This window comes from Chelmon rostratus, chromosome 13, assembly GCF_017976325.1.
Source record: "Chelmon rostratus isolate fCheRos1 chromosome 13, fCheRos1.pri, whole genome shotgun sequence".
Classification (NCBI taxonomy): domain Eukaryota; kingdom Metazoa; phylum Chordata; class Actinopteri; order Chaetodontiformes; family Chaetodontidae; genus Chelmon; species Chelmon rostratus.
This window is the reverse complement of record NC_055670.1, coordinates 18,611,847-18,663,513: the sequence shown is the minus strand read 5'-3', so window position 1 is coordinate 18,663,513 and position 51,667 is coordinate 18,611,847. Positions and strand designations below refer to the sequence as shown.

At 40.5% G+C, this 51,667-nt stretch overlaps 2 protein-coding genes across 5 annotated transcripts; one reads left to right on the top strand and one right to left on the bottom strand.

Moving 5' to 3' along the window:
- Nucleotides 1-1,410: 1,410 nt before the first annotated feature.
- Nucleotides 1,411-20,153, top strand: nxph2a (neurexophilin 2a). Of its 2 annotated transcripts, XM_041950699.1 has the most exons (4): nt 1,411-1,527; nt 1,637-1,800; nt 1,923-2,072; nt 17,289-20,153. In XM_041950699.1, the coding sequence occupies exons 3-4, from the start codon at nt 2,028-2,030 to the stop codon at nt 18,033-18,035; spliced, it is 792 nt and encodes a 263-aa protein (XP_041806633.1). In that variant the 5' UTR covers nt 1,411-1,527; nt 1,637-1,800; nt 1,923-2,027; the 3' UTR covers nt 18,036-20,153. The 2 variants fall into 2 exon arrangements, with proteins under 2 accessions (XP_041806633.1, XP_041806632.1); XM_041950698.1 differs by having other exon boundaries at nt 1,418-1,800.
- Nucleotides 20,154-21,875: 1,722 nt separating this feature from the next.
- On the bottom strand, nt 21,876-34,856 carry spopla (speckle type BTB/POZ protein like a). 3 transcript variants are annotated; one of them, XM_041951425.1, is made up of 12 exons: nt 34,690-34,856; nt 33,343-33,425; nt 29,914-30,035; nt 29,680-29,801; nt 28,541-28,692; nt 28,269-28,396; nt 26,773-26,950; nt 25,912-25,967; nt 25,593-25,715; nt 24,047-24,189; nt 23,891-23,944; nt 21,876-23,383 (listed from the first exon to the last, which is right to left on the bottom strand). In XM_041951425.1, the coding sequence occupies exons 3-12, from the start codon at nt 29,989-29,991 to the stop codon at nt 23,239-23,241; spliced, it is 1,179 nt and encodes a 392-aa protein (XP_041807359.1). In that variant the 5' UTR covers nt 29,992-30,035; nt 33,343-33,425; nt 34,690-34,856; the 3' UTR covers nt 21,876-23,238. The 3 variants fall into 3 exon arrangements, with proteins under 3 accessions (XP_041807359.1, XP_041807361.1, XP_041807360.1); XM_041951427.1 differs by having other exon boundaries at nt 33,365-33,425; XM_041951426.1 differs by lacking the exon at nt 34,690-34,856 and adding an exon at nt 34,406-34,479.
- Nucleotides 34,857-51,667: the final 16,811 nt, after the last annotated feature.

The following is a 51,667-nucleotide window of genomic DNA, read 5'->3' as shown; positions in this document are numbered from 1 at the left end:
TATAACAAAATCAGATCAGGACAGTTATGAGTCTTTCTACTAAAATGCTCTGCTTTAGCCTGCCTGTATGTAATTCTACCTCCACTAAATGGCCAATGAAAGAACACACTGTCATATGAGAGAGCCACTTAATACGGCCAACACTTTATTATCTAGGCTGTAAAATGAAGCAGTGCCTGCCGCTCTCTTGCTACAAAGAGCATTTCATCTCAAACTCTTAGTTATTATTTAATATTAAGCATACTCACTGTTAATATGAACAAAAAAGCCCTAATTTAAACTGTGACGTAACAACTGAAAGAAACTACCTCCCAGATGACGGACATGTGAGATGGATGGAGACATGAACCGATCTCAAACAGTCAAATCTGGATGTGTTAGGTATGAGTCAGAGCGCAACTTTACAATAGATTTGATTATGAAAAGTGTTAATTAATAGTGAAGATTTGATGTTTTAATGGCACTGTGGTGGAAGGACACACCTTCACACTGAAGTGGCGCTGCCTCAGTGGTGCAGGTAGCAACATTTTGTTCTGAACTGCTCTTCTCATGTTTCATTGCCTCATTGCCTTTAACACAAATCCCTGGACTTTGTCACACAGCCACCAAATCTTGAATATAGATATTGGTTGCGCTGATTAGTCTTGCAGACATTCAGCAGCTAATAAAAAACAGATTTTTAAAAACCACCATCTATAAACTCGGGGTTGAAGCATGACCTGCTTAACCATTTCACCTGCACACTTGCAAAGTCTTCCCTGATGTTCGTCTGTAGCCACGTGGTGGTGCCAAAGTCACACGGATCCCTAAACTCCTGTCGCGTCCAGGGTTGGAATTGTTATTGCCAGGGTGAAGCCATCAGCACAGCGTTTGACCTTTTGCTATCTGCACTGTGTGGTCAGGACTGCTGCGTCAGCCACTTTCCAAATGAGTAAAGATCACCCACCGTTGTGTTTTAACTGGTGTGATTCAACCAGCCCTGTCCGTGTGATGGTGTTTGCAAGCTGGAGTCATTGCCGTGTAAATTAAAATGATAAAAAAAAGTGATTGTATGCATTCTACAGATCTCAAAGAGCATACCACAAGGTGCAGAGCCGCCGTGGCTGCGTTCAGTCTAATGTGACTGGACTTAAATGTCCATTTATCCAAACACCATTTAGTAACCTGACTGTGAGAACTACCAGTTGTACAAGTGAGACTACGCGCCTGAACGCATCAAGGGTTAAAAACGTGGACGTGTTGCTGAACAAAACCTGATATCAGTGACATCAAGCCTCTGACTTGTCTCCTAGACGGAGAGAGTGAGACTTCAAAGGCAGATCTTTGGTGACTCTCCGCACCGGATGCGCGCCGACCTTGGAGTCTCCAGACGCGCAGCGGAGGATTTTGCGCACTGAAACCACGCAGAGCTGAGGAGAGCGCACAGCGAGCGGACCGCTGTCTGACTGGCTGCAGTCCTGCCACCGGGATCCGGGCTCGTTCGGCTGCACTTTCCCGCGTCGTATTAATACTGCTGCTCGGGATTAAGTAAGGGGAAACATAGCGTACAGTTGATTTCAGTCTGGCTTGATTGGCAACTTACAGGAGTGTTGTTGCAGCTGAGCCACTGAATGTAGCCGTTTCACCTTGTTTGTAGAGAAATCCATGTGTCGCGTCCCAGCTGCTCAGAGAAAATCACTCCACACCCGGAGAGGCGGAGACGTTTGAGAGGATTTTAGGAGTCTTTCCCGAAAGTGGATTGAACAAGGATGATTCCAACTGCCTCACGCAATTACGCGAGGTATTCCATTTGAAAAATAGGTAAGAAAAAGTTTTTATTTTCTCAAGAGAGCATTGAAATGTGCATAACTTGTGGTCGTACCAATTCTAACAAATGGGTTTGAAGCGATTCAGCGCAGTAAATATGTCCACTTTTCTCGCAGGTGATCACAGCAATGCTTCAACGGCATGCGCGTCTGCCCCTCTCCAAATCTCCCAGAGAGGATTTAAGCGCCGCTCATTTCGAATAAGTCGAGAAGTCTGTGAAGATGAGAGCTCTGCAAACCTTCCTGTTTCTTTTCCTCCTGCACCAGGTGAGCTGTGACTCGGTGAGCAAAGACAGAATATGTAGAAATGTGTCTGCGTCCGAGAAGGCTTCGGAGACAAAGTTAGAGACAGTGAGAGACATTCATGTGCTGTCTGTGTTTTTAGAATCCTCTTACAGAAATGTATTTGTCTTCTTTCATTTATTTTTATTGTGTATGTTACACATTGTTTATATTCATATAGTCTTTTGGCATGTTATTTATTATAGATATGCATCAAATATCTGATGCAATGATAGATTTATCACTCACTACATAATGCCAAGCGACAATTCAGTAAAATCCTGGCATGAAATTTTAGTTGAAACGGTCATCAGCAGCAAAACCCCTCATTAAGTCTTAGAGGGGATAAGCTTGTTTTGTTTTATTTGTACTTGCAGACTATTAATAAAATACCAAAATAATGAATCTTAATGAACATGATTTTTTTAAGCATTTATTTCCTCTACAAAAATGATGATATATTTATAGCCAATATAAATAGCCAAATTTATTTGATTGAATTTTGCAGAACAGACTGTGACTTTGTCTATAGCCATAAAGTGTAACACTACGTGCAGTTAATTTCACTAAAAGCTTGTTGTTCATATATGTGACTTTTCTTGAGAAAAATCTTGATGTAAAAAAAATTGCATGTTTATTTGTACAGTAACACAGAACATTTATATTGCTCCCTGAATTGATGTGAGCATAATGCTCATTATATTGTAATTAACAATTCTGCAGCATTCCTAAATGAGAAGTGGAGTTAATGTAGTTTAAAAAAAATAGTTGGCTCTTCACTGAATATAAACCAGCATTTACTGATGTGTCTGCTTGCAGACTTTTTTTGTTTCTTTCCACTGTGGTCACTTTTTAAAAATTACAATATGGCTTTTGGTATCCTGCTCCTGCCACAAACAACAACAATGCAATCTGCTTCATAATTTATTCAGCTGTATCACATGGAAATTTGTGGTTGGCAATCATTTCAATTTATTTTGCTTCCAGGCATGAAAAAGGTTTGACCTCTTTGTTGAACCCTCGACACCCGTGAAGTGTCTTTGCTGTATTAAAATGGAGGCCAGAGTTTAAGGGGAAGAAAGTCGACTGAGAACAACCAGTGAAAATTGCAGAACCCCAGGTTTTCAAATCCTGCGCTGTTCCACCTTTATAACTTACACAATGTAATCACAAGTCCCTGTGAATACACAGGAAATGCTTCAGTGTTTACCAGAGATTGATTGTGTTAAGCTTCTGGACTTTTTGTAGTATAATTTCACTTTTATTGCAGGAATAAGTTCTTCAGAAAAAGATCAGAAGCTTGAGGGAAATATAAAGGTCTTTTTCCACTTTTTTTTCAGTAGCTGCTGATGTCCTCTGTGGCCATTTGAATAAAGTGTGGGTTTTTATCGTGATCATCCTTGCTTTACGGACTCTTGCCGTGATCAGACCTGAAAAGAAAATGCCATGTGATTGAAGAAGTTCTTCACATCTGTGCCATCCTCAAAGAGGACTTCTTTAAAGATAGCCTTGAACTGTGCAGATGTAGCGGCGTAGTGCTGTCTGCCCTGGCTGCTGTTGTAATCAGCCTTGTGCCTTCTGGGAGCTCTGGCTCCAGAGGGAGAGACAGGCTGCCTCCCTGGAGAGGCTCTCTTCATATGGCTCAGTGGCTTCCCTCCCAGCAGACCCACCACTGTCTGACTGGGGACATATTGGCCCTTATCAATATTCCCCCACCCTCCAAAGGGTAAAACATTTTCAAATACCAGGCTGACACTCATAAAAAGTGTGAAATATGCACCAAAACTTCCTGAGCTGCGAATAATCTGTCTCTTTTTCTTAGTGTATCCACTTCTAGGATAATTTACAATGAAGGCACATTGTAAAGATGTGATTGGAGCGACATGCGACAACGTTGCAAGGCTGCAGGATGCACCTCAGACACCTGAGCCACCAGGATACCCTATAATACTAAAGCATGTACATGTACGTGTGTTGATATTTTAGTTTTAAGCGGCGATTTAGTGTGTGTAGCGGTTTTTAGTCTCACATACTCGTGGCCGAATCATCCAAAAACAAGAAACTAAAACACTCTACCTCTGGCGTCTTTGTACACACATGCAGAAAAGACCCAGAACATGAATCAAATGGTGAAAATGTAACTCCGGCCCGAGCATCTGTGCCATACCCCAGGGACAAATAAGAGGGTCAAAGCCATCCTGGGAGAATCCATTCTTCCCCTTGACATCTGCTGCAGTTATCCTCTGTGCAATGACAGCAGAACAATGTAGATGAAGATAAAACATACTTGAGAGCCCTTGCTCTCTGCCATCTCCCCCTGCCTGTCCTGCCCTGCCTCTGTTCCACAGATTGCATACAGAGAAAGTGTTTTTTTCCCCAATGCTTGGGATTAAGCGTGAGAAGACGTTGACAAAGTCTATTAAGCTTTTGTATCTTATTGCCGGGGTAAGAGCCCTTTGGCAATATTATGTCATGACAATGCATCTATGTGGCCCATGCCAAGAGGATCAGCGGCGGCGTTAGATGTATAGCTACCTAACGAACGCCGCCCAGGATCGGACAGAGCGGGCAGGGAGCGAGCGTCTTGACAGAAGACACAGTGTGACACATTAAAGAGGCAAAGCTTAGCTGGTTGCTAGTAATCTGAACATGTCTTGTCCTGCTTGGATCCGCTACATGCTTGGAGTTCATCCCTGCAACTTTGATGTGCACTGATTTAAGGGATTACAAGTCGTTCCTCGAAGGATTTAGCATTAATTTCAACTGTTATTTAATAATTTATTAACGTCCAGTCGCTTGATTATTTATCTGTTTATCAGCCGATTAAAGTGAAAAATGATTGGAAGAAGAAAGTCAGAAGGGGAAGTTCAGTTCTCGGCTGTTAATATTATTGTTTTACCCGACTTGCGTTTTTTTTCTCTGCAGTGAGTGGGACAGTGAGGCTCTATTCAAAGTCAAAAAGGGCTCCGGCAAGGACAACAGTTTTACCCTTGTCTTCATAACAAAACACAAATTCTACATAAATTCCCTCTCTGAGGGCTCTTTAACCCTTTTCCCCTTCCCCATGCTCAATTAGGTTTGGTTTTATTATTTATTTATTGTATATTTAAAGGCAACTAACACTGGGAAGTGTAATAAAATGTACAGTGGGGGGATTAGGAGCAGCTCTTTAATCTTACGCTTCTGATAATACTGCATGGGCTGATTGATTAGTTTTTCAGGAAGCTTATGTCAGAAAAACCTAATCCGTCTTTGGATTGTGCCAGCCTTGTAAGGTTTTCCGCGCTGCCACTTTATCATGGCGGCGAATTACAGAGCTGCTGGGCTGTGATAAGGTCCTCGTCTCTTTTACAGACCCCACCGCCCAGCCCCCTGTAACCCCCCCCCCCCCCCTCTCCCTCTGGACAATAAAAAAAATTGTGTTTATATTCTTCACATCCCTGCTCTGCCTGGTCTTCACATCAACCTCTCCCAGGATTTGCCTTGTAAGAAAGAGAGAGAGGGAGAGAAAAAAAAGAAAAAAAGAGTGGAACTTAAGTCTTCAAAAACCCACCAGAGAAATTGGGTGGGGAGAGAGAAAATGTGAGAGGAAATGGCAGGCAGGCCAGTCGGAATTTCTGTGGAAGTGATTAAACATGGATTGACAGAGCGAAGGGGCCTTGTACTGTATGCATGTGCTGCCCTCCAGGAATCATTTTGGAGCTTACGTGGTTCCGATGTGTATCTGTGCTCATATTGGGGTCACGGTGTTTCCAGCCAGGGGGCTTGACTAGATAATCCCCCATAAACAATGCTGTCTGTGGCATTTGCAGTCCTCGGCCTGTATGTTGTCTCAGACCTCTGAAGGCGGGGTTGTCATTTCTGCAGGATAAACCCCTCAAATGCAGCTCGGAGGCACTACAGGTTGTATTGACTGTAATGAGCCCTGCAGCCTATTCCTCCTCTGATCATCAATCGTAATTGTGTGTGTGCTGGCAATCAATCTGCGATAAAGGTCCCGAAATGAAGAGAAACAGGTTCCAAATGATTGATAGGTGTGACACATTTGCCCTTTGCATTTACAATAACCCAAATCTGGCTGCTGGATGGACCATTAAAGAATTAAGTCAAACAATTATGAGCACAACTACCCCCCCACCTCCTCCTCCCGGCCTCTCTCATGATGTGAACCGTCAGGATGAAGTGAAGTTCTGAGCAGCTCTCAAATCCACCGTGGCGGCTCTGGTGCAAGAAACATTATGTTTAATATGATGCTGAGTTTCCTGATCTTGGTCCACAGCTATGAATTTTTATGGGCGGCGTGCAGCCCGAGGCGGCGCGAGATCTGGGGCTCCGCTACCTTATAGCTTTGTCGTTACCGCTCTGCAGGGTCAGACACATCCAGCACTCTCTGATGCGCGACCTCGCTGTTTAGCAGCTCTTTTACTGTCTGCGTCGCTTTTCACCGCTGTGCCGCGACAAAACAAAAGGTGCAGATCTGCTTGCAGGGCGGCTGGCTTTTTTTTTTTGGCCTAAATCCCACGTGGATGATGGAACATCATCTCAGGAACCGTGCTGTCACTTTGTTCCTTTCATTGAATCAAATATTGCACTAGTTGTCTCGTCGCAGCTGTGAGTTCTGCGTGGCAGAGCCATCAAAGTCGTGAGAAACTGTGTCGTCACACACAGCCACAGTCACGTCGCCGAAGTTTCTCCCTTTGAACGCTTTTATATTTCCTAAACACTCTGACATATAAAGTTCTTAATTAGCACCTGGTTTGGTGCTTTGGAGAAGGCAATCACACTACATGTCAGAGCTCGGGAAAATGATTGACCTCTTTAATTAAAACTGCGTTGCTTTCCTGTTAAAAGCAAGGTGTGACAGCCTTAGAATAAGTACAATAAATCTCCTTTCTGATTATTCTCACTTTTGCATTTCCTCCTCTGCCTCCGGGCTTTGAGGCCTTTCTTTTCAGCTTGTCATTTCCAGCCCTAACAAAGCACTGTCAGCTCCCTTCTGTCTTTGTATATTTCTTTCAAGTACCTGTCTTCAGAGCTACTCAGAGAGAAAGGAAACAACGTCTTCCCTACCCCTTGCTTCTTCTTCAAAGGGAGCTGTTGCTGTGAAATCAGCCGCGGCGCAATCTGCTTTGAGAACAGAAACATTTGCTCTGTCAAATTTAGTGGACGTATGTTTGAGCAAATCAAGCAAAAACACTTTTGAGTAAAACACCAGCATCATTTGCGGCGTGGATTTGAAAAGAAGAAGACACGAAATGGAAGTTGTCACACACACACACACACACACAAACACACAAAAGCTCAGTAAGAGAAACATTTAGATTACGCCTTCCTGACATGAAAGAGGGAAAACTAAAACCAGAAGTATTCTTTTCAGAATAACATGCCTCTTCCAGTATCAGCCGAGGAGTTTTACAAGCATGTTTACCGTCGTCGCACAAAGTAGAAGGTGTTAAGAACTGGCCAAGAGAATGATAATTACACTGAGTCCAACGTGCTTCGTGGTATTATCCTGCTGAATCCCTGCTATCAGGCATACGGAGGTGTGCTGCAGGTGTCAGGAGCTGGCACAGGAGTTGACGCTTTGACCATGTAAGGGGATTATGAAAGTGATGATGCGTTGAAAGGTAACGCCTGCCCAAAAGTGAAGTGTTCAGGGCTTTGCTGCTGTCACATGTGGCAGGTGCTGAGATAACACAAGTATCCAGATTACCTGGAGGCTCTCGTCCCAGAGCCCCACCGCTTCTTCTCTCCTCCTGGGATCTTCGCTAACACTTTCTGAACGCCCGACGTCTCTGCTGTGTTTGAATTTAAATTTCCCACACCGAGGCACTCTCACTAACATCCCGGCCATGTGTATGAAAAATCTAATGATGGTGATTTGCAGCCATTAATTCACAATTCCGTTAATCAATTTTTTAAAATTTGTTTAATTTTTAGTGATTTTTTAGAGGGAAAGCATTGGTTTCTTCCTCAATCTTTTGATTTTTATTTAATATTTCACAGTTACTGATGCTTGGAAATAAGTACTTCATTTGGAGATTTATCGAATCTTAGATTTTTGATACCATTCGATGCATGTTGTGGCTTTTCTTGCTTTAAACAGCTACAAACTGCTGTGGAATGTAATTAAGCACATTTACTCAGGCGCACAAAAGCACAATTTTAAAGCATTTGTATTTTCCTTCAGTTGTTAAGGGCACATTTGACTTTTCACCCCACTACAGTTACCTTGAATACAAAAACTATATCAATTTATTTAATAAATGGCTAGAAATTGAACTTCCCATTAATGAAATGCTGCCTATGTTACAGCATCAGTTATATTAACCCAGTAATGTAATATATAATAATATAGCATTGACAGGGTCCATTCTGAAGCATATTGAGTACTTTTGATGTTTAAATTACATTTTGTTCGTAATGCTTGAAACTTTGACTGAAAAATAACATTTTGCAAGCAGGATTTTTACTTGTTATGGAATATTTTTAACACTGTGCTGCTTCTGCATAATTCACCATTTCCCTCACTGGCTTTATGTCTCAAAATATCTTCATCACTGTTCAGTAATGACCTGAGTTTGAGTTTTAGAGGCCTTTTCCATCCTGATAAGAAAACTACAGGTAGACACTTTGGGGGCAAATGAGTGTTCAAATCTAGAATTCACTGACAGCTCTAACACAAATGATCTGATATTGGTTTCAGCCTTCCTGGCCTGATCAGAAGAAAAGGTTGAATTTTTGTATTTTGAACGCAAATATGAGAAAACACAAGAGCTTATAGGAATCACACTCTAAAGAACTCTCGCTCCCATCACCTTTCACTTCCTGCTGCCTGGGAGAAAGGGCAGTTTGGTTTTAATATTGAAGCAATAAGGCAAGAACAGGACTGCTGTGTGATATTGACACCGGTTTGCTGCATCAGGCTCTAGATTGGCTTTGAGGTTGTGTTTGGTTTACACAAGGGATGATCTGGCCAGGAAGCTTTTTTGCCACCCGATTCACACCTGGTTGACTGACACCGATGGTGTGATTAATGTATTTCTGTTGCAAACAGATTTGACAAAATGCCATTTACGCTAACCAACAGAAAGCAGATGATGCAGGTGACGTGAAGCCTTGAAGGTGACTTTGGACTAGCTGCTGTGTTGCAGGTACAGAGAGGAAAGGATGAGACACTTGACCCTCATTAGAACCCAAAGTCTGTCAACAAGGACAGATCTAAATGTGATAGAATTTGTCCCATTGATTAGGGGATGTTTGGTGTTGCAAGCTTCCAGACTGCAGGAGAGGTTGGTGATTTGTGCAGCTTAGTGTATCCCCTCCTGTATTTAAACACTCTGGAACTGTACCAAACGCATCACTTTGAAGAGTCGTACAAACACCAATACAAACGGGCAACGTTGAGAAAAAAAAGGCGAGGTGGGGTGTCCTTTGAGTCAGTGTCAGTCAGTGCTGGGGGGAGAGGAAATAACTCACTCAATAACTCACATCATATTATTTCTGCTCGCCACAGGAGGGTTATGTTACGTGCCGTAATTTATGCTAATCATAGGATTTGAGCAGCTCCGAGTGTCATCGTTAGCAGTCAGATCTTATTTTGCCACGTGCGTGCAAAAACAGGCTCCTGAACGTGGTGAATTTGCGATTATTATATGAGGTATACATGCGTTCTAGCCTTCTGAGCTCAGCAGGACCTTGTTTGTTCTGCTGCTCTTGTGTCAGAATAAAAATCTCCACTGAAATCTCAAGTTGCCTGCATATTTAGAGTTTCAGAAGAAAGAAGTGGGCTCACATTAGTGCTCTTGCTCACTATCAAGGCTTTTATTGTTCGCTCAGTTCTCCATAAGAGAGGTCAGAGGCCTGTGGCAGAGTCAGATCAGAACATAATCTGGCAATATCGTCGAAAGAAGAAAACAGTACATTTTAAAACAGTGGTAGTGAAGCACAGAGCTTAATTTATAGGCCTGCATTACACTGCATTTGAATATTTTGACACCTTGAGGCCCGGGGCTTGGCTTCTGTGTTTCTGTGTGGCTGGATGTCGGCGGAGCGATGGATGCAGCCCTCATGCTCTTTGGCATCCGTGTTTGTCTCATGATGAGTGTCAACACACCTGGGCGCTGTTGCGGTGCTGTTGGGGAAATATAGCTCTCGACAAATGAAAAAAAAAAAAAAAGCGGTCGTAACAGTAAGAGCCAGGTGCAGCAGCACATTCTCACAATCTGTGCAGTCACAGTTATCGTGAGCATAGTACTCTTTCTTGCTAGTTAATAATCTCGGTCACAGTTTTCAGCACACATCGAGTGTGAAGCAAGAAACCAAATTTGCAAAGTTATTATGCAGTGCTGACACACCAAAGTTGTGCACGGTTTGATGCTAACAGCTAGTTTTTTTAATATCACCCACTCTGATAATGGATGCCTCCTCGTCTCTTTCCACCTAGGACATCTTGATAGGGTTTGCACACTTGTTCCATATTATGCTTCATGACAACGATGTGATGCATGCTCTTCAGGTTTTTCCAGCACATCTGTCAACAGTAAGAGGTAGACGCGATGTGAGATAAAGGAATGGTGATACTGGTGCGATTATAGTAATGAAAACATCAGCACCACTGCCATTCCCTCTCCTCTCACCATCAACACTTGTTTAGACAGCCAGAAGCTGGTCCAGTGTAAACGTGCAGAGGTGTCAGCAGGATCAGTTTTCAGGCATTTGGATGTTGGCATGACCATTACGCGACCGCATTAATACGTTGAATTGCATATATGATCTATTGTATCTTAACAAAGTAAGATAAATGTGAATATAAGTGTAATAATGCATTAGACTCTGGCTGCTCTCAATATATTCATCACAAATTATCCCAAGAATGTGCGTGATGAATTCATGATTGGGTATGAAAGGGGTATACTCGAAAGGCTCAGTCTTTCCTGGCACAAGCAAGGATGGAGGGAGGTTCAGCACAGTGTGAACACATGATTGTATGAAGGATATTTCGACATGGGCTCAGGAACATGCCGACAAACACAGTTCATTTGCAAATGATTGCTTTCTGGTTTGTGTCCTAAGTTTTTTTGGAATGGAGGTTGTATTAGAGGCTGTGGTCTGGCTCATTCTCACAGAGGTCAGGTGGTAATGGCCTAAAAGATTATACTGGTGGGGAGTAGATATGCTACATGCGCACACACACTAACCGTAGCTTCTGTGATTGGTAAGGTGCCCCCGGTGTGGATTTGCTGTTGCGATCCACCACAGTGCTGAAGCACCTGCCATGTGTTTCCCTGGACGGCCTCTGATTAAAAGTGATGGCTCTGGAGCGTGAGGCTGTTCCAGCGATCAGAGCACCAATCTATTCTTCAGCAGCGTGTAGACTCTCGCTCTGCGCTGCCTAAGCGCCTCCAGGGCCTTCTCTCCTGGAACCGGCTCTGGGTGTGAATCATTACAAATGATATGCCCTGCAACATCAGGAGGAAGAAGGCTGGGGAAGGACGTGGGGCAGGGGATTGCAGGCTGAGAACGGTTTTAATGTGAGTGGAGCCGCTTGTCATGTTGGATACTTGAAAGCAAGAGGCTGCAGTCAATCCAGCTCTGCAGCAGTCTGCAGTCTAATGCTAGCAGTAACGGCTGAGCAGCTCTAATATGGCAGGTGTTTTGTTGCAATAGTGCTGGGAAAGTGTTACGGTAGGCGGTGGTGAAGCTGTTGTAATTTCCGTGGGACGTCCAGATTTTTACTACGTAGAAGTGCATCAAGTTAATGAAGCTTCAGACACAGAAAATTAGCGGAGAAATGAATTGCACCACCAAAGTGAGGTCAATTTGCACAGATAAATCCATGAAGAACAGTGGAGTGCATCATTGGAACTGCTCTGCTTGCACTGATGAGCAGGTTAATTGCCCATTCTGTTTATTGTGAGAAAGTTGCCTGAAACCAATTTTCCCCAGACGCATATACCAACCTTATGTGCTGGAAAAAGAAAATCAACTACGGAAAACTCAAAAACAGATTATTTTAGCTCAGTGATACAAAGAGCTCGGTGATGAAGATCCCGCAGAGACTCTCAAACATAACAAAAACAAAAGTGGGACATAAAAGGTACAGAAAGGCAGGTCTCAGATCATGCGAGGGGCCGCATCGTCAACTGTGGCAGGTTGAGAGAGATTCCATCGTCGCCATCAAAACAACACTGTAGCCTTGCCCGCGGCCCAGAACCCATCACAGCCGAGCACAATTTTGCCGGCTGCTCGCCGCAAATGCATTTTAACGGCACCTCTTCAGATGATCCAGAAGCCAGATGTCACTGGCTTCTTAATAACTTTCTAGAGGCTAGTTCTGGTCACTGTGGCAATTACCTTGATGTCAGGCCTCTAAAAGATATGTCTACCCACGGGACAAGCAGGCAGCCAGCTCCATAATGCTCATTACAGATGAATGTCGAGGCTGATTCATCCTGACTCTGTGTGTGGCGCGCTGCTACCCAGACCACTGTCGGTATTTAAGTTCCTGTAATACCTCTGAATAGTATTGATTGACACAACATTAAATCAGATATACAGAACATATGGCCTTTTCCATCCTGATGAGAATATTTACGCTACAGTAAAAACACGGAACATTTAAGAAGAAGCAAGTAAAATGATCTTCACACAATCACATACACAGAAAATACAAAGAAATACTTGACTCAGATTTTATGCGACATTAACAGGCTTTCTTCACTGTGTGTGAAAAGACTTAAAAAGTAAAGGAAGCAAACACAATTTTGCAGTTAATCCCACAGCCAAGGTGCGCAGACCGACTTTCCCTCAGAATGCGCCTCTGACACATGTAAAAGGATGTGACAAGAAGATCTAGTGCAATAATTGCTTGTGAAGTAAGATAAAAGGCTGGAGATGTATAAGTAATTTACCCAACTCTGCTTCAAGTATAAATAACATTTTTCTTCTCTGATAGAAGAAGGAACAGCCTGTCAGTGATGAAGTGTGTGTTTTTCAGGGATGTCGTGAACTCCGAAACTCAGTTTCTCCCCCAACTTTAAAGCTGAGGTACATGTTAATGAGGCAAATTCACGGTGTATCGTATAGACACTTTATTCTAGGTCAGCCAATATTGATGTTAAACCATTTGACATTTAACATCCATTTTCTTTTAAGAACTGCATCTCACAAACAATCATTTCCTTTAAAATTAGCTTGTTAAACATTGCGAGAGCCGGATATTTTACTGTCACAAAACGAACTTTTCTGTGCTCTCTGGAAGGCAGACGTTGAACCTATTTTTGGCACGGCTGCATCGCAATTACTTATCAGACATATACGCTGATACCGATAAATCTGCGATAAGACAGGTGATATCAGCCCAGCTCTGGTATATATCAGCATATATGGTCTGATCAAACATTGGCAGCACTGATACTGGATCAGGCCCAAACACTGTCAAGGTGTTTTTTGTGTAATGAGTTTAATAATTAAAATTACATTGAATACATTAGATGCGTCTGCCAGCCTTGTTATTAATCTTACTTGCTCAATAGTCGACCATTTTTTACTTTCCGCCAAATGTGCATTTGAATGCAACTGGAGGTGTAAATATCGTTCCCACAGTGGAATGAAAAATGTGGTGTCCACGACGGATACATTACTTTTGCCAAATCCTCCTGAGATTACAAGAGGTGTAAATTACAGCAATGCAACGCTCTACCTGTCAGGGGTCATGCAAAAATGATGACAGTTAATAAGTGTAAGAAATCTCAATTTACAAGTCAATGCATTGTAAAGTATGGAGTGTTTATCATGCACGGCAGAGATCTAATTGATGTTAAACAGGGACATAACGTATGAGTTTTGAGTTATGACATTTAAAGATACTGAATTTTAACTGCAAATATCAGCATAAAATCGTTCATACTGGTGGATATCCATTAACACAGCATTTATATAGTTCAGCCACCTTTATATTAGCTGTAGACTATGTGTACTCTTTTATAAGGCAGGCATGCTTTTACTGCTGCGGTGCAGTATATAGATATAATGTCTCTGCTTGGGGCTTCATGCACCTCTCTTTGTTTTTGTTCAGGACGTACAGGAAAAGGAAGAAGCCAAACCACACAGACAGATATCTGCGGCGTTTGCCACTAGTCACTTCGCCTAGTGCTGTTGAAATGAGGTCTGGTGTTTTCAGCTCCATAAGTCTGCAGTTATTATCATAATAATGTCTTGTTTCAAGTCGCCCCGAAATGCCTCTAGCACAGCAGCACCGATTAAGAAATCTTAATTAAGCTTTTGTAGATTCTCCTTCATCAGACCTTGCCTCTTTTTTTTCTCTCTCTCTCCACAGCATCTTGTTGTACAAAAACTCGGATTCCTTTAGTCTGTTTTTAAGAGACAGCACTTCCGCCTAAATGAACGAGGCGTGTTAGTGTGTGTGTGTGTGTGTGTGCAGGGAGACAGCGAGAGAGGGAAAGAAACCAAAGCCTATGTGTCAGTGCAGGCTTTCAAGTTCCCAGTGCTTCATCTCTCTCGGGGCATTTAAGTATTAGATATCCCTCTGCTGATCCCCTTGTTGTCACAGCAATTTCCCCAGTTGCTCATCATACTTAAACTCCTCTCTCATTTCCATTATAATCATCCCATACAAAGCTCACCTGAGATTTACACTGAAAGACAAAATTTGGTTTCACCTCTGAAGCCGCGCAGCATGACACCTAATGTGTAACGGATATAACAGCTCGGGCTGGTGGGAAGACGAGTGCCACGTCTTCTTTGTTCACAGCGGTGAAGAAATGTTCCTGTTGGGAGCCCGCAGCCCCGCAGATTTTATGTTCAGCATCGCCTGTTATTGTGATGTTGTAAGAGTCAAATCAAATTAACAGCTGAGCTCACATGAGGTATTACTAAGTGGCAGCATCAGCGCGGGGATACTGCCGCTGGAATTGGTTGATTAAATGACTGTGGATGTGATGAGCGACGTAGAGGGACACTGTTGCCTCATTCATCCATGTTTACAGGGACCAACTGTCTTAATTAAGCATGTGAAGGCTGATAGATGGGCCAGGCTCGCCGTCCATGGGAGACACATTGATTTCACATTACATATCCAGATAGCCATTACATCCTGCTTGCTACATGACCGTATTACTGCTGTCTGGGACGTAAGCAGCCCCGGCAAAGTAAAGCTCTAATTATAAGATGCGCAGAAGATGCATGCAGCGCTTTTGCATGTTTAATGGAAAAGGTTTATGGGAATGTGAGGGTGACAAAACAAATTGTGGCAGACAGACCTAGTTTGTTAGCTTTGTACACATCTGCCTCAGTTAGGCTTACAGCAAAATTATAATTAGTCTGGAAGTAGCGCACAGCAGCTCAGTGAGAATTCAAACAGCCGCTGCTCAGTGCTTTCAACATCTGCTTCTCTCAGTGATCCCTACAACCGGGCCCGGGGAAAGCCGGCACTACTAATTACTAATAAAACTAGCTAAGCTTATTGCCGTGAATTATTAAAGCTTTATCTGAAGTGGACCAGGAATCGCTCCTGAAGCTAAAAGGCTTTGAGGTACAAGGAGGGATCACAGTTCATTGCTGAGTCTGGATTAGCACTTAACACATACTTTACCATACTGCCGTAGAAGCCTGTTTTATTGTTGAGAACCGTTACAAGCTAAAGGTCGTATGCACGGGGTATCTAAGAATAGCACTGCTGGTGTGAGACCAGCTCACACGTTAAATCCCGAGGATTTTCATTGTCATGTAGTCTGACAAGTGTTTCTGGAATATTAGAAGCTTTATGCATGTGTGAGCCCAGTTCATCAGTGCATCCGAAATGATCCTGTTACACTGTGTTGTGTTTGTTGTCTTTAAACCATCTTGATGCTACTAGTGTGTACTAGTGTAAATGGCAATTAAATCGCAAGTTTATGTACTTTGCTTTTAGTTTAGCTAAGGTGACATTCACACAGTGATTCATGTTGTAAATTACCATAATTGCCATTTTGTTGTGCTTAACGCCTGGAACTACAATTACATATACAGCAGTTTGGGATCATACTTGCAAAAACGCTTTTTAACTGAAGCCTCTCTGTCTGAATTCAAACTTCTTTGACCAACCCTCAACCCCTTTCTCTCTCTCTCTCTCTCTCTCACACACACACACAAGCAACCTTAACTTCATATAAACAAGTGATTGTCTACTGACTTTAAAGACAATGGACCCTCTGCTTAGATCAGTGTTTTAGCCAGTCCCATTAAGATTTGTGTTTCACATTTTGGGAAACACTCATCATAATTTTCTTGCTGAGAGTCAGGTGAGAAGATTGATACCTATCATGCCATAGTAAATATAAATCTACCACCAGCAGCTGGTTAGCTTAGCATAGCTTAGCATAAAGACTACAAAGGTGACATGTGAGCTAATGAGGGACACTGGTAGGCAGTGTTTTTTACCTCTGGACAGAGCCAGACTAGCTGTTTCTCTCGTTTCCAGTCTCTGTGCGATGTTAGTTAGCTTTATATTTAACATACATGACAGACATGAGTATCGTCCTTCTTATGTTACTAACAATCAAAAATGACAAACCATTTCTTGAAAGTTCTCAAGTATTTTATAAGCACTTGAATGCTGTTTTTTCCCATTTCCACATTTTTCCCTCCATCCTTGGTCTTCAGTCACAAATTTAAGCTATTTTGTTTTTCTTAGGTTTAATTGAAAGAGCAGAAAATTCAGGAAGGCAGTGCAATTCCTTTAAAACACTTTATTCTGCTGTGGAATCAAGTGGGTGTCCTGAACTTTTTGTATTTTCAATAAAACTTCACATATTCACCAATAATACCCTCCTTCAGCAGTCTGATATTTTCCTCTCCATCCTTAGTGTTGAAGCTCTGTTATCTTTAGTGCTGCTGTGGCATTTTTAAAGTGCAATCACCAGAGATAAGTCGTCAGTCAGTGCTGAATTCACTTGGATGTCTGGTCTTTCAAAGTTATCACTGCCCGCGTAAAATACATTGTGCTGTTTTGTACTTTTTCCAAATAAACATTAAATGTATCATTGAAACTCTCAAAATATCAGAAAGAACAACTCTAATATATTTGGATATCGGTTGCATAATTATTGTGTCATATTAATCAGGAAGATTATATTTCAAAAAGGTTCTGTGTCATTAAATGTTGTTTTTCTGTCTACCTTTGCTCTGCTTCCTCTGAAGGTCACATGCAGGAAAGTGCATGGAGGAGCCACAAAGCTCATTGAATGGGGCGACAGTGATAATGAGGAGAAGATTTCTCCCATGGGGGCCAGTCCGCGGATCCTCAACCCCCTGCGTTTGTTTGCCAGGGGCTCCCCTGGGTTCAAGAGCAACATGAGGGAAATTACATATTTACAGAACATGGAGGACTTCTGGGACTGGTTATCTAACCAGACAGATGTTCAGGGTGCACAGGCCAGAACTAAACGCAGGCCCATCGTCAAGACTGGCAAGTTCAAAAAGATGTTTGGGTGGGGGGACTTCCACTCCAACATCAAGACTGTCAAACTCAACCTGCTGATCACGGGGAAGATCGTGGACCACGGGAATGGCACCTTTAGCGTTTACTTCCGCCACAACTCCACGGGCCTGGGGAATGTGTCGGTCAGCCTGGTGCCGCCCTCCAAGGTGGTGGAGTTTGAGATCGCCCAGCAGTCCACGCTGGAGACCAAAGACACCAAGTCATTCAACTGTCGCATTGAGTACGAGAAGACGGACCGCAACAAGAAGACTGCCCTGTGCAGCTTCGACCCGTCCAAGGTGTGTTATCAGGAGCAGACGCAGAGCCATGTGTCCTGGCTGTGCTCGAAACCCTTCAAAGTCATATGCATCTATATAGCCTTTTACAGTGTAGACTATAAACTGGTGCAGAAGGTATGCCCTGACTACAACTACCATAGCGACACACCTTACTCCTCCACAGGATGATTTAGCCGTTGCTAGTGTGCATCAACCTTTTGTTTGATCTTCAAATAATGTAAATGTCAACCTCTAAGCTCCTCGTCCCGAAATACCTAAACACCCGAGACACGTTGCGGGAAGTGCATCTCATAATGGGACACACTCTGGAGGGATTCGATGCATTGTTAACAAAACTTTTGGATATTCTGCAGAGTCTGCACAGATCTAACACGTGAGATAGTTAGGTGTCCAGGGACTTGGTTTTAGGGGTTGATTTGGGATTCCGAGCTAGCTACCAACCCCATCACAACAGCACATGTTCTCCGTAAACCACTGGTGTAATTAGCATGTTGTCCAGATGTTTTCTTCAAGGCTAGACCATAGGCAAGCAGCCTCCCAGTTGGAAGTGCATACTGACTTCTGTGCCGGTGCTGCATTGATGCTAACATTGTAAAACAATTCCAGCACAAAAAAAACGACAAAACTTTGAATCATGTTAATTACGACAGTACCGAGGCATTTGAATTGTTGTTCAACAGGGCGCAAAATTTATTTCACATTTGAAACGTCACTACATTTTGACTGATTAGTCAAAATGATCAGTTCATTGCCTTCGAAATAGAGCTAACACCCATTTGTACCTGTTAACAGAGCACAGGCAGGACAGTGTCTAATATTTTAGATTAGCTCAATCAATGGGTATTTTTTCAAGTAGCTGAATAATTAATATGGCCTTGCAATCTATCCTTGATCCCTTATAGGGAGTGAAATAAAGTGAATGGATTTATTACGTGCCCATGACAAAATAAATTGATCCAACACAACTAATCCAAAGGCAAGACAGAGCTCAATCATAAATCATTAAACGTGGGTTTGTAAGTACCCAACCATGTGTAAGCTGGCTGCTGCCTTGTGCGCTCCTTAAAATGTGTTGGTTTTCTGCCGCAATCATCATAAGGCATGTGTACGCTAAACCAGTCTGAAACCCAACATCTGTGTTTGCAGGATGCATTTTGAGGCATCAGCCTGCCGAAGGGGGCCCCGCAGTGGATTAATGTGTCAGGAGAGGCGGGGGGATAGCGATAATTGCAGGACAGGTGGATTTAGTGAGTCTGGCAGACAATTATCAGCACTTTGTCATGGTCCTGCCACCAGCCCTGACATTACCTGTCTTTAATAGGCTTTAATTAGCCTGGGAAATTTCATTTACCTAAGACCAAGAGTGGAGAAACCAAAAGCCAAGAAAAAAAAAAAGAAAAAAAAAAGAGAAAAAGGCAAAAGTACAGAATCCGTCTGGAATTTTAATGAGAAGTGGGACTAAATTTGAAAATGTCAGACATTTCCCGATTGTACAGCAGGCTTAAGTTGACTGACTTTTGTGTAAAAGTGGATAACACCCAGTCTTGTTGTAAATGGTGTAATGTGCTTTGACTTCACTAACATGGTTTTAAAAGGTTCTGTTGAAAACCATCAACACATTAAATGTCCTAAGTTGTGTTGATTGCGTACATCCAGGGTTTTTAGGCTAGGGCACGTGCCGCCGACCTATCACATTATTTCAGTCGACGTTCCTTTATTTGCTGTATCTCATGTTTTCCCCCCATTGGCTGTAAATGATCCTGTCACATTACACACATGAGGAGAGGTGTATGATACGGAAGTTATTAAATCCAACTTTTATCTATGTTGATGTTTTAGTTCTACTCCTTTGTGCAAATGCTGTGTATTAACATGTAACTCTAAAACTAAATGTGTTTACTTATGGCTTCAGAGTAAACAAATGTCAATTTATTCTAATTTTTCCAGAGAAATATATCAATGAGTATATTGTTCCTTATTTTTGGTGTTTGTTAAGCGATATCATGTAGATGATGTAGATGTCATATTTATTGCTTATAGTTATAGATTGCTTTGATTTCCATTTTTGTACTCCTTGCAGATTGTACCTCTTTTGATTTCCTGCTTGCTTAATCTTGTTTAAACCTGTTTCCTCTGTAAAATAGGAAATAAGAGCACTGCTGTGGTATAATGTAAGTAAAACGTTCATTTTGGAATATTTGATTTCATCTGGGGTTCATTTTTGTTCAAATGAAATTGTAAAGATCGGTTTAGGTTTTTATGGCATTAAACCTTATTTGAACTTGGCTCACAGCATACTGTCACACTGACTCAGCCCCAGTCTGTCGGTGCTCACCGTTGTCTTGTTTCATTCCTACAAGGACTTCTCGACAGGATAAACACACCATTTTAAGAGGTACATTTCAGTGTAGCTTTTTAATGGGCAATAAATCTGTGTCCACAGGCGTGGATGATACCAGAGGTACACCTCAGGGAGCACATCCATTTTGCTGTGGCCATCAGGGACAGGGGTCTTTTCATTCGCTTCCATTACTCTTATCTGATCAGGGTGAGGCACCCACTCCTTAGGCATCAAGTCACACCGGTCCTTTCCTGCTGCACACATCCAACGTTTGGAAAACCAAGAGGAGAGTTTACATACATTTCACTTCTCATGATTTTCAGTGGCGATAGCACTCATTATAAGACACTCAAATAATAAATGACTTTTAATTTGATGTCTAACTGCCCTTGTTATACACTCATCATCATCAATTAACACTAGAAATTTAATATATGTGTATTTTTATATGAATTTATATTATTATATGCTATCTTATGAAGCGTTCAAACCAATAATATCATGTGAGGGCAGCAGGGCAACAAATTACTTCATCATCAGAAGTAAAAGTCAGTTTTTTTTTTTTTTTTTTAAACCTTCTGGATTGAGAAAATTGGAGAAGCAAATGCAAATATTCTTCCAACACAGCAACAAGACATCTTGCATTTGAATATGTTTATCAACTCTTTCTGTAAAAGCTCCCTCCATAAATGCTTTCTCCAGCTATAGGCCACATGCACTCCACAGCTGGACTTGACAAGTCCCTGACCCTCCACTGAGTGTGTCAAAATGCACTGAGGGAGACAAAGGAAACTACGTCCTTAAGTGGATGAATCGGAGGAAAGCGTAGCGGTTTTGAAAAAGCGTCTTTGAGTTTATCACAAAATATCTCCTGGGATGCACTGAGCACTATGGATTAATGACAGTGTTTCTGTTATCTGTCACTTCTTTACAGTGGAAATGGTGGTGTCAGTTAGCACTTTAACGCAGCCTTGCTATGTTATTTGGTCTGATTTGACAAGGGTATTTTCACATATAAATGTACCAATTTTATCAAGCCCATATTTATATTCTAGCATCTAAAGTTCTGGCTCCATGTCACTGCCCACTGCTTCTTTAACAATCTAATTTCCTACAACCCACAGGACCGAACAAATTTTCGATTGTGACGATGCCACTGCAGGCATGCGCTCCTTCAAGCATTACAGTTAGTGGAGGAAAGCAAAAGAGGAAGATAAAAGGTTGGAGAGGCGTCCTAAAGCATAGATGGTATCGGGTCTTTTCCTAGGATCTGTGCTGAGAGGGGCGGACGAGGATCAGCAAGCTGCTGATGAAGACGTCTCTGTTCCAGCAGGACGGAGCAGCCTCGCATTCACTTTAATTAGAGCTTGTGCCGTGCATTCACACATAAAACGAGAGGAAAAATGTCTCTCATGCGCTGTACAAGGTTCAACATTAAACATGCTACTGTGCTGATGCAGTTTAAGCACATTTTCTTTTGATTATCATGTTGGTGTTGCCTAATCTTCAAATTAAAAGAAAACCACTGAAGACAGAAAAGAATCACCTCAGCATGACATCCACATCCATTAACACAGCCATTAGAAAGAAACAGTGGAGACAATATTCACCCTTTCTTGTCACATTGATTTAAACAACTGCAAGTGTAGGAAAAAAAACCCTCTTCAGAATGCTGGAAAATGGTTTAATGGATTAATGCAGGCATTCTTGCAGACAACTTCATCTTTTTTGCTTCCAAACAAAACAGGTTTCAACATCTCAACAATGACGCTGAACGATGAGTAATATCATGTAAAAATGATGCTACTCTTTTAATTTACAAAATCCTCTGAAGTGTCGGTCACACCACACTACATACGAGACGGACTGAATAAACATGACAACCCCCCCCATTCAAACACAGAATAACATTGCCAGTAGAAGTGATGCTCAGCATCCTACAAATATCCAAGCATGTTAGAGGAAATTTTTTGCACGTACTCAATTCATTTAATTCTGCACAAATATGTCAGATAATTGCAGAAAATAAATTGTTAAAGACAAAATTGGTACTTGGACACTTTCTTTGACAATAACATGACCATGCATTAGTCTCTCCACTTTTAGTTAACCACAATATATTGAGAATATATAATATTTGCAAGTTGGTGATACTAAGGACAGAAATTCTCAAAATTTAATCTATAACAGTTCACAGACGTATGATCTGGAATATGTCATTCAGATGGGAGACTGAGTAAATACTTCCATATACTTCCAATGTTTTAATATATTAGGGCCAAAGTATAGACACCTTTCCGTCTTACATGTATTATAAGGATTGACACTGGGTCTTCATATGGCAGATTACAATTTTTCCCCACAGAGATGCAATAGACTTTCTTGTACACTGGTCTTCTGAAGATGGTTCAACTGTCATTTACATAGAAATGGTGCCATCAATATGGGGCATACACATCTTTTAAAAAGTGTAAAGAACTGACCTTGCACTGAAAGTGTTCATGCTTTTTAATGTCTAGTCACAAAACGGGCTAAACATTACAAATATATAATATTTCCCATTTAGTTAAACCTTTGTTACGTTCCTATAGAACTCCATATCAAAATGACTATTCATGGGAACTAGTGCAACCTGGAGGAGGCCTGGTCTTTGTGACAAGGCAGGCACAGAGTAAAATAGACAAAGTACTCTAGAGCAGCTCCAGAGCAATGGCAGATATATTAAGGCCATTTTCAAAATTACAGGGAAAAAAACAGTAGCAGACAGCTTGACTTGCTACCCAGGCTGAACAGTATTCAGATGGGGCAGCAAAGCAAGCAAGCAACACCAATTTTACCAATTTTTTCCCCAATCCACTGATGTCAGTCGTCCACGTGCCAGCCTCCCCACATGCCTGGCCAGAAAGCTCCACTCTTCTGTATTCAAGTGTGTTCGGTTTTGGTGGAAATAAGAGTGGTACCCTCGCTAGTCCTTCCTTTGTAAACCCATGCTTCACACCTCCAGTAAAGTCTTGGGGCACAGTCGGGCAGTCAGGACTGTTTTAGACGCTTCCTGGGAAGACCAAAGGGTGGGCACTGTGCTGAAGCCAGGGCGCGAAAGGCCTCGGCTACCAAGTGAGGATGGGATTGGATCATTGACTTCCAGCCTGCAGTCTCCATTATATCTGTAGCATGACTGTAAGCACAGGCGAAATGAGGTTAACACTCAGACATGAGAATGTGCACATTAAAAATCAATAAACATAAATGAGATGGTAATGACAAAGCAAAAGGGGGACTTGATATGTGAGTTGCATGGTAAACTTGAAAAAGGGCCATTAGTGCTTTTTGTATTGAAGTTAATGTAGGGTTAGAACATCTTTACATGTTGAATACAGCAGACACGGAAATAAGTTCAACATTTCAAGGTGCCCTATGACAACACACTACATCATGTGAAAGAAAAACTTGCCATAGCGACCACCTCCCTTCTTTTAAAATTCTGCAAACATTCCATTTCTAGGGTTTATCCAGGTATGAGTCTATTAATAACTTGGATACAAAGATATGAAGCTTCAAACTGAAAAGGCAAATAGCACTCTGTCTGCCTGGGCTAAAACAATGAATTCTAATGCATCTGGTAAGGGGACGAGATAAGAGTGTGTTATTAATCTTGTGTCACATATATCAGCTAATTACATACTTGCTATTCCAGTTCTTTCCATCTTTACAGCCAAGCTGTCTCAGGACACTGCACCTATGGCAAGGAGATAAAAAGGTAAGCATTCAGGGCTGGTAAACAGAAATGGCAGCAGGAATTTATCACTGGAGGTTTTTTTTTTTTTTTTGCGATACTTGCCTGTTGATAAAATCTATGGCTTGTGCTTTGAGCTGCTCTGCACTGTGCAAGTCTGCTAGGATGAGGGTGTCGGCCACATTCTCCACTGAAAGGCTGTTGCACAAGGCCTCTTCACACATGACCTTTAAACGCTCAAGAGCATACTGGGGTGGGGGCGAGAAGGGGACACAGAAAGCAGTGGTTACACCCTGGATGCACAGTGGACTGCCATGGTTTGAGGGTTTGTCTCAGCTATTCTGAGTACAGATAAAAGCCATGTTATTTATGTAATTTATCACTTTAGCAATGATTGGGATGATTTTGGAAGGGGTGGGTGTGGGCTAAGGGTGTTGCGCAATATTCTGGTCCACTATTCAGTAAAAACATGTACATCAAATCCAAGATCAGCATGATATTCATAATACAGTTTTGCTTGCCCTAAAAGAGGGGAACTCATCTGTGAACTGGAGAAAGAATGATGGTGTCTAGAAAGGATTTGTGAGATTATAGGAGGCTTCATATCACAGTCCCCCAAGAAATATGGCTTTGCACATATAAAGCTGCATTGATTTTAAATGTGACCTAATACAAACTGCAAAATGGGGCTACAAAATGTGTAAATCCACTCGTAACACAGTAAAACATGGAAGAAAATCCAAACTAGCCAATGAACAGCGAATCAAGTCTCTGTTTTGCGATACTGTATCATATCTTATGTCATGAAGTTAAAACATAACACTGCCTTAAAGTTGAAACAGACTACTTTTCGACCCCCCGGCTCTGTCGCACATACAAGCGGATCGCTTTCTGTTTTCATCAGAGCCCAGCCACTACCAAAAAACACAGGATCCACTGCACTCAAAAGTTCCATGAAGAAATGATCAACATCACTTTGGAAATGACAAAGTAGAAAGACACATGTTCAGGTTAAGTGAGATTATCATCATTTCATAAGGAGTAATACAATAGTAGTTCTGCAAAGGTAAAGTAACTTAACGTATAGTTTCTCAATACTGAGATTATAACAGCAGTGTAAATGCACAACACACCACATTAGCCTTTTAGCCTCATTGACTTGCATTCAGTGCTGGTTGCTCCACTCACTGGAGGCAGCAAACACTCAACTCTAACTGTTGGAAAAAGCTCAAGGTATGTTACTGCCCATGACTACATCACATCTATCATCTGTTTCAGCATTGTTGTTTCAGTGTTAAAGTGGCCTGATGTTGTTACTAACTTTACATAATATTTCCTGGTGATAGATAAGTCTGAAGCAAAAAAAAATAAATACATGTAAGAGGAAAGCAGGATATTTAAAACTCAAATTCTCACATCAGTTTGACAGAGTTAAACATAGTGGTTAAAATGAGCTAACTCAGAGTGGAGCTGGTGGCTGGAGGAACTATAAGATGCATATGATCAAATTCCAATTGCATTTAATGTACAAACTGATGAAAATAACTGGCCAAAGACAAAAATAAAGGAAAGTGTTTTTTTTCTGCTTTGGAAAAGAAGAGGAAGGTGGATGAAAAACATTAGCAACAGCTTCAGTTACTTGGGTGCTTACTTTATCTGCAGCTGCCAGCAAATTGTCTGCCATCTTTTCCAGGTTTGGGGCCTTCCCTGTATATATGAAGCCCATCATTTCCTTAAAGACATCTGGGTCTACGTCACTGATGTCCACTCGGTTCTGGGAGGGAAGACAAGAGATTTCTGTAGGACACATTTGAACTTGGCAACTGAAAAACATGCATGAAAGAAGACTCTCATAACCACTGAGTAACGAGGAGGAATCATTTTAAATATAACATGGCATTTTGAGCAATAATTACTGTACGTGTGTGCAATAATAGGAAATATGACCAATAACAAGAGGTTATTCTTACCTTTTTACTCTCTTCCATTTCATGCTCAAACATAGCATTAAAGACTGGTGACCTCGCTGTCAGGGAAATAAATTAAAGTCATATATAATATAATGACCAGCCAACAGCATATTAACAATGTTAGCATAACAAATCAATAGTTAGTATTAATCAAGACCTACCAACATTGTTGTGGTGAGAAATAAAGAAGCTTAAATTAAACAGTGTACAAAACAACCCCAAACAAACTAATGTAATGAGGACAAAACATCAGTATTGAGCTATGATGGTCTGAAAATCTTGCACAGTGCGTATAGTTGCCACTTTGTCAGCACTTTCCCCCGACCACTGCAGCTGCCACCATGTCTAATGGACACAAGCTGGAGAGGAGAGTCAGCCTCTCAATCTCCTGGATCCTGCAGTCATCTGGGTCAAGCAGGGCCAAGCAGGGGTAGTGGGGTGGATTAGCGCCCACTGCAGAACTAGGCCGCTACAAATCAAGCCAGAACACAAACCCTCTGTAGCCTTTTGAGGTGTTCATGGCTCTCCACCAGAGGCCATTAAAAAGAGGAATAAGCTCAGTTTACACAGCCGGTTCAAGCCGGGAATGTTGCACCCATATTTGTTGTTCTATATAAAACATACAAATACGGAATTTGTCTGTGTAAAATGGGGGAGCCGGCAGGACGGGTAAGGGTGTGATGTTTTGATGAGGTGCTATGCGACTCACCACCAGGGGATTTAAAAAGCCGCTAGCAGCAGTTTACAGCTTACTCAAAGAAGTTAGCAGCTAACCTGTATCTGATACACAGTAACTTTGCTTGAGCTTGCAGACTGTGCATGGCTAGCACTGCTCAACAACAACAACAACAACAGTCTTACCTGCAAGGATGGATTTGTGGGCTTTGAACTCCTGCCCTCCGACATAGAGGCTGCAGTCTGTGAAGCGTGAACACTCCCACAAGTTCCCCAGGTCATCAGACAGCTGACACTCTGGTACCTTCAGCATGTTCATGTTGGACTGGCCCGAAATGTTAACCGAGTCCTGGACAACGCTTACCTGTACGTGAGAAACATCACAGAGAGTACAACAAGCTGAAGCAGTCTCATCAAAAGCTAAAAACATCCGAACAAATCCAACTGCAAATGTGTCCTACTGCATTGGAAAATAGTCTAATTTGTGTTTAATTTGCTCCTTTTAAAGTGGATTTTCAAAGCTGAAGAACCTACAGTGGGAGGGAATCTTGCTTGCAAAAACACAACCACTTGAAACCAAAATTAATTAAATTTGCTGAAAGACCTAATTGATGACGAAAGGCATTTTGCTTTTAATTTGAATGTAATTTGTTTATCAAAGTGGCAATTTCCCTGAAATGACTGAATCTTTCTGAAACTGTTGTCTGGCACTGTCTGGTCCTGGCAGTATTTGGCCAAATGCATTTACTTTTACAAAATTCACTGACACTTAATTTAACTTGTCCCTTGAAAGAATATTTTAGGAGCCATTTATCCTTGTTGACACACCAAATTCGATTATTTTAAAACAAGCGTCATTGTAAGTGATTTAGGAGAGAGGATGCATTTCAGTTCCTAAGAGGTTAATGTCATTTGAAGCAAATGCCAACAGTATGTTTGTGGTTAAATGGCACTAGAGCTTACACTCCGGGGTAAACTTGTCATGACAGGAATAAAGAGACTCTATCATTGATTCACTTATGGTCACATAAGGTTAACAGCGATGTTTCCTGAATGCTGTCATAAAAAAAAATGAGGATAACAGAAGCTAAACAGAAACGGATTAAAATAGGCTGACTGCAATGAAAAGAAACACCTCAATGCTAATTTTCTGGTCATTTCTAACATTTATAATCAATGGAATTTGTACTCCGAACTCAAGTCTATTCAGCCCATGCATGAATGTGTTTTGCATGTCTAGTAAGCACAGAGAAATCTAACAGAACTACTACATCAGAACACAAGCTGAGTGTCATATGGTACAGCCTCTTTGTGACTATTGTAAATATGTAATGTAGTTTTTTAAATTTACCTCCAAACTCAAAATCATTTTTAGTACATATCAAGCATATGTGCAGGATGGTGTGTTTTGTTCAGACAGAGAGAAAGCTTGTTCTGCGGACAGAAGGGGAATGTGTGCCAGGCAAATCGATGACTTTCCAAAATGAGTGACCAAGGCAATAAAAACAAATCTTATCACCCATCTTATTTCACTGTACAGTTGCATTCACAATCATTGCTAGCTGAAGTCAGGAAAGTGTAGCTCTGTGCTGTCATTCCCAATTTTGGTAAAATTACAGCACTCGTACTGTAGACTATAACATACAAACCTGAACAGCAACAAAGAAAGCAAAGGCATTTACCTCACAGAACAGGGTGAGCTTGTCATCTGGTAAGAGTCCATTGGCTTCATCAAGGAGAAAATCTCTCCTTATAAATTTTTTGAAGCCCCAGTCTTTGCCTTGGACAAATCTATATGCTCTTTGGCTTTCTGCAACAAGAAGAAAACAACACTAAGTCCTGATAGTGCCTCTCTTTTGTTTCCAAGTTAGAAACATGAGCAAAAGTGAAGGTAAAAGCAACATCAAACATACAGTATAACTAGATAACTGTTGTTCTGATTGCTTGTACTTACCCATCGCTTTTGTCTCTTCTCTTTTAGCATTCAACAAAGAAAACTTGAACTTTGCTCTGACTTCACTTTTTGGACAACTAACAAGAAGTAAATATAATGACAGATAATCTTTGCTCTCATCATCCAGACCCTTTGGATTGACTCGCAGACACCTGGAAAGTGAACAGACAACACAGCACATCAGAAATATCACAAAGAAGAAGACAGAACCACGTTTATCACTTCAGTCAAAACAGGACCATGACGAGCCTTCAGAGGTGAGTCTTTCCTGCTATGAGAAACTCTAAGGGGTGTGGGGGAGGGAATCAATTCAATAATGAGGATTAATGAAAATTGGCATCATGACCGCACTCATATTGTCTTAACAAATTATCAATCTCACTTCACATGCTAAACATAAAACATGTGTGTTCATGTTTACAGGAAATGAACTACCACAGAGAAAACCTGCTGACTTCACATTGCTAACTAAATCTACTACTCTGCAGCTTAAACACCCCACACTGACCAGCTACAGCAACCTCAAAGGGTCAAAGCTCAAGTTCAACTTCATACATGAAGGATGTTCTGGCCTGCCATCTGACTTTAATCATTATTTTCTTATGGCACTAACTTGACGAGCAGAACAGCTTAATGCAACAGTTTACTTATTTAGTGTATTTACCACTTTTAAATGCAGTAGCACAATGAAATAAAAGTCAGAAAGACTGACTGACGTGATGTGAATTGTTTTTGGAAATATGACTCAAGTTATACAGTCTAGAAGTGTACGATTAAACTTTTTCCATAGTTTAGTGTCAAAAAACAAACAAAATCACAATAAATCGTAATATCAAATCGTAATACATGCAGAATTGTAATACTTGATCGCAAAACACATCGAATAAGCACCAAAGTATCTTGATAGTATCAAATTGGGAGATAAGCATATCGGCCCAGCCATACTGACTGTGTGCAATTATCACTTTTGTGCAGTGTTCCCACACAAGATTCACGTTTGTGTTTAATGAAATTTAAGGACATGAAACTGGATGTGGTCAATTTTGACAGATTGACAAAAACTGTTCAGAAACTATCAGGGATATTACACAGAAACCCTGCAAATAAATGCAGAAGTTATGTCCAGCTTGAATACTAACCATTTCATCTTGTCATTGGGGCCTGAAGAGAAGGTTGAGCTCTTCAAAACCTCCCCCATTTCTTCTCTGCAAAAACTAAAGTTGTTTATGGTCCACATGTAGGAAAACTTCACCACTTTGACCTTGGAGTCACAGGAAAAAACATGCAGAACAATTAGACTAAAGCACTTTGGTTTTGTTTATATTTTTAAAACACTATAAAAGGGGAAATTATATGGCTTGGCATGCCAATACCTGTGTGTAACACCAGCTCTCTGCCACAGGTCCACTTGACATCTCCCCAGGGGGAGGAGGAGTGGGAACCCGTGACATCACGGGCTTCGGGGTGCCACTCACTCTCGTCCTTAAAGCACTGACTGTTCCAAGAAAACAATAAGTTACATGAATTTTGCTGAAATTAACAGCATTAATTACAGTATTGAAGTTAAAAAATAAAACAGAAACAATGATGGTAGAATCCTTCACATAATTTCAATCTGCTTTAATTCTACTTGCTACCAAATGTGATGCGCTAAATACGTAGTCTGCATTCTCACTGTATCTTGAGGTCTTGTAATTCAGTCACAACCTTTGGAAATAACTTCAATTATAGGCCACATCCTTGCCTACATCCTTGTCTGTCCAGACTCATAACATATGTAGTAAAGACTTTGAAGGAATTTACTAAAAAAGAAATAAAGTGTATTTTTTGGCAAAATGGAAGTTATCACTATATTTACATGTATGTTTCCAGTGAATAATTTCCAGTGAGAAATATGCTGTCTTCATTTGGAGACTATTTTTTACAGAGTACTCATCAAGAACTTCATCACACGATGCAATGACTATCACCTCAATATCAGTAAAACTAATGAGCTTGTGGTGCACTACTGCTGTATGCATAACAGTGTGTAAGGTCATTGAAGAAAGAAAGAAACAAAAAAGTCAAATTCTTCCTTTGCGTTAGGCAATAAAGCTGATGGAACACAATCTCCTCTTTTGTTCCATAGTTATTGCATTAAACAGTGTGCAGAAAAATGCTTTTGCAGAAAACTATGATGTCACAGTGAAGCTGACCTTTGACCTTTTGGATGTAATCCTATGAGAGATTTGTGTGAAAGTTTGTCATATTTAGTGCATGAATTCTTGACCAATGGCATTTGTGAGGTCACAGCAACCTTGACCTTGAGTCCAAGAGGACGTTTGAACCAAATTTGAAGAAATCCCCCAAATGACTTCCTGATATATGACATGATATATCGCATTCACGAGAATGGGATGCACAGATAGACAACCAGAAAACATGATGCCTCCATCCACGTCTGTTGCTGGCACGGAGGCACAAAAAAGTGCTTACTTAAATGCAGAAGTCACAGACCAATGTAGACACAGTGCCTGACTATGTGGCCATCCAGATGCCCATTGTCACAGCAAACCTATTCTCAACCAAATTTATTGAAAATGTGCACCAGAAGAAATAAGCACAAAAAAAGAATGACAGTGCTGACATGTTGCATATAGGTGTGTGTTTAAACAAGCCAACAAGAAACCAACAACCAATAGCTACAGCCAGCTTTCGTGAAAGGATAGCTGCAATATTTTAAATGTGTCTTAAAACAATAGTCAGGTTCCCATATAAACATGTTTTACTTGCTGTAATTATTCCTCCTGTTCATACATTCAGTGTAAACGATTAGGTACATCCATGGCCAGTGTGAACAGGAGGAATTAATATAACAAGTAAAACCAGTTTGAATGTTCATATGGACACATGGCTATTGTTTTAAGATAGACTTGAAAACATATCCTTTAATTTCCCATCATTTTCTGAATACCTCTGAATAAAGGAGTTGTAGAGAAATCCTGCAAATCAACTGGCTATTCGGTTAAATGTAAAACCACACTGGAGTGAGACTGAAAGCCTTTTTGAAGTTGAAGTTAGTTAGATGAAAGGACAGACAGACCGACCAACCATTCTCAGGTCCAACCACTAGTGGGAAAAACCCAAAGTCTCGGTAATGTTCCATGAAAAACACTATTAATGCTCAATTTACAGCTTAAGAGTTTCCAGTATTATCCGTTTTTTCCCTGGAACTTAACAATGCCATTTGGTAGAACAACATAAGCTACTCTCTTTTGCATACATGAATACTGGAAGGGCACAATATAAATATAAAACAGGAAAAAAAAAAAGCTTTAAAGTAACATAACACATGACATCAGAACACTGCAATGGTGGCATACTTAAAATACAGAAAATCTATTTTGCAAAACTTTGGACAGCTTTCAGTTTCAGTGCTTAATACATGCAGCCTGAAGTCTGATTTTAGCCAGACAGAGATACCTCCTAATAAAATTTAACTGCAACATTTGAGAAGACATTCTGTTATACTTTGTCTTTAGTCACCACTTGTGTGATCATTGTATGATCATCAAATGTTCTCACAACTTGAGTATAGTCTCTAACCAATTCATTCTGTAAATGAGCAGCAGAAGGAGGACACATAAATCACTATGTAGACAGTTTAACTGGAAACACACTGTGGAAAAACAATTTCTTGTGTCACACTGTTGACTAACTGGTGAGGTGAAGTTGGTAGTCACTAACAGCGTTGTTCAGTCACTCCTGTATAGGCTGAGATGTCAGTTACAGGCTAGTCTATGGCCAGCAAGCCTGTGCAGATAATGGTGATTACAGCAAATGCAACCAAATGAATGCTGTCTTAGTCATATAACAGTCATTTTTCATGTGCAAACATGCCAATTTCATTTCACTTGAGCAGCATGACTGTTAAGACAGCAGTATACCAAAGCCAGCACACAAACTGCCATGTTCACACGGGAGTGTTTGTTATAGCAGAATCGCATTTGCAAATGCTTTCCATTCCCTTCTCACCTGACACAGCCCCTTTTAGAGTGTCAACCCATTTTATTTCATCTTTCTCATAAAGGGAACTTCATATCAAAGCCTCTAAAACCCTGTCATTCCTCTGATCAAGCCATCTCAGAGTAAGGTTTTTCCAATTATTCTTAAAAAAGTTACTTCCTAAAAAGTGGCAAATAAGGATAGAGGCAAAGACCTACAAATGTAAGACAACTGCAACTTCACTTCTGAAATAGACTACACTATATACAGACGCTTAACATACTGTACACAAACACCTGGCTTCACGCAAGGCTCACTCTATGGCAAAATTACATGAAGGCAGAGAAGGAATGATGATGGCTGAAGACTAATATCTGTGACTGTGAATATCCCGCTATGCGATTTACAATATGCATCACAGAATACCTGCTTCTCTGGGTAAAACTGAAATGTATACGCAGGTCTTAGTGTGTGTGTTCATTGCACCTCTTGTTTCCAGCTCTTTCCTTTGTTTACACCGACATTCTCTTTCATTCCTCTTTCCATTTCCCAGATTCTGTTTGAGGCTAAGAATATTTAAATTCTGAGACAATGTGAGCTCATGTCCATACAAGCAAGGACTACAAATCACATTCAGTATTATTGTTGAGACAGAGCAATACTGAACAAATATACCTCAATTTCAGTACTGAGATTTGCTTGCAGTGACAACTGTTTCATACAATACATACTGCAACTGATCCACCTTTAAGGATACTGGTTAAATATGGAATCTGAATAATGCAGCATAAGCATGGAAAATAAAACCTTCTCATCACCTCTTGAATAGTAGAAACGTACAAAGATGCAGTTTTTCTAAGTTATCACAGGGTCCTTCATGGCTCCATCTTCATGTTCCACTCTAGAAAGAAAAAAAACAACATACATACATAAGGCATAGAAAATGGACCTAACTAACCTATCTAAAAGTAACTGAAGTTAGCCTCTAAGGTTACTGAGGCATCTGGCAATAAAGTCACAGTTCTCACAACATAACAGACCTGTCGTATCTACCAAGGCATATAAATGATCCTGGTGTCAATAAAGTGATACCACTAACGGTAGAAAATCAGGGCTTTGAAACCAGTCAAGAATCTCACATTATGTAAAATTAAGACATTAGTTAACGTTGAAATAACAGAGTGTTAGCCTACATTGGCAGTGTAGGCCTTACGTGCAATGCTATGTTCAATGTTAACTGAATTTGTGATGCTTTATCGTAAGCCTAGCCTGTAACTGAGTGCTCGGCCTATGAACCAGTCAGTAAAATTAGCCAACTCAAGATTTCACCTGCAACTTTGTTTGGCACATTAGCTGGAGTCGTGCTGCCTCGCCTTTAGAAATAATGCTATCCGAGCAGGTAGCTAGTTCGCATTAGTTGAAAGTTAAACGATCGTATCTTTAATAAGCTTCGCAGCTTACTTTAGCCTAGATGCTATTCGAAATGTAAGCGGATGTGACTACCCTTGATACAAAAAATCGAAATCACTAGAAAGCAACAGCTCAATGTTAGCGTAACATCAGCTAAAGTGTCAACACTAATTCCCAAATCGTCAATATAGCTTCACGATTTCACTTCGCCAGACTTACCGTGCTTTGGAATTTTGGCTAGTTTACCCAAGAATAACAATTTCACAAGGAAAACAATTAGATTGAGCAAATCTGTCATTTCTGTGTGAAATACGTATTTAGCTAACACAAGCTAACATAAATTCTCAGTATCGAGATTAATGTTAACTTCACTTTAGCCTTAGACCGCAAATGCAGCTAACAATGATCAGCTAGCTTAACACACTAACATGTTAACAGTAAATCTGTCCACATATTAACTGGCTGACTTACATTAGTTATCTGTTACGTTACTCCTATGCTGCGACACAAACTAGCTGAGGATACCTCAAGTTAAACTGTTAATGTGCTGTTTAGACCCCGCATTATCCGGTGTAAAACAAAGGGCCTTCACTGATCCCTGTGACAGGATGCTAACTAACCAAGCTAACGTAAACCCTCACGTTTTGGTACAAGCTGCTGGTGGGAAAACAACGGCGGCTAACTAGCAGCTAGCCAAAGCTAATCTCTGCACTGGCTGCTCACAAAAAGTTTAAAAAGACATGGTGACGGCGTACCTTTCAATTTCATACTTCCATATATATCGAATAAAGCATATAGCTTTGTGTCACAGTCGCTCCTTGCACCCTCCGTTACTTTAAACTCTTTTCATTCAGTCTCTTCACAAGGTTTCTTTGTCTAATTTATATCTGTGCTAGCTTACATCTGTCTAGCTGGCTGGTAGCTTAACAGGCTAGGAAATAAATGAATTGCGCATGCGCAAAAAATTGGATCACGTTTAGCTCCATCTCGTTTTACCAACCGATCCAGACTACAACAACTACTGCTATAATAATAATAATAATAAGGGTGTATTAATTCAAGTGCTCTACTGAATCACACTCTGAAGATAATACCACCTTATGAGTTGTTTTTTGTTACCCCCAAAACTGTACAGGGGAAAAATGCTGCAATTGACTTTTATTCCAGTATATTTTTCTGACAGCTGTACACGGTTATTCTGGAGACTTCAGATGCTGATTATTCAGGTAAAATGCATAATAAAATTCAATAAACACGGCACTGCTTTTTTTTTTTTAGGACAACCAACAGTATATGAAGTAGTTTGTCCTAGTTCCACATGGACCTTAAAATATATTTAACATATCGATAACTCTTAAAGGAGTACTTTTGTTTTGACATTTTGATAGTTTACTGCTTACACTTTGAAAGAAGACTTTTTAACTTTTTGGGAATATTTGATGACTACTTTCCCTATCCCTTGGTCAGACTAGTGTTCATGGGATATCGTGTCACGCTTTTTTGCATTTGACTCCTCTGTAGATAAATAATGATGATGATGATGAGATTGAGAAAAATAAAAAAACTAAACAAAAAAACCCCAACTGCCTTAGACCATCAATATGAGGATATTTTAAGGTGAAGGCTAGATTTTGGATTACAGGTTACTGTTTTTTGGAAAGGGTTGGAATAGACAAATAGTACTGTTAGGTAAGAGTTAGAATGACTGTTGTCATTCACATGTCACATGAGGAACCCTAATATGGGAAGAAATATGAACTTTGTGTGTTGGGGAGGAGGTGTGCTCATCATCTGCCTATTATATGCCTATAATTGTCCATATTCATAGGCGAAACACAGAAAAATTAAATAAATAAAGGAGTCTTGATATAATGCAGCTTACACGATAGATGAAAACCCCAACTGCAGCTCATTCTCAGCCAGCCTTCACACTGTCTCTTCTGTCTGCTTCTGATGTTTCTCGTCTACCAAACACAAAGCAGCTTGGGGTAAGCCATTCTCTGAAACAATACTCTATAATGGCTCCCTGTAGGCCTGTGATAACTAATTCCCTTTCAGATGGATGGACACTGTTCTGCAGAATGTGCGATAAATCGCTCCTCTGCACCAATCAGTCTACATTCATGGACAAAGTACAGCACAGTCTTTGAATGCTTGCAGTGTATAGTGACGACAAACACCAAAACAGCTACTTATGTAAGTCAGTTTGGGTTTGGTCAAATGTACTGTAAACACAGCAGCAAAATGTCACATTCTGATACCGAAGCCTACATCAAATGTCTTTAATACCATGGTGCTGATACTCTGACCCATCTTGAAGTCGAAGGGATGGATGATAAGATTGCGGTTGAAGAGATACTGGGATGCTTATCAGGAATTTAAATCAGTTGGATTCAAGGGCAGGGAAACAGGCTTTACTGAATGTGTCCACAGACAACTGAGTCCAACACATCAAGAGCAGGGAGGCTAAGGAATGATCATTTAATTGCATTTATCTGCTTTCCTTTTAGTAAGTAGGCGTTGAGCGCAGTGTGAGCTCCTGGTGGCAATAAATACTAAGCTTTTTTTAATTTCACATCATGTGATCAGTCATATTTCTATTCTATTGTTGTTTGGCCTCAGACTGAATAGCGCTGAATATCTGCTTTGCATCTTTGTCCTGTTTGATTGGTTCATAGCCCTCCGCATGAATATCTACTTAAACAATGGCTGTGACAATCCCCTACCTCCAATCTACAATACTGTTCTAATTAAGAGGATCTCAAAATACCACTGATATTATTCCTGACAAGTATTCAATGCCGTCAGTGATGAAGGCTGATACAGACAGAACTTATGAGCGGGAAGAAAAAAGGCTACAGAGACAAGATGAGCCCCAGTGACCTTATCAGAACATGGCCATACAGATGTCGAGAGAAAAATTGAGTCTGACTTCAGTCTCACTTCATTCCAGTGTCTTGGAAATAAAGTCATAATACTGAACAGAGGAGATGGTAGAAAACCCCAGAAATTCCAATTTCATCTAATTTGATTAAATCTAAGTAATAAAATATATGGTAATGCCCAAATGCTGAGTGAATGGATATGGAAAATAGCTATTAGTTGATCAGATTATGAGTAGTCCCAAAGAAAGTTCTGTATTCACTACAGTTTCCAACACAAATCACACACACAAAAAAACTATTGCTACAACTAAAACCTTATGCAAAACAACATGCATGCTCTGCATTCTGGTGTACTGAGTCGACTGTTGTTCGAGAAATGTATCCCTCTGTCTTCTCTGATTGATTCCTCTGTGGATAATGTCTGAATTTTGGCACACAATGGTGATTTTAAAGGAGCCCTTGATGTTTGGTTCTGAGGGACTGACACTAAAATGTAACACTGACTGGTGATTTTTGACGTAAGTGTAGTCTATTTGCAGGTTATATTTTACATGCGGATATGAGAAAAAAAAATACACCACCAAACAACACAGCATACACTGAAAGTAGCTTTAACGTGAATTTTTCATCTGAGTATGGAATGATGAATCCAACGACATGAAGTGCCAATAATTCTGTAGGCAGTCATTAACAGTACCTACTGCATCACCTTGAATCCCCTTGCCAAACTAATCACTGGCTGACAGAGAATATATGAAACATTTCATGAAAAATATGCAAAGTGGAAAAATGAGTCTCTCCTTTCACCGAGGAGATCAGTTTTCACTCTGTGACATCCAGTGTGTCCTTTACGTCATTTCAATGCGCATCGGAATTTTGCATAGTACACACACTTTTAAAATATGCACACCTCTCATCTGTTGCCTGTATTAATGACACTGAAGTACATGTGACATATTAATCTTTATCATTTGGTTTCATAAGCAGCTGGAAGAAGTTGCTGTGAGGTTTAGCATTTGAGAGATGCCAGTTCTGTCATGATTTTAGCTACAGCCTTAGTGTTAAACACCCAGTGCTGAGGTGTTTTGCACTTTGAGTTCCCGATACGGTGGTTATCGCTGTTCATAGTGCTAGGATGCAAACTATAATCAGTATTCCTTCTATGTATCGCTTATGTTCGAGAAAAAAAGAACAAATATGACACTGCCTCGGGGAAGCCCACTCTCTACTATTATCTTCATGAAATTGAGGTAATCTTTTTAATGCACAACAAAATACAGTAGCAGCTGAAGTCAAGCAGCATTTCAGTGTTTGCAGTACCGTCAATTTCACACATGGAATGAGGGTCAAGAATTAAAGTGCTCATAATCCATGGACAGACTTCTGGATAACTTCATACATAATGAGCTTGATCCAGTGTACTCCATTTTGTCCCCGATAAACCATGCGTACGGCGCTTTTAATCACAGTAACAGTAATGTTGGATGTGTAGTACAATGCCACACTGATGACCATAGCTATGCATTGAAGATTTACCTCTTTGAAGTGCACTGATAAGGCAGCCACTCAGAAACAAAATGTAAAGTTTCAAAATAAATGCATATTTCCAGAGTCTGACAGAAGGTCACTTATATTCACCAAAGGAATATGTCATCAATGAAGGCCTGAGTTTGAATTTTGTTCAAATTGCTGAAAAACTCAAATCCACAACACAATTTCACTCTCAGTGGCCATATTTAAAATGTGCGGCTCCATTGAGCCTGAGCGCTGGACCGGGACTCCTATACTTAGATGTAATCGCTGAAAAAGCTTTGAAAACCTTTTTTCCCTCTTATGTGCTAGACCCTCCGACTAATGAAAAGAGATTTTGAATCCTTCAGTGAGTTTGTTCAATTCTGCTAACTGAGCTGTTCAGCAGACAGTAATATGGGTAGTAGGACTTCCATTGCTGCTATATATTACACTGTGAAATAAAACAAGCAAAAGGCTTAAAATTCCCTTTTAGCATGTGGAATTACATCGTAAAGTTACTGTGAGTGATTCCGAAACAGCCAAAAAACAAGACCTGTTTGAAAATGTGACAGTTTCAAAACTTAATTTACAAACTGTATGATGTGCCAAATATCTCCAGGATTATAACACCTGAGTTTAACACCAGAGTGGGGAGAAAATTAACTGTGAGGGGAGTGCAAGAGGGTGAGTGTAATGAAACTGCAGACAAGATTAAGCTACACTTTTTTTTCTCCGTTTTCATTCTCCTTAATTAAGTGCTTTCCATGTTTTCCTTCCCAACAATCTTTGAGCCTTTTCAGGATTTTGACAGGGCTGATTATGTAGCATGAAGCAGATGCTCTGTTGCCAAGATGTCCATTGACAATTATTGCTATTCTTCAGAACTCATTTCCCATGGAGCAGTGAGAGAAATTGCACACTGGCTGCATGTTATTAATAGTGCCGCTTGGTATGGAAATGAGACACAAATTAACTCAAAATGCGGCATTTTTATTCTGGGTTGATTATCAAATGAACTATGACATTCTTGAAAAATTTATCACAGTTATTAGTTTTCAAAATTAACAGATTTCAACCACATTCTCCCATATTTCAGTTGATTAGAGAGAGCCTGATGTGATCATTTGTCCTGATTCTTGGTGCATTTGGCATCTTTGTCTTGTATTGAAACAGTTGCATGTCTGTTTGCTCGTTTGTGTGTTGCTCAAACAGCAGAATACAGTTACATCTGGTCACTCATACTCATATGGACTGAAGAGCTTAAATGTTATCACTGAAAAAGCTTCTTTGTCCGTAAACTCTCCCTTTTCAAGTACAGCATGTATGAGGTCAGTTATGACGGAAAGCAGCAGCTATTCTAAAGTGACCTTTGAGCAAGATTTCAAGTGAAATTTGTGTCTATGATTAAATGTGATATAAATGCAACATCAAAATAACACTAAATCAAAATATTGCTTAAAAATGTCAAAGCTAAATCTAAATGATGAAGTTTAAAATATTGTAAACTAAATATAAAGTCTATAAATCCTACAAACATACTTTTTCTTATACTTAATACTTCATATAATCTAAAGGAAATTAAAGTTTAATCTGTGTGGATGAAAAGTTCAAACATCTGTGAATTCAATAAACGCTGCGTTCACAAGCAACATACACATTGATGAATCCGGCATATAAAAATAACAATATCTCATATTATGCATGTGCTTCTACAGTGCCGTTCCACAGTATTCTGACAAAGTTTTGTTTTGTTGGCTCTGTACTACCAACACACTGGTTTTACATTAAACAATGACAATAAAATGCTTAACTACTATTTATTACTACATCAGATAAATAATGTAGAATCAGAATAATGGTTGCGGTCACAAAGTGCTTTGCTATTGTTATATAATCATACTTCATTATAATGTGTTTTATTTGGGCACAAATAATAAAAGATATGGACAGAGTGTGCTGTTACTTCAAGGACCAAGCAAAGAGCTCTTCATTAGATATGTGCCAATTTAGATATAGATTTAGGAAGTTTTTGGAAGAAAAACTGAGACCAAGGTCAAACATTTTTATGTCAAATCATGCAAAGAAGTGGCTTTAGACATTCAGGGTGCTTCTTCAAATGTTTTGTGCTACAGTAACCTTGGCAAACTGAGGAAGTTAAATCCGAGCGCACACCGTTGTACAGTCAGCGTCTCGTATTTGTAAACAGCGTGCCGCCTGTCTTGTCAGAAGTGAGGATGATTGCGTGCGAGAGTTGAGGGAGAAATAAGACATCATGGCTTGATGATGAGGCGTCTCATTCCTCAAGCGGGGAGCTGATGATAACCTGTCGTTCTTCTGGTCTGCTACACCTGCACGCTAACTGGCTGCTGGAACCGGCTTCTTCCTGACAAGCTCCTGTCTTCTCTGCCCTTTCATCTCCTCGCTCCACAAAAGAGAGTTTAGAAGTCTTTTATCTATGCCTGAGGGTACAGTTCCTTGTCTGCCAGGAGAGGAATTCAACCAATTAAGCCTGTGGTACTATTCATATGAACCATGCATCACAGGAACGGCTCTAAATGTTTTTCAGTATTTCACTCTGCATAATTGGCAAACCTCTTTTGAGTCACAGGAAGCTGAGTAGAATTTAACACAACCTGCTGCTTCACTGTATGTAAATGTGGATCTTGTTTTGTAGTTTTAAGGTGCTATTCTGTATTAACATGTCTAACCAGAGCGCTCACTCACTGCTTTACTTACTTTTTATCAGTTGTTCAGTTAGAATTTAACATTTGATTTTTTGAGAAGAGAATATATCTAAAAACCTTCCTATGAGAAGCAACAGGACATTTTTCTCTCTTCCCTGACTGTTAATCAGGCTGACAGGTGTATCATTACATAAAAATCCTGCTAACACAGACATCATGGTGGCCCAGAGGTCTAGCATGCACGTAAACCTGATGTCCTCATTTCCAGCTATCTCTCGTACATTATTCTTCCCTGTTAGTCTCTACTTAAAACCATCCAATGAAGGTGCCATTTAAAAAATATTGCCTTAAGTAACATTTTAAAGCTTCAAATATTCCTCTTCGGGATGGTACTTGAAATGCTCCGAACTCCCTCCACCCCACTCTCTCTCTTCCTTGTATTCACTCCTTGTATATTTCATTTGCAAAGCACACAGCCGTGCTCCAAAGAGATACCCAGAATGGATGCATTGCTGAGAGACTGTCGGTGAGCAATTGCTGATCCAGGGGAGTGATAAAGAGAGCCGGGCTGTCTGAAACCCGAAAAAAAGAACCTGGAGAGAGTCATGGAGCATACAGACCAGGAAGGTCAGCAGCTGCCAAAGACGGGCCGGACCATCTCCACAATGTCCTCGGCTTCTCCTCTTTTTACTGACACTTGCGACATTGGGAACATGCGGGGAAGGAGTGTGTAGCGAGGAGAAAGAAATATGTTTAGGACAAAGAAAACTGCAGGCTGATGCACATTAACACTACGTTAGACACCGCAAGAGCAGAATCCGCACAAACACAAGACTGATTCGAAATCATGACACAATGATCTTGGCCTTTACACATGAACGTCACAAGTGGATTGATTAGAAGATATGCAAACGCGATAATCCGCTGGACAACCTCACTATCGCTACCTTTGCATATGGTCATTTTAAGGACGTGCTTATCTCTGGCACCCAAATTTACCATGCTAATAGATTTATTTCCTTACAGCCCTTGACAATAAGTTCTCAGCACATTTGCATCCGTTTGGCCTAAGAGTCACATTTACTGACATGAGAGTTTTGCATCAATAGTGTTAGGGTGTTGTTTGTCGAGCGTTACGCCTTCTTGCCGGCAGCGCCCTGTGTGTTTCATAAATCATTTCTTTCAAACGGATTTTACATTCAGCCCTCTGTCATCTCGCGATTTGACAGACAATTGGATCTGATTTGGGATCACTTTTCTTGTTCTAGAGACCAGGTTTTCAGCAGTGTTTAGCTACTTATTTATCTGCAGGCTTCCCCCAATCACATTTCTAGGCAGGTGCATGGCTGCCTTCCACAAATTACATCCAGGATAATTTCATATTGATTAATGCAGATGCGCTCCTCTTGGCTCTCATACCCTACCTGCAGTCTATTTGGTATAAATTACTGAGGCCATTTTGCTGCACAAAGCCAGCCCTCTCCAATAAGGTGCTGGCTCATGTGTCGACTGGGGCCCCCAAACTACCCCTCTGCCTGCAGGAACCACTAAAGCTTTTAATTGCCTTCTGTGCAAATGGTCCTTATGCACTTGATAAAGTATCTGGAAAGTCAGGCACGGGTTGCTAGAGGCTTAGGGGAGTCTGTGCACTTGCAGTATGTGCAAACGAGATAGAAAGTGTGTGTGAGAGATAGGGTGAGAGAGAAAGAGAGAGTGATACGAGTTTGTAGATAGTGAGACTTAGTGACGGCTGGTTGGTGTATCCTATCCATGATATTACAACCTTTATGAGTAGGGTGTTAAAGTTACCCTTTATGAGTGCAGTCACCACTCAGCAAAATACTTGAATAAGCCAGCTAGTGGCCCACAGGATTATTTCCTTCTGTGTACATTTGCTACAGTAGAGTGGCTGATAACCCTGGGTAAAGCGATAAACAATCAAAGTGCGGCTTCAGTGGAAATGATTGCATTCTGTGCCCTGCCCCAGAGATGGGGGCCATTATTAACGTGGGTCCTGTCCTGACAATGCTATTTTCTGGAAGGTAATTGCAGATTCAGATCTCTGAGAGGGCCTGACTGAGAGTAAATGCCACCTCTTTAATTATGGTCTCCTCCACGTCTCCTCTATTGAGCCGCGGAGATGTCTATCGCTCCACGGGATCCTGGGGAAAATGACTCTAATGGGAAATGACCAGTGTCTGGGAAGCTGGCTCAGATTAGAAGCGACGTTTCTAATTGATGGCTAAAGAAATCCCTGGCCGGATGACTGGGAAAAGTCACTTTGGAGCAAATGTAATTGGAGTGATTGGAGTTCTAACAAGAATCAGTGGATAATCTCTCCTGATTTAAGCTTGTGCTAACGCAGACAACAAGCTCAACAAGAGGCAGCACAGCATGGACGCTGTAGAAATTCACAAAGGTCAGAGATTGACAGCCCATATGCTTCAAACTGTAGGGTCAAGGAGATGTGCAAAGTTTTACACTATATTATAATATTTACACTATTTCAAGGTGACATGCCACACCAGGACACATGAAGGTGGAGAGCGTTGGGACCATCTGGTACCAAAGTAGAAATCAAGCATTCTACATATCTTCCAAATTCAGTGTTTAAGAGGTTTTAAAAGATGTGTCCACCTGAAGACACTATGTTATCACAGATATATTATAAACCTGCAGCCATTTCGATGATTGGTGGTGGAAACATGTTACTCCTATTGATAACTCGAAGGGGGATGTGACCATATTTTGGGGAAAATGATATAAGTTTGTGGTCTGCTGCTCAGACTGCGAGAGTGAGGGCTTCACCCATGGCTCTCTGCTTAGCATTGACGTTAAACAGCCACACAAGTATAAACACATTAACAGGCAAAGATGGCACCCTCTCCTCAGTAGATCAAGACATGAAATCTATACAATCGTGTAAGATTTATTTATTTACTCTTCGTTGAACATCCTGGCGTGTTGCACTTGTGGCGCAGCTCTGAGGTATGACAGTGGCTCTCACACCACTCCAGACTTTGGTGATTATAATCTATTAATTAATTTATCCCACAAGCTCTTATAAGTCAAATCAATTAACATTTTGATATAGGTCAATTTAATCAAAACCCTTAAGTTAACTTAGCTAAGATAGTTAGTAATGGATTAAGCTAACATTTCTTTGAAGTCTTTGTAGGATCAAAACTTGCAAACCACGCAGCCCCTGTTTACTCCACATTATTCCATTAGAGAACACTTGGAATTAAAACCCTCCATTCAGGGAATACAGTGTTAGTGGTTTTCCCACCGGTGTGTGTTCGGCTCAAGACAGTCCAGAAAAGTGGGTATACCAATACTAGCAACACATAATTTACTTATTTCTTCATTTGTAATCTAATTACAACATTGAAGGCCACCAGTGTGATGGATTTTAAAATTGCTGCAAGTAAGAAGGACTATTACATGACAAGTGAATATACAAGTGGGCTGTATAGCTGAACAATTACCCACACAACAATGATTGTAGATAATAAAACAATAGAACCTTTAAAAATATTTTATAAACTGGCATAAAAAAAAGCTGGAATCATCAAGTGGATGAGAGATGAAGAGATGAAGAGAGTCTTGCAATACTGTTCTTGTATTTATCATCAAGTAAAACCAACAGTACCAGGAAACTATCACCATTTTAGACAACAATGAAAGAGTCTTTTTCCTCACAATGGGCTTGATTTCTTAATGACAGTGTTTGAACTCATCTATGATTTCAGAGTGACTCCTTTCTGTTACTATCATTCTCCTGTGTCAGGCGTGCATCCATGTCCGCAGTAACACCTTGTGCATCGACCGTGTCACTAGACCTTTAAGACTGTCTGCAGCCTGTTGTGTTGTGGATGTTCACCACCTCTTGAATCCATCACTGCTTTCTGTCAATGGTAACAAATTTGCTGCTCTTTTCCGACTGTCCGGTCATTAGTTGACATTGTGGTGCAGGGAAACGGGATCTCTGAGGTTCTCCAACTGGTGCGAAATGTTGAAATGACAAAATAATAACAACATCTGTCTTGTGTCCAGCGGTATTGACATAACATTACAGGTACCAAATTGTTTGTGTTGTGAAGTGTGTCTCGGAGATACCTCAAGCTTATGACTCTTAAAGCTCCAGACTGTGTCAGGGCTTCAGGAGCTGATGGCTGATGGGCGGCTGGCAGACAAATATGTAATGGCGTAACAAGATTCGACAGCGGACATATTTGTAGACAGAATGTTCTTTTCTATTTTAGTTGGCTTCATATATGACTAAAAGTACAGACGACTACAAGTGTAGGTATATGTGTGTATAGTTTTGTAATTTAATCTTGTTTGTCTTAGAAGTAACCGTTGCGGTAATTTTAAATAAGAATACTCCATATCAGCTCCAACTCAGACTGTGAGACAGCAGCAGAGAAGAGCTTATCCTTTCCAATTAAATAAACTTCTTACGAATAACTCTCCAATCATCACAACTGAAACTAATGTTTCTGAAGTGATGCGCATGGTGTTCCGGTAATAGTTAAAAAGTTTGAGGTCTTTTCATTTTGCATTTCCAAAACAACAAATGCAAGGACACAAGTGTATGGACTTAATTAAATGATGTGTTTATCTGCTCTATCATTACCTAAAAGACCATGGAGCATTTTATGAGTGAATTGCATCATACTGAGGGGTTACAGATTAAATTAAAAAAATTAAAAAAGTGACGAGCACATTTGCTGGGTAGTGTTTTCCTAAAGCTGGTCTTGGATGTTTCATCAGAGTTTAAACTAACTTTAGCAACTCTGTACATGCTCTTTATTGGATTTGAGGAAGTTTACACTCCAGAAACAGCCAGCCATAATCTTTATCTAAAATAATGTTATACAATTTTTTTTCTCTTGCAGCTTTGAAAGTGAAACCTACAGTTTCAAAATAAAAACAAAAAAACCCCCATAAATCTAACCTCCGCTTTGCTCAAGTATGTGAACCAGACAGGGTTACGTTATATAACAGACTGATATTATGGGTATTTTTCCTCATCATACTATAATACTAGGACTAAGTAGCTCTGCACTGCAATGTAAGAATAATGCTGCATAGAGCTAACATTAGCTTAATTAGCTTGTTAGCTGCAGGTGATAAAATTGATGGTCATCAGGTAGAAATGAGAAGCCTGCGTCTGTCAATGCCAGTCTGTGTGAAATCAAGGACTGTGTGCAGACAGTTTGTGTGAGGAAGGAAAACTTCACCTCTCTCTGGCCCCTCTTCCTTTGTTTTTTTTTTTCCATTTGCAGACCTGAGCGCGCTGTTTGCAGTTTACATACCAGGTCACCAGGATTTTTCTGAAATCGAAGGTTAAAAATGTTGAAAAGCCACGCCGCCAAAAGTTGAGCGTTCGTGGAAACTGCCCCTCAGTGCAAAGGCTTCGTTCGCTTCCAAAACTGAAATAAGTGAACTCTCCCTCTCATATATATGTTTTGAAATTATTCTCATTTCTGCCTGCTTTCAAAGGTCAACATTCACGTCTTATTCAATGAGTATTTACTGACCTTGTCACCTACTTTGTATTGTGTGTGGACAAATGAATTAAGATTCAAGGGCCTCGGTAATGGAAAAGTGTTTAATTTCCCCCTGACATTAAGGTGTTGTGCCTCATAGGCATGTGGTGGCACATTACGCGGCGCCTGCTCTCTGGCTCTGCCATTGCCCCCCATGTTCCACTTAAACACTTCAATCACACCAAAAGATCAAAGGAGCTGTTAAACTAATCAAGTGGAGACACAAGAGATGAAACTCCCCCTGTATTCAGTGTTTTTCCTATTAGAACTCTCCTCCTCTCTCTCTCTCTTGCTCACCTCCTATAACCCTATTAACGAACACTGTAAATTCAAGGGGGAGGTTTGCTGGCTCAATTGTCTGCAACATATATAGAGCAAACAATGATCCTAAACAAATGGGCGTGTGTTCTGTAAGAGCTGCATTATTGAACAAGGAGCGAGGATCGTCTCGGGAGTGTTCTGCCTCTGCAGTAGTTAACGATAGGGAACAACAATTTCACCGTCGTCCTCTGCGCTAGACTCATAGTCCGTGTAGTACCTGGATAGTATTACATAGAATGTACTTCACCATTTTTGGTGGCGGCCCTATTAAAGCAGAATGCATTTAGTTCTGCAGTTATATCTGCACCAGATCAAAAGAATGCATGTACTTTCCAGTGTTATTAAATTCTAATGATACAAATAAAGCCATAGGCAGTAATGGGGGGAATGAAATGAACAGATCTGACAGTAATACATTCATAAAATTCTGATCTGTATCTCCTGTCAGACGGCAAGCTTAAGAAGTAGCACAGTGAAAAATTTCCTCTGTAAAATAGAACTGTAAAAAGACAAGACCCAAACTGAATTTGAAGCTGTGTGGTTTCATAATAAAACACTTGGAGGTTGAAGGACAGTTCTTAAGAGTCCATACCCCAGCTTAATAACACACCGGCACAGACCCTCTGCCACTTTTCACTAGCTCTCAAAAGGCTGCCATATTGGATAATAACTTGTTATCAAGCAGCTGAAAAGGAGGTACATTTTGGAGAAAAAGGTCAGGGGGTGAGCTCCATTTTATTTTCTCCCTGAAGAAAACAATCTCAGGGACCTAACACATCTCATTTGTTGTTATTTCAAAAAAAAAAAAAAAAAAGTTTAGTAGCGGCTTTAGGATGCACATCATTTCTAAAAACAATGAGGAAAAAAAAAGACCATTTGCAACCTTAATCCAAGCATAATATAAAGCAGATTCAGGTTCAGTAAGTCTCATAAACTCCTGAGTGTTATGCTACATTTAATAAAGCAGGAGCGATGCTTTACATGTATCAACATTGCTGCGGGCCATTGCTCTCGTGCACAGGAGCACACGATGACATCTTTGAACAGCGTGTTCTTTCTGAGAGCTTCATCAAGCCCAGATTTATCATTTGTTTCAAGTGTGACCTATATACTGATACGCTGCGCCACTGTAAGAATTCATTTCGGTTTAATGCGGAAATGTAATGTACTGGAAAAGGGGTTAATTTGACAGGTCTTTACATTTCAATCACTAATTAAGTGGTTTCATTAGGAGCCTAAATAAAGCAAACAATCAGTGAATATATGTTATTGCAGAAATAAACATCCGCAGCACTGAAATGAAGCAATTAATGGTGAAAGACAGAAACTCATTAGTTTAATGGGGAAATTAAAAAATAGAATAAGGCCTAGGGTGTTTTTTATGCCATTGTCTGTTTGTTTTTGTTGTTTTTTCAACTGATGATAAATGCGTCTGCATTAATAATGCGACCACACTTCTTTGTCGTTTTGGTCGGTTTCCTAACTCTGTAATCATAATTGCAACATTTGTTCCATTATTGAATGGTGTCTGGATGAGATTAATTCATTCATGAAACATTTTAAAACAATTACCTAAATATTGCATTCCCAGCTTTCAGGAAAGGGCTTTCAGGACGCTGCCTTCCATCCTAAGATAGTGAAAACTGAGAACAACAATTAAAAGCAAAAAAGCACACAGAAGAAGAAGGAGAAGTTTCGATCTGATTACAGAGGAGGGAAAGCAGCTCCTGACAAGGCACATAAACTCTTTGGAGCCCCGCTTTGAGTCTCCTTCTACCAGTCCTTTCACAAGAAAGTTAATGATGCTGGCAGGAAGATGAATCACCTCAGACAGCACACAGAGCAGCTCTGACAAGTGAGCACCAGCGAGTCTGACACCTGCAAGTACCAGAAGAAAGACTAATAGTCATGTCAGCTGCTACCTGTAGAGTTGAGCTATGTCTGTCTGTGCTGAAAGAAACTGTCCCTCTGATTGTAGGTGAAAAGCAGCCTGAGGGATACGGCTGGCTGGACTTAAACAAAACACAGAGTCGTAGGCCAATGAGAAGAAATGTTTGGTTTATTACAGATTTCAGAAGTCGTTTTAGGCAAAGTATTTACGTTGTGTGCGCTCCATGGGTAGTTCTTTGTGTTTTCTTGTTCTATGCTAAATTATTTGTTAGCTCATGAAACTCGGTTTAAGATGAGCAGTCCGATTCTCACAACTGAGGTCCTGTTCAGTTTGCGATAGTAAAATTTTGCTGTTGGTGAGGTATAAATTTATATCCAAATGTAACATCAGATTCAGGTTTTGGCCTGAGAAAGCTTTACTTTGTGCATATCATATCTGTTAGTATAATGCATGACAGATTGGTACTCATGAGTATGCTTTTGTGTGTTGAGTGTGTTTTATTTCCTCAGCCCCACTGTCCCTCATTACAAACAAGTGTATAACCCACAGAGCTTAATTACAGTCATTTCTAGAGGAGATTGTGATAATAATATAGATTATATTAGGTGTAGATAACTGAAGACAGAACTTTCTTTCTCAGCATACAAAGTACGTCAGGCTGAATGTGGAAAAGTACATAAATTGGTGCAAACGAGAGCTACTAGTATTTCTATTTGATGCTATTATGCAGCCGTAGAAATTATGATGTCCTGGATTTTAATGTTTCAGTCAGTGTGAGCATCATACAGATTCAGTGAAGTGTTGCAAGACACAGATAAACCTACAGAATAGGCAAAGTTGTCAACATACACTGTACAAAACATGGACGTGGTCTGTTCAGCCCCAGGTTGCTGCTTGGTTGTTAAACGACGAGAAAAAGTATGTTTCTAACTTTACTTAAGGTCAAATTTAAGGGGCTACAGTGTTGGTATTAATGACTCCTTTCACATAATAAGTAATTGAATCAAGTTATTGCTTATATGAAACAAGCTGAGTGATGCAGGTTTAAAAATACCAGCATTGCTATTAAAATCACTCGGTTGTGTGTTGCTGATTGTGCAGTAGTCACATTGTGGATCTTGCCATCAGACGTGACAACTCCAGCAACAGCTCAGAAAACAAAAATTCTCGAAGGCCAAATCCTCGGACCAAGTGTTAACAAACTGAAATTATCCCCTGCACAGCCGCACAGGAGGCGGCTGATTAGACCTCTGCTCAGGCCGAAGGTGGGTGAAGCTGTGCTCAGGATTACATGAGGTCGCTGGACTCCATGAACTCACAAGAGTGATAAAGGTGTAACTTTCCCTCCCCTAACAGGTGCAAACAGAGCAAACAAATAAGAGAGGAACATGTCAATCAAGGACAGAGTGTGGATGCCTGTACAGCCCTGAGAAGACGCCTGATTAAATAATTGAAATCAGCTGTGTATGTTTACCAGTGGGGCGCAGGGCCTTTAAGCCTTTAAGTGGCGCACAATCCACATATACAGTATATAAATTGTTACATTTCACAAGTGCTGCAATGCACTAATATTTTAGCACAAGTCATGAGATAGAAAGATGCAAAGATGTGTGGATGAGACATATTGTAGCATGCTAATACGTGGATATCTGCACACAAAGTAAGTGATTAAACTGCAACAGTAACAGTTTACAAGAATGTAAAGAGAAGCTAGTAGTAGATCATTGTCACTCGTATCATGCAGTGTAACAATCATATATGTAAAGAGTTGAAATTAAAAAGGTTTGAGAGTGAGCCTCAGGTGGTCTCCTGTTAAATCAAAGGTTAGTGAGAGGAGCTGTGGTTGTTGCAGCTGACTCTATGGTTATTCACCTGCAAAGGCAGAGGACAGAATCGAGTGCAATAGAAATGTGTCATACAGCCAACATCAAATATACCTCACTATCAATAATGTCATAAGACCTCTGCTGCTCGGAACAGTGTTCAGGCTATAGAGTGATGTTGGTCTCTGAGGAAAGGAAATCAGTAAGGTCACGCAGGTAAATTAATTTGAAATCATGACTCGTTTTCTCTTAGCAGTTGAACATAATCATAAATTCAATCGTGCTGCAGCGATGCAGCCTGTAAGATGAAGGAAAGGCAGCATTTAAGCTGCAGTATGCCACAAAGTTTTCTCTGGCAATATCTTGTATCATATCATATGTCTCCCAGCTCCAGGTTGAAATATTGCATATTATAAAAGCAGTGAACAGTTTTCTTCAGTTTTGTGCCAGTTTTCAAGTAATAATTCAACACTATATCTCTTCAGTAAGATCAATTTACTACTTGGGCTGATCAAACCTTTTCAATATCAATAAAACTGAGGGAACTGATCCAACTTTAGGGAAACTCTTTTGAATATATATTTAGCTCCTGCTTTATCATAAAGGGGTAGGTCACATGAATGTCTCATTAACCACGTTTCCACTCAAACTACTAAAATTTAGTCCCAGGAGCTACTTTTCAAGGATTTACAAGGCTTCTTCACCTCATTCTTTTCTGCACCTCTATCGCGGTCTAAAGACCCGCAAAGATTAGACAAATTAGTCCACCGACGTTCTTCTATGCCTCTGTGCTGATGTGTTGAAGCACAATGAGCAAAAACAAACTGGTGTGCGGCTGCAGATTTTTAAAAATGGTGGCCGAAATAAAATGCTGCGAGTATTCGGCCAATCGGAAATATTCAGCGCTGCAAGCCCCACCCCCAAAGTTCCTGTGCTTTTGGCACGTTCAACCCCCTCGAACGGGATTTTTTTGCAGGGTAAAGTAGTATCCTGCAGTGGAAACATGGCTATTAGTGCCAGCTTTAGCTACTTCACTTCAAATGATGATGTGCATTCTGCAAC

Bases quoted from the DNA above. Each gene is read 5' to 3' on its own strand.
- nxph2a (XM_041950699.1), top strand. From the start codon at position 2,028: ATGAGAGCTCTGCAAACCTTCCTGTTTCTTTTCCTCCTGCACCAG. The intron at 2,073-17,288 runs GTGAGCTGTGAC...CTTCCTCTGAAG, and splicing joins TTCTTTTCCTCCTGCACCAG to GTCACATGCAGGAAAGTGCA.
- spopla (XM_041951425.1), bottom strand. From the start codon at position 29,991: ATGTCACGGGTTCCCACTCCTCCTCCCCCTGGGGAGATGTCAAGTGGA. The intron at 28,693-29,679 runs GTTAGTATTCAA...TTCACTTTCCAG, and splicing joins CCCAATGACAAGATGAAATG to GTGTCTGCGAGTCAATCCAA. The intron at 24,190-25,592 runs GTAAGCACCCAA...CCCCCACCCCAG, and splicing joins TGCTGGCAGCTGCAGATAAA to TATGCTCTTGAGCGTTTAAA.